General features: G+C 36.0%; 1 protein-coding gene, 1 long non-coding RNA gene and 1 pseudogene across 2 annotated transcripts; all 3 read left to right on the forward strand.

The window, feature by feature from the left end:
* The first annotated feature begins 7,247 nt into the window (after window positions 1–7,247).
* Window positions 7,248–8,091, forward strand: LOC149536736 (dehydrodolichyl diphosphate synthase 6-like; annotated as a pseudogene).
* Window positions 8,092–9,995: 1,904 nt separating this feature from the next.
* On the forward strand, window positions 9,996–57,049 carry HIT3 (HIS triad family protein 3). Its single transcript, XM_089802970.1, has 5 exons — window positions 9,996–10,130; window positions 41,655–41,712; window positions 56,084–56,173; window positions 56,272–56,389; window positions 56,490–57,049. The coding sequence occupies exons 1-5, from the start codon at window positions 10,069–10,071 to the stop codon at window positions 56,555–56,557; spliced, it is 396 nt and encodes a 131-aa protein (XP_089659096.1). The 5' UTR covers window positions 9,996–10,068; the 3' UTR covers window positions 56,558–57,049.
* Window positions 46,014–47,284, forward strand: LOC149536738 (uncharacterized). The gene is made up of 2 exons (XR_016356953.1): window positions 46,014–46,912; window positions 47,015–47,284. It is a non-coding gene; the product is annotated as an uncharacterized LOC149536738 (long non-coding RNA).
* Window positions 57,050–72,089: the final 15,040 nt, after the last annotated feature.

Genomic DNA, 72,089 nt, shown 5'->3' on the forward strand with positions numbered 1-72,089 from the left:
CCCAGAACCTAGTATGCAAGTTTGGACAAGCATTTGACAAAACTTGGATATAGCAAAGGTATGGTATACAATAATCTATATTGGAAAGAAATAGATGATGGATTGATGATTTTGGTAATATTTATTGATGGTATCATATTTGGAGGAGATGATGATGAAAGTGACAAGCTTGTAGAAGAAATGAAGAAGGAATTTGAAACGAGTATGATAGGAGAGATGAAATACTTTTTAGGATTACAGATTGTGCAAGATAAAGAAGGAATATTTATTTCTCAGACTAAGCATTTGAAAGATCTATTGAAAAGGTTTCGTTTGGAAACATGTAAACCAGTTGAAACACCTATGATAATTGGACACAAGTTATCTACAAAGGACGAGACACCTACTGTTGAGCAGAAGAAGTACATATCTATTATTGGAGGATTGTAATATCTAACTCACAGGGCCAGATATAGCAAATGTAGTTGGAATTGTTGAAAGATTTCAAGCTGATCCCAGAGAAGCACATTATGCAATAATTAAAAGGATATTTAGATATATGAAGGGAACACTAGAGTTCAGATTGTGGTATGAAAATTCTAATGATTTCACTTTATATGCGTATATTAATGCTGATTGGGCAGGCAGTATGGATGACAGAAAGAGCACTAGTGGTGGAGCCTTCTTTCTTGGGGGAAGATTGGTTTCTTGGTTAAGCAAGAAGCAAGATTATATCTTACAGAGTACAACAGAGGTAAAATATGTTGTGGCAAAAAAAATTTATAATCAGGTTGTTTGGATGAAGTAGATGCTGAAGGATAGAATTCAACGAACCTATTATCATACATTGTGATAACACAAGCACAGTGAATATGTCTAAGAATCCAGTATTGCATTCTAAGACTAAGTGCATTTCTATAAAATATCACATGTTGAGAGAGAAAGTTGCAGAAAAGGAAACCAGATTGGAGTATGTAAGCACCAAAGAGCCAATTGTAGATATTTTCACCAAGCCTCTTCCCAAAGAGACTTTTGAGTATTTGTGAGGTATGTTAGAGGTTATGCCCCTACCTATATTAGAGTAGATGATGCAAGAGTGCATCAATCTAGTAATACAGAGCACTATTGTTTGTCTGGACTAAATGTTGACGCTTCCTGTATGGGGGAGTATCTGTGATGGATAGAGTCATCTAGGACTCTTGATAGATGTTGTTTTGAATACTGTCTTTGGACACTTGAGTAGGTCAGAGAAAATTGTTAAAGAGATAGATGGTTGTTGAAACCTTTGACATTGATGTCAATGGGGGAGAGATTATAGCATGAATTTTTTTTAATATAAAGTACATTGAGGTATATCAATGGGGGAGAATGATTGATGAAGAGGATTTGAAAATAAAGGATAACAATCTTTAACAGTTGGCATTCTTGGAACTAGACGTTTTCCATCTATGTTGTCATCAATGCCAAGGGGGAGATTGTTGGAAGCATGAATGCTAATGATACTTCCATGGGGGAGTATTATAGAAAAATGATTAGATCATTATCATGACAATATGCTACATTCATGATTGTGTTTGTTATTAATGTCAACATAGCAGTTTTCTATGGTATCTGATAGAAGAACAATAGTAAATATCAAGTTGATACAGACAGATCATTGAACATTTTCACTAGCAAGGTTAAAGGGAGATAGTACTAAGTTTCTAGTATATGCAACTAACCTCAGAAGAAAAAGATATGAAGTTTGGAAGAAGTTATGCAAGTTTTGGTGAAGACTGTTATGAGATAGAGTTTTCAGAAGCATGTTTTGGTAAACTTGTTATATCTCTTAGCAGAGTTGTTATTCTAAGAAGTGAGGTTAAAGGCGTATAGAAGACATGTTGGAGATGACATGGCTAAGCTCGCTCATCATAATATTACATGTACAAAAAGTTATTCAAGTTACATGGTGATTAATTAATGCTATCCCTAAGTATAATGTGTTCTTAATGAGGTTCTATAATAATTAATTGAGAAGGTGTAATAGATGATTGAGGGAATTGTTTTATGGATTTAGTATAAAGGAAGAACATTTTCCTTTGTTATGAATGAATGCAGGAATGATTGCAAGAAGCAAAAAAAGTGGAATAGAAGAGAAACAAAGTTGATATGCGAAGATAAGTAGAGCAGAGCGAAGTTGGAGAGAACTTTGTTGTCGAGGTTTTATTTTGAGATACGAGGTTTGATATTTGGATTTGAGGTTTATGACCTAGTCTACAAGGTCTGACAATGATTGTTCCAGTTGACAGGACAAATGAAAGAGGATAGAGCACAGTATGAACAATTATTCTGTAAGGAATAGTTGAGAGATCAGTTGGACAATGAAGTTTAGTGGTCTTGCCCCAGAAGCTATTTGGACCGTGGGTCCTTCTGCCTTCTACAACTCCTAAAGGGGTTGGAATCTCCTAACTGGGATTCAAAGTCTCCTAATAGGGACTCTTATGTATTGAATGTGTTTATAGACTCCTAACAGGGTCCATCCTCTAACAAGGAATATATATATATATATATATATATATCTTTATGGGCATCATTCCCACTGGGGTTTTCCCTCTAATCAAGGGTTTCCCTAGTTAACAAATTTGGTGTAATTGTGTATGTGCATCTTGTTATGGTTGTTGTTTACTTTGATTGAATGGTTAAGATTAATTAATTTGTGATGTGAATATCAGGATTTAACTGTGTGATTTTGAGTCAAACTCGATGACCCATGTTTCATGAGTAGTGATTCAACATGAATCCATCTCTCATGAGAATAAATGGAACACTTAGCACTCATTGGATCTAGGTGATGCTCACAGGGGTGAAGCGCTGAGACTTCCCGGGAGGTCACCCATCCCAGTACTACTCCAGCCTGAGCGCGCTTAACTACGGAGTTTCCTCCACAGTTAAACCCAAAGCTTGCAACCGCATTTGCAAAACCTTCACCAAGTGTTGTGCCTTATGAACCATTCATTAGAAAGCCCCTTAAGCTCATCAATTGATAAGTAGGAGATGATTTCCACAGCTAGTCAAATTGTGATGTGAATATCAGGATTTAACTGTGTGATTTTGAGTCAAACTCGATGACCCATGTTTCATGAGTAGTGATTCAACATGAATCCATCTCTCATGAGAATAAATGGAGCACTTAGCACTCATTGGATCTAGGTGATGCTCACGGGGGTGAAGCACCAGGACTTCCCGGGAGGTCACCCATCCCAGTACTACTCCAGCCTGAGTTTAACTGTGGAGGAAACTCCGTAGTTAAGCGCGCTCAGGCTGGAGTAGTACTGGGATGGGTGACCTCCCGGGAAGTCCCGGTGCTTCACCCCTGTGAGCATCACCTAGATCCAATGAGTGCTAAGTGTTCCATTTATTCTCATGAGAGATGGATTCATGTTGAATCACTACTCATGAAACATGGGTCATCGAGTTTGACTCAAAATCACACAGTTAAATCCTGATATTCACATCACAATTTGACTAGCTGTGGAAATCATCTCCTACTTATCAATAAGATTAATTAAGATTGATACATGTTTAAATTGGGTTTTAATTAGATAATTGATTCACCCGCCCCACCTTAGTTATCTCGGTGGACTATTATTTCTAACAATTGTTTCTTCGGAGCTGTGGGGTTGATCTTTCATCAACTTCAACATGGTACCAGAGCTCCGGATCTTAATACCCCTGTTATGTTTACAAGAGGTTTGGCTTAGCTTTCAAATCTGTGCTTTTTTTTGTAATTTTTTTTTTGGATCTGGGGGTCAATGATTTTCAGGTCACTTTGAGCCCAAATGGGCATTGTCATTGATCTCAGAGTGCCCAAAAACCCCTATTTCCATATAAGGCACATCTAATTTGGACACAATTACAATTAATACAATTTTTCTCCCAAAAGCTTGCGTAACAAATCAAGGCGATATGTGCATTTTGGCACAAAAATGAGATTTTTCAAACACAAAAATTAAGACTTTTTTTGAAAAATTGAGGCGATCTATGCATGTTGGTGCATAAAATTGATGCACATTTTGCACAAAAATCGAGATATTTGGCTTGAAATTTGAGGTGATTTGTGCATGTTAGTTTAGAAATCAAGGTGTGTTTGCACACAAATTGATGTTGTTGGTATGGAAATTGAGGCATATTGACATAGGAATCGAGGCACTTTAACATGGAAACTAGTGCACTTTGGCATGAAAAGTGATGCATGTTGGCATGGAAATTGAGGTGTATCACCTCTGCTTGTCTTTATGACTCTATTTGGACCTACCTTTATGTGTTTGCTCGTATCTTGGGCATACAAACTCCATTTTTTTCAAACAAGATATCACCAAAAAACTGGTTCTAAGGTTGTCAGAATGTTACATGTATTTTTTAGTTTTGATGTTTTTTTGATGGCTTTTGTTGCTGTCAAAGTCAAGGGTTCTATTTTGCACTCTGGGAGACATATCTTGAGCATTCAATCTCTAATTTGGAAACTCTTTATATCGTTGGAAAGGTATTTTTGTACTCTTTCCATTGATACTAGTTGTTTTTCTAAATTCTGCTCTAGACACATTCTATTTAGTTTTTTGATTTTTTGCATTTCGGTGGATATCTTGGTTGTTTAGGTTTGGGGATCAATTTTGTTGTTTTAGATGATTTTTCATGGGTTGTACTATCTCTTGTATCATCCTTATGTCTCTTTTGATCTTTTTTGACATCGTTTTGTAGTATTTTTGCAAATGCATTGAGATAAATTGCCACTCTATTACATTTTAGGATCTTGCACATCTTTGTGTTTTGTTGTACTCACATTACATTAAAAAAATACCTTGGGGGGTTTTATCTTGGTCATATTTCCCATCTTCCTTTGTCAAGTGAGTGTTTCTTCCATGACATTAGCCTCATGATGTGTCTATGACATGTGCCATTGTAAGTGTTTGTACTTCTTTTGCACTCTCAATGTTCCTGGTTCTTCTTTCTGTAGGAGATATTGCATTCAATTTCAATGTTCATGTCTTACCTCTCAATATTATAGGGGGTTATGTTGGTTCTATTTATTTCTTGGTTCGATGGAGTGAGCTATGTATTCAGTATTTGATCCTATGTACTAGGCAGTTGTAGTGGTTGGATACCTATGCATTTCGGCGAGATGGATCATTTACCATATAGACATTCTTTCATTCCCATTTTTGGAGGCCATGAAGATAAATTACATCTTTAATTGATAAGATCTCCAGACTTAGTTTTCTCTACTTGATCATGTTCTATACAGTGGAGGTTCTTCAAATCAACAGTTTGGCAATGTTTGCAACTTCATGCTTCTGTGGTGTTCTTCATGATCATCCTTTTATTACTATCTTTTGGAACTTTTTTTAGCTCTTTTTAGAGTAGGGTTATTCCCATGAGGTTTTCTCTATTTCTCCTCTTTACAAAGATTTGGTTGTGCTTTGGTACCTAATTAGGCCTTTGTTGTCGGGATCCATTTGTTTTTGCCTTCTGCAGTAGTTCTTAGATTTTTAACTACTCCCTAAGTTTATCTTGGGGGGGGGGGGGGGGGGTGGTGGTGTTAGAGTAATAAATTATTTACTTATTAATTAAATCATGTTGATTTAATTTTGATCTCCTTTATAAGGAGATATCTCTTCGTAATAATCAATTTATTCAATACAATTGCAATTTCTATTTTGCACATCAAGAATGTTTCCTCTTCTGTGGATATGTTCCACAAATTCAAGCCTCCATAGATTTGCTTCTCTCATTTTGTGACACGTGTTTACATGCAGGTGATTCTTGGAAGTTGTGAGGTTGATCTTTCATCAACTTCAACAAGATTCAATAAAATTTTTTATTTTAGGAAAATGTAAAATTTTCATGTATCCTTTAGGAGTTGAGTTTAGCCCCTTTCATTTCTATCTATTATTAAGATATATATATTTTTGAAACTATGAACCTTGTCATAGCACCATAGACTTCTACTACATAGAAATTGGACCTTGACGTTAAGTAAGGAGTTGCAGAGTAGGTATTGGGGCAATACATTAGTCATTGCAAATAGAGAATACAAATTAATGAAACATCATTTTGTAGAAAATGATTTTATTGTTTTAGAGGAGCGATGCTTTTTACTTTATAAGAAGCTTATCTATATGATCTCGGTTGCACATGTTGACTTCATTAGTAGCTCAAATTTCAATTTATATATATTATGTTGAGTACATAAATAAACTAATATCGTGAAATGTCAACATGTACCTTTCTTCAAGTTAGCCTATTTCAAAGGATCGTCAAAATAACCATCAAAAGAATAAGCCTATTAGTTCTTAATGGAATAATACGTAGGTATTACCCCCAAGTCAACATTGTAAACTTAATGAAATACTCTTAACAATAAATAAGCTCAAATGAATTTTTTCTTTGTAAAAGTATGAAAAGTAAATTTATCATAAGAATAAGAGAGTGTTGTGCTAAAATTGATATGGGAAAACAGAGATGAATTTAGATTAATTTACAAGCCAAGGATAAGAGCATGATTCTAGTTAAATTCAAATCACAAACCTGGATTATATTTGCAAAACAAAAAACTAAAGCAAATAAAATTAACATGACCAACCTGGTCTAGGCTATAGTTGATTAATAACTACATGGCAGTAAGTTCGATTACAAGAATTGTGCTTTGCGGGATATGTATAAGCACATTAAAAGTGATTTTGATAATAAAAATTGCGCATTGGCCATTCTTTACATGCAACATTCCACTCTACTCCACATGATGAGTGGGAGAGTAGATTTCAACTCATTTTGATAGGCTTTTCTTAAAGATCATAGTGGTCAAAGGTTGATTTTTCTCTACTCTAATATAAGTTGACCATTTAGCACTCTTGTGTGTGAAAGAGGTAACCTTCTTTGCTTGAAATCAATGAATTGTTAGATTCATCTTTGAGTAGAGCGCATCAGACATGTTGATACAATAATCAAGTAGCAATAAATGCATAAAGAATTAGTCAAACATAATGTTGTTTACATGTGTGTGTGAAAGTACTTGTTTGAAGCTTTGGCTATATCTACAACAAGTGCTTGTTCAAGAGCTATACAAACACTAAGGATTCAAGTCTCCAACATGAAGAATTCAGAGAATAATGGAGCTCTTCCTTGGTTATAAGCTAGGCATTGAAGGAGGAGAAAGAATGTAAATACTCTAGTTTTCTGCCCATAATTTGTTTCCCATAGATCTCTATTTATCTCTCTGTATGTGAGAAAAAATGACAGGATACTCAGCGTTCAAATCTGGTTTTCAAGATAACACAACCTATATTTGAAATTTAGTAAACCACTTATTCAAACACTTTATAATATGGTTTATTTTCGCAGGTTCTATTCCATAACATGTTGCAATCATAATACATAGAAATAGGAGACATTTAATAAAAAGGAAAATGAAGAAAGTGAAGGGGCACGAATTTGGGTATAATAGTCTGATGCATACTCTAAGAGTCTATTATAAATTGGGGATAAAATATGCAGCTGTTTATGCTTTTAGTATTAAGAACTTCAAGAGGTCAAATGAGGAAGTTGATATCCTCATGGAATTGATGCGGGAGAACTTGGAGCTTCCGGTTGACAAACAAAGTATGGTTGATACATGTGGAATTTGTGTGCAAATTTTAGGGGATTTGAGCTTTTTTTACCCGCAAGTAAGAGAAGCTACAGATAGAGCCATGGCTTTCTCTAGAAATAATTTGATAGAGCCATTCTCAATATCTGTCTTACTGATACACATGATATTGTGAAGGCTATTGAAGTCATCGTGAAGGCAGGGTATTTGCATAAAAAGAAGATTAGTACAAAGGACATAGAAAGGCATCTATATACATCTAACTTGCCAAAGCTCAAGTGTTTCATTAGGACTTTAGGGAGACTAGACTTAGCAACCTTCTTCTTTGGCAGGCTTCCTTTTCTTTGCTCAATGCTACTCCACTCTTATGGCTCGAGGTCTCCTTCAAGCACCTTCTCAGAGCTGTTCTGGAGTATCAGAGAGCTTACTCCATTCAATATAAGTGAAAAAATCAATTGCCTATGCTTGTTCCTCATCAAAACCATGACTGATTGTATTAGTTTTAGTGTTGAATTCATGTAGTCATTATTGCAATTTCTCTTATCTAAAATTGCAATTTATAATTTTCATTGAATAATTTTCTTACTAAAAATTTTGATCTACTTTTTACAGATTATGTTGGGTTATTTGCACTTGTTCTACAACATAAATCATTGATCGATACACCCACTAAGAAAAAAATTCCATACAATTGAATCAAAAGGAGGAACAACATCCAAATGATGAATCCCATGCTAATGAACAATGTAACTTTTAAACTAATAAGATTTCTACAATCCATTTAATCTATGTAAATAAATGTTTTTGGTTTTTGTGTGAATTTTTATATAATCCATCATTAGGATGAAAGAGCAAGAGATATAAAATGTAAGATGTAAACTTGGCCTCCCAACATATATAAGATGATAACAACAATAATAACAAAAGTTTTAATTTTAACAATAATAATATATTATTGTTATCATTATTATTATAGTTGCGACAATCACAAAAATAACAATAATAATAAAAAACAAAAATAATAACAATAATAGCACAATAAAATTCAAACCCATAATATGAACTCAACAAAAAGCAAAAGCAACTAAAAGGACTAAAAACACCAACAAAAGAAATCGACGAAATACATCACAACTAAGAAGAATATTAATGAATCCTTACAAAGGACAAATTTCTTTTTTGGTATATTTGTGAAATTGTTAAATTAATATATTTGTGCTGCTACTAATCTCCATTCACACTGATCTCTACTGGTGAAATGTGACTAATCAATTTTTTAACATATGTAGATACATTTTAAATGAACGAAGTCTATAAAATGATAAATGCATATCTTATTTGAAATATTTATTTTCCATACTCCAAACACCTCCATGCAACCCATTTGTTTCATTGTACTCATTGAGTCACAAAATCCTGCATTAAACTTTGCAACTTGAGGCCAAAAGCTAATTTTTAAGGAATCCTTTTTTTCATTGGACAAAGCTCTTTCTGTCGATCCCTCATCTAGGCAGTTATTGAATTTTGGACCTTAACAAGAATTTCTAGAAACTGTCTAGCACCCAACATCTAGCATTATGTAGAGGCTTTATTTTTTGGTATAATTTTTGTGTATTGTCATCTTGCTTAGTCCTCACATTGTTTCCTCTACCATTGTATCATGCACTAAAGAAAATGTGCCTATGCATCTTTTATGTTCTAGTGTTGAAAATATCCTTAACATCACTCAAAGTTCTTCAGAATCAGTTAGCCACATTTACTTTCAATTCAATTGAGTTTAACTTCCTTCATCAATTCTATAAATAAATTGACAAGCCAAATTACTTCCAATGGCAATTGAATAGGGAAAATTCAAACCTTCACTCTATCCTTTGACTAAGTTGTTTACTAGTTACAAATTATATCATTTTGTATTAACAAAAGTAAGGTTAATCCCTAACAAGTGACAAGGTCTAGACTTCACCAATGATAGCTTGGTTGAAGGACCAACACCACCTCTAGTAGACGGGGATGAAAGTTTAGTTGAGTTCAATAAGTTGTAGATTAAAAGTGAATACTCAAAATGAAAATTATGACATTAGAAATCAACGACTCTTGAACCTATAGAGTCCAAGTCCTAGTTATAATTTTTGTTATATTATAAAAATGTTTGTAGTATAAAACAATGACAATATCTTAACTCCTTTCCATATTATAATCATCTTTAAAAGCTTTGAGCAATGAAAGAATTACCTTCTTTGAAATGCCATGAATATTTACTTTGACACACAAGTGACGAAAGCAAATATATACTTGAAGCCAGAGTGGATATGTTCTGAGAATGTATTCCCCACACGGGACTCCTGAATTGACGTTGGATTCTATAATTTATGGGCAGGGTATTAATGAATAAACTATTGGAAGTAGGAAAGGGTTTGAGGCTGAGGGTTTTGAGCTCTCATCTGGGAGGGGAAGTTTCCCATACAACCATGGCGTCCGAGTCTGAGAAGGAAGCCGCTCTCTCTGCCAGACCTGACGATAAGCCAACTATGTATGTAATTCCGCTGCTTTTAATTTGATAGTTTTCTTAAATCAATTTTGTTCAATGTTAGCGTGCACGTGAAATTTAATTGAGTTTGGCTTTGTTACAGAGATTATAGCTGTAGACGGTTGTTTAATCTGTAAATAGGATAAAAATGCATATGAAGAAAATGTTGTGATGAATTTATTTATCTTATTTTGGCTTGAAGATAGACTTTTATTGCACGGTTATGGACTTTTTGATTCTTACAGGTACGTTAAGGTTATATTATGTGGAAAGATTATCTCATGTTTTCATAGATTTGAGCAATTGATTGGGGAATCGGTTTCTGAAAATTAGGCTTTGGGTGACATATAATGCGTGACGCTTTTAGTAACGGACAGGGAAGAGCACCTTTGCAAGTTGCTTGAAATTTATGATATGCAAGATATAACTTTTTTAGTAATGGACAGCGAAGGATTGATTTTTCTTGTGGTTGGTTTTCCTTATTGTTTCGTGGAGACTTACTAATTGACCCCAGGTACAATATCGATAGCATTGCCTTATATTTTGTTGCGCAGACACAAGCTGACGGATCTTAGAAATCGGGATATCCTTATTGAAGATTTTAAAAGTGCATATGATATTCTGCTTTTGTTCTTGGTATTATGTACTTGTGGATAGGGGAAAAAGGGCAATAAGAGACAAATATTTCGCTTGAGCACGGGCACGCCTTTCTGTAACAATTTAATCGCTAATCTGGAAAGAATTTAATCATTTAGGTTCAAAATGATACTCGTAAGAAGAGGAAATAAAAAATGGTGTGAAAATGTTCGATTAGTGAAAAGAAGAAACATAGAAAAGGTTAAATGTGTCTGCGTTTTGAAAAGAACATTTATCTATATAAGTAGGTTGTGCTCCTCAACTAAAGTGTTTCATGATTTGACTATTTAACTTTTTGCAAAGAATATCGTAATATCTCCTTTTTCACCAGCAGACACTGACCTGTTGATATTTGACATGGTTTAGGGTTGACTGGATCCTGTCAGCTATTAGATTTAGCTGGTCTTTTTAGTTAGTCAGCTGGATATAGTTGTGTCAGTTAAATAAAGGATGCTACAGTTGTAACACTAGTTATCTTTAGTTAAAAAAGGAATCAGCTTAAGTAAGGATTCAGGTAGTCAGTTATCCCTCTCAACCCTCGGGGAGTGTTTGTTTGTTAGCTATCATTGAACTTGGGATTAATACCTATCATTTACGGATTGCGGGATCTGAAGTTTATATAAGTAGTATTGCAAAGAAGAAATGCATCATCACAAACACATAAGCCTCATTTTGTTTACAGAATGGGATTCTGCTACAGGAGTTTGTTGTTGAGATGAAATCCTTAGGCATTTTGAGATGGACTCTTATGAGGATGGAAACACTCAGATATCTAGTAAATTAGTGGTGCAGGGTTATTCCTCAGTATTCAGCAGTGCTAGGCAACAATGAGGTCATTCTGAGATCTTTAGTGGTATAAGGTAGCAAGGATTATGCAGAGAGATTAGTGTCAGTGAGTAGTGGAAAGACATCATTGATTATTTTAAACACAAAATCTTCATTCCTTTTTCAGAAATTCGACACTACTATAGTAACTATTATAGCAACCTGTTGCTTGAGACAAAATCCTCAAGCATTTTGAATTGGCTCTCATAAGGTTGAAAACTTGATAATATATTTGGTAATGTAAGTGAGCATCAAGTTTATTCCATAGTGTTTAGCAGTGCAAAGGAACAATGAGGTCATTTTGAGGTCTTCAGTAGTTCCATGCAGCAACGGGAGCTATGTAGACATAAGTTTTAGTGAGCACTATACGTTTGTTGTATTGTTTCTTGAGTATATGTATTTCAAAAAGACAATATAAAATATATACACCTACTTTTAGATTCTTTTTTGTATTTGCTTTCTCTACCAGAAGCTAAGGAAGACACACCAAAGACAAGAGAAGTGAGGGTAGATATAGTTTCAACCCCAAGGGAAGATTTATAAGTTGAACCATTTGGAGCAGTAGTAGATCCCATAACTCAAGAAACAAAAGTACATTTAGATTCATTGGTAACATATCTATGCCCAGCAACAAAAAAAAGTGGTAGATCTCTTATATCTAGAGTTTGTTGATGAAGCAAAAATAGTAGATTTTGCTGGATAAGCAAGAGTAGTTGAATAAGTAACATTAATGCAAGTGGTTATCCATCATCATAAGCAACATCAACCCTCTTAGAGAGACAATTTGTTGAACCAAACTATTGAAAAGTAATTATCAAAAAGTGACCTTGGCCCTAGGATGTGAACCACTTGATTTTAAGTCATTCCAAACTCATTGAGAGCTGGTCTTTGTTGCAAACTTATGAACCACTTGATTTTAAGCCATTCCAGTTTTATTGAGAGTTGGGCTTTTCTAAACTTATGAACCACTTGATTTTAAGCCATTCCAATTTTATTGAGAGCTGGTCTTTATTGTAAACTTATGAACCACTTGATTTTAAGCCATTCCAATTTTATTGAGAGCTGGGCTTTGTAAACTTATGAACCACTTGATTTTAAGCCATTCTAATTTTATTGAGAGCTATTTTTTGTTGTAAACTTACAATAATAGGATCCTCAAGTGGAAAAGGGCCTTGGTCCAGTTTGAAGTCATATCTTGCTCCTCTTTTCATAGGTTAAATGCTTGAGTCATATGATTTAGTGCATCCTTAGATTCAATGCAAACTAGAAACAAAAGATAGCTTGGATTTGACTTCTGGAGCCTAATCAACCATCTTTAAATGTCACCCAACCATACATTTGCTTGAAATTGTCAACCTATCTATATACAGAGGGGCCCATAAATGACCATACCTTCTTTGGCCACCATTTCCATCTCATTCTATGTAGAGAACCCCTCTCTATGCTCTATATGGGGAGGGTTGTCTCTTGACCACTTATCTGTAGATTGTGAGCTAACTATCCTTTAGGGTTGCACTTCATTGATGAGGAGGACTTGATTAGACTTTGGCGGATACCCATATTTAGGACATCTAACTTAATGGATGGACTTTGTTGGCGTGTTTAATTGTTTTACCTAGAATGCTATTTGTTTAGGAGATAGACAAACATTACTTAAGTTTACTTAGGTACTACATTGTCAATTAGGATTGTGCTTATAGTGTGATGCTTTGTTAAGCTATCCTATTGGAACATGGAAACACTCTCCGGTTGTGGGTGTGCCCAAGGTGAGAGCGAATCTCCAATTTAGGGGCGGATTCACTTGATGAATCACCTAAAAGTAAATCTTGACAGGGATAGGGATAAATGGATGTGCTTGTTAAATTGAAACTTAAAGTAATGGGTTGATACACCAATGAATTTGACAAGACTTGTAGCCACAACTTATCAATTTTATTCATCAAAAAACATTGCAAATTCACAAATCAATCAGACAACTTTGCAAAAGTAACACTATGAAAATTTTTGGTATCCTGATACCTGAAGAGGAAAACACTTGTGTTTTCACATATTCAGAATCAATACATGAAAACACAATCACAAATCTGCACTATGGGATATTAAATCTGCATGCAAAATTCATAAGGAAATTGATTGATAATCAAAATTTCACAAATAATGAACACAAAAGAACAATTGAGAAGGAATCAATCTATGTATATGGATAATCAGGAAATTTGCTACAATCTACATGCCCAAATAGTCAAGCATGATTTGCGAGGTGCAAAATCATGACCAAAAGTCAGATATCTTAACAATGAGGTGAGAATACAATGAATAGGCCTCTAAATTCCTAGGGCCGGATATATGATGAAAAGTAGAGAGAAAAGGGGTCAAACTGCCAGTAACGTGCAATTGACCACCGCAAAACTCCCCTAGACTCAAGTGGAACTGATCTAGTGATGTTTGGTAGCTTTAGTTGGATAAACCTATGAATATATATAATTATATATGAGATATAATTTATATATGTGTGCTCATTATACATGAGATATAAGTTAATTATTATATGAGAGAAATTAATATAACAATGATATATATATATATATATATATATATATATATATATATATATATATATATATATATATATATATATATATATATATATATATATATATATATATATATATATATATATATTTTATTATATTAACTATCTAATTAATGAATAGACATGTCTCTTCATAGCTTACCCTCATTATAAATAAGAGATCGCTGCCATTTGGAACACACATACCTAACATGGTAGTGCTTACTACAATTGGCTGTGATCTTGAAAAATAACTTGGTATTAGAGCAGGCTTCTAATGCAATCATAGATGCTGTAGAGAGTGCAAGGATAATTCATGCAATTAATTTGGCAATGAGGATTGGGTCACAATAGGTGATAACCCTTGCAATCACCACAACTACTGCGATGGTGTTGAATCAAACATATGTATGATATAGATGGAGTGGTCTTCAAATCGTCATAGTTGTACAACTGTATTCTTGGTTCAATAGTCATCAAAATTTGTCTCCCACTATGGATAGTGATCGATGCATGCAGTTATTTGATTAGTCTCCTTAAATCACAAATATTGTTGCTTGATAGATACTAAATATAACATGCAGTCATACTTGGAAGGAAATTGCATATCATCAGATATGTTGATATCATTGTTAAACTTGGATTTTGGAAGAGTGAATTAGAAATCCGTGTGCGAATTGGAAGCTCATCTCCTTACGTGCGAATAGGAAGCATCATTGTGACTCATGTAGGAATCCAAGACTCTATGGTTTATGAATGGTGACATTAGCAATGCAATCTGTTAAAATGTGACAAACATTTTTGCGTACCCTCCCCATGTGATTATCTTCAAAGTGGGAAGTGGGTGCCAAAGGGAATGAGCAAACCAGTAAGGACAATTGCAAACAATCATTACCAACGCAGTCAACCATTATTGAATGTTATCGACCATTACTAGCCATTGTGTAAACGAACCTATGCTCAAGCTATGGGCCAATACGGAATTGATAATTGAAGAGATAGAAAAATGAATCTAATCACCCCCATGTGGCACAAATAGCATAGGAAGTTGGATATTATCATTGAAATAGACCACGTCAACCGGCGTAACATTAAGATAGTAAAACCACCATCGATATATTGAAGCGTATTGAGCATCAAATACGAGGGACTTGTTAGATTAGATGGTAAATAAGTAGACTTTGCTAGTTGCCACACCCACATCGAAAGCTAAGTGAAGCATCATGCAAAGCTTGGTGAAGTAAAGCAAAATGACTTTCAATGCCAGGAAAGGGTCATCATAACCGATGTTGATTTTTGGTGACGATTTTGATTTTTGGAAGTACCTTGACTTGCGTAAATAACTTGAAGATAAAGTGGCAGATATTATTTAACATAGTTGTGGCTGACAATATATAATAGCTATGTTGAAGACTTTGCACTTCGTATTGCAGACCTAAATAAAATGCATGATTTTATTGATTACTTCAACTACCCCTCAACCGTATTACTGCGAAAAAATAATATATTCAAAGGGCGATTGACTAATATTATATGGCATGTTTTTTGTTTGAACATATTTAAAGGTGACATACGTGGCCTTTGGGTGGAGCATGATATATCTTAAATTGCAATGAATCCTACATGGATACCATTGCAAGGGTAGGGAAGAGTATTTACGTGGATTTAATAAGAATCAAATAAAGGTATATGTAATGTAATTTAAATATTGTAAATATTCTTTCATTATTCTTCTTATTGAATGGCACAATATAAATGTGATCATTATATATATAGAGGGATAAATTTGTACACACACACACACACATATATATATATATATATATATATATATATATATATATATATATATATATATATATATATATATATATATATATATATATATATATATATATATATATATATAATATTAAAATAATTCTAATAGATCATTTATATGTAGATGATTATTTAAAATCAAATTTGTGATGTTCTTATAGTTAAAATATAATAATATTATTATCAAGAATAATTATTAAAAGTGATTTTATTACTATAAGAGCTATTTGTTGTCGGTAGAAACTGTGTAGTCGATGGATAGATTAGTATTGTTATGTGGCCGAAGGGGTCCGTCGGCGACATAACAATACTAATCTATTGATAAGTAGGAGATATTTTCCACAACAAGTCAAATTATGATATTGCTATCAGGATTTAACTGTGTGATTTTGAGTCAAACTCATCGACCCATGTTTCATGAGTAGTGATTCAACATGAATCCATCTCTCATTAGAATAAATGGAACACTTAGCACTCATTGGATCTAGGTGATGCTCACAGGGGTGAAGCATCGAGACTTCCTGGGAGGTCACCCATCCCAGTACTACTCCAGCCTGAGCCCGCTTAACTACGGAGTTTCCTCTATTGTTAAACCCAAAGCTTGCAACCCCATTTGCAAAACCTTCACCAAGTGTTGTGCCTTATGAACCATTCATTAGAAAGCCCCTTAAGCTCATCAACTGATAAGTAGGAGATATTTTCCACAGCAAGTCAAATTATGATATTGCTATCAGGATTTAACTGTGTGATTTTGAGTCAAACTCATTGACCCATGTTTCATGAGTAGTGATTCAACATGAATCCATCTCTCATTAGAATAAATGGAACACTTAGCACTCATTGGATCTAGGTGATGCTCACAGGGGTGAAGCACCGGGACTTCCCGGGAGGTCACCCATCCCTGTACTACTCTAGCCTGAGCCCGCTTAACTACGGAGTTTCCTCTATCGTTAAACCCAAAGCTTGCAACCCCATTTGCAAAACCTTCACCAAGTGTTGTGCCTTATGAACCATTCATTAGAAAGCCTCTTAAGCTCATCAATTGATAAGTAGGAGATATTTTCCACAGCAAGTCAAATTATGATATTGCTATCAGGATTTAACTGTGTGATTTTGAGTCAAACTCATTGACCCATGTTTCATGTGTAGTGATTCAACATGAATCCATCTCTCATTAGAATAAATGGAACACTTAGCACTCATTGGATCTAGGTGATGCTCACAGGGGTGAAGCACCGGGACTTCCTGGGAGGTCACCCATCCCAGTACTACTCCAGCCTGAGCACGCTTAACTACGGAGTTTCCTCTATCGTTAAACCAAAGCTTGCAACCCCATTTGCAAAACCTTCACCAAGTGTTGTGTCTTATGAACCATTCATTAGAAAGCCCCTTAAGCTCATCAATTGATAAGTAGGAGATATTTTCCACAGCAAGTCAAATTATGATATTGCTATCAGGATTTAACTGTGTGATTTTGAGTCAAACTCATTGACCCATGTTTCATGAGTAGTGATTCAACATGAATCCATCTCTCATTAGAATAAATGGAACACTTAGCACTCATTGGATCTAGGTGATGCTCACAGGGGTGAAGCACCGGGACTTCCTGGGAGGTCACCCATCCCAGTACTACTCCAGCCTGAGCGCGCTTAACTACGAAGTTTCGTCTATCGTTAAACCAAAGCTTGCAACCCCATTTGCAAAACCTTCACCAAGTGTTGTGCCTTATGAACCATTCATTAGGAAGCCCCTTAAGCTCATCAATTGATAAGTAGGAGATATTTTCCACAGCAAGTCAAATTATGATATTGCTATCAGGGTTTAACTGTGTGATTTTGAGTCAAACTCATTGACCCATGTTTCATGAGTAGTGATTCAACATGAATCCATCTCTCATTAGAATAAATGGAACACTTAGCATTCATTGGATCTAGGTGATGCTCACAGGGGTGAAGCACCGGGACTTCCTGGGAGGTCACCCATCCCAGTACTACTCCAGCCTGAGCGCGCTTAACTACGAAGTTTCCTCTATCGTTAAACCCAAAGCTTGCAACCCCATTTGCAAAACCTTCACTAAGTGTTGTGCCTTATGAACCATTCATTAGAAAGCCCCTTAAGCTCATCAATTAAGCCTTGTGCAACTCCGTAGTTAAGCGTGCTCAGGCTGGAGTAGTACTGGGATGGGTGACCTCCCAGGAAGTCCCGGTGCTTCACCCCTGTGAGCATCACCTAGATCCAATGAGTGCTAAGTGTTCCATTTATTCTAATGAGAGATGGATTCATGTTGAATCACTACTCATGAAACATGGGTCAATGAGTTTGACTCAAAATCACACAGTTAAATCCCGATAGCAATATCATAATTTGACTTGCTGTGGAAAGTATCTCCTACTTATCAATTGATGAGCTTAAGGGGCTTCCTAATAAATGGTTCATAAGGCACAACACTTGGTGAAGGTTTTGCAAATAGGGTTGCAAGCTTTGGTTTAACGATAGAGGAAACTCCGTAGTTAAGCGCGCTCAGGCTGGAGTAGTACTGGGATGGGTGACCTCCCGGGAAGTCCCGGTGCTTCACCCCTGTGAGCATCACCTAGATCTAGTGAGTGCTAAGTGTTCCATTTATTCTAATGAGAGATGGATTCATGTTGAATCACTACTCATGAAACATGTGTCAATGAGTTTGACTCAAAATCACACAGTTAAATCTTGATAGCAATATCATAATTTGACTTGCTATGGAAAATATCTCCTACTTATCAATTGATGAGCTTAAGGGGCTTTCTAATGAATGGTTCATAAGGCACAACACTTGGTGAAGGTTTTGCAAATGGGGTTGCAAGCTTTGGGTTTAATGATAGAGGAAACTCCGTAGTTAAGCGCGCTCAAGCTAGAGTAGTACTGGGATGGGTGACCTCCCAGGAAGTCTCGGTGCTTCACCCTTGTGAGCATCACCTAGATCCAATGAGTGCTAAGTGTTCCATTTATTCTAATGAGAGATGGATTCATGTTGAATCACTACTCATGAAACATGGGTCAATGAGTTTGACTCAAAATCACACAGTTAAATCCTGATAGCAATATCATAATACTAATCTATCTGTCGGCAACATAGTTTCTACCAACGACACTATTTTCCTTGATCTTTTCCGAGGATGTTCTTGCAAGAAAATGATGATTGATATTAGATTTAGAGGGAGCTTGCCACTTCTTCAAAGAAGCTCAAAAGATTGATGTTCGGAGGGAGTTTGACACATCCGTTTGAAGGAACGAATAAATGATATGTTCAAGTTGATCCTTGAAGGTCTTGATTAGATCTAAATTAGAGGGAGTTTTGACTTCATGTAAAGTTTTGGTATCATGCGTGTGACTGCATGATTTAATGGGCTTGCCCCCTATGTACGTCATGAGGAATTGATTAACGAACATTGACATTTTTATTTCAAACAATTGATTATCTCATTATATAAGGATGGACAATGACAATAAATGTCAACCTTCCATTTAAATGTTTGATAGCTGAGATCTTAGTGCGTAAAGTATTATGAAGTATTGTTTAGAATATCATTATAGAAGGACATTATGAAAATGATGCTATTATAGTTATATGAGAACAAGTGATTTATTATTATCAAAGCAATAGAGAATTACAAAGACAAGTCAATAGCCTCTAGTAACTGTAAGAGGATCCTTCTTGTATGTACAGAAAAACAAGAGAAAATTGTATGTGCATTTCAAATGCTGAACAACAAAGAAAGGGGAGACTATATGCTTTGTCTGTCTTATGCATGGTTCAAAATGTATAAGTGAAGGTTTGTGGGTCTTTATTTGCATGAAGGGCCTTGAGGAAAACCAGAAGATAGTTTTTGGACACCACTCTATCAAATGATGAGATATTCAAAGTGGTAGAGATGAATTAAAGTTCATGTATGATTTCCTATTCTCTGAGTGAAGCTTCAGAATGTTTAGTATGTATGGAGCATTTAGGCGCTTTCTCAGTGCCTCTTTTCTTATTGTAGTTGCCATTATGGTATTCTTTGAAATCAAAGGTGATAGATTCAAGGGAACACAAGGAATTATAATGTATATCCTTTTTGTAGTGTTCTTTATGGAAGTCCATTAGCTGTGCAAAACTATTGCACCTGAGTGGGCTATGGTAAGGTTGATTTGCATCAAGATTCAATATCATTGTCTCAAGAATTTTACCGTCTCTTCATTACAAGGACTTGAAAAAGATATTATAATTGCTGCAATTTCAAGATGATTGAGATAGCTATTTCTTTGCTAAGGGAGATCAAAAGGTTGTTGGGAGATCAATACTCGAAGAAAGAAATTCAGCAGTACAGTGTCATAAGCACTTGCTTCAAGATCAAGGACTCTCTTATATGGAAATTGCCCGATTTCAATGTGAGTACCACCTTATCCAGGGATTGTGGTTACCTTTTAGTCTCACACACCAATCTTTTGCTTGTCCATCTAGACCGTAAAGATGGTGTTTATGAAACTTCACCATGAGATTATGAATCTCAAATGTAGAAAAGTCGATGAGTTGAAAAATGTTTTCATTGGGGAAATCATTTTAGGCAAAGGCTTAGACCTAACTCGCGCACTGCTGAAAATTGAAAGGGAAGAACTGTCGGAATTATTAGTCGAGTATTGGACTACATTGGTGTTTACGACAAAGATACATTCTATGTAGAGTGCTTAGCTGTACGAGGGCAATTCTTGACACAATTGTGGGTGTTGCTAGGACACATTGGATGTGGTGAGCATTGAGACATTTAGGTGACAAGATAAGTGAAGGACAAGACAATAAAAGAGAAGGAAAATTAAGAGAAAAAACTTAAAACAATGACATGATACCCAAACAATGACATCGTCAAAAAACCCTATCCAGTGGATTTGGCAAGAAATCAGTGAAATCAAAGACATTTTAAAAAAAATTTCTTGCATATAAGAAATACCTTTATTTCAAAATACACAAACAACATATGTGTATAAAAGAGTGCACAAAAATTGCATTCCTATGAGTTAAAAGATCAAGAGTAGTGTTGTTCATTATCTCCTCAAAGTTTTTAAGTAGAAATGCAGAGATTCACAGACATAACGGTTATATTTGCACAGGGTTCCAAAATTATTGTGTTTCCAAACCATAGCTGCATTTAAAAAAAACTAACATGGTAAATTTCCAAAAATGAGAAATAATGCAATGTGAAAAAAGAAACCCAAATTTCTTTTTTATAATGTGCATAAAGGTATGCATAGACAAATATTTAAGAAGGAAATTTCAATTTTAATATGGAGGAGAACATCAAAAACATTTTCTAGATAAAGCCCATACATGCTCAATACCCTTGCTTACCAGTATGCCCAACATGACATTGAAGTCATAGAACTTGCAAACAAAGGATCAAGAATGTTTGATTTCAAAGTCCCTTGTGGCCATGAATATACACTAGAGATGAAGACAAAGAAATTGAGTTAATGGTCATAGAAGATCTTAATACATAAAGCAAATTTGTTAATATTCTCCATAGAACCCATGTGCATACCAGTGAAAATGGGCATCTATTAGCACACACCAGTCCAAACCCTTGCTGCCACAGCAATGGAAAAGTCTAGAGAGTGTAAAAATGATAGTGAGTTAGGGTAAAAATCCCCAATTTGTTTGGTAGATTTCAAAACTTCATAAAATCTCATTTAATTTTTTGAAATTAGGGGTTCTGACAATGTCATTCCCTGGGTATCATGTCGTTGTTTGAAGCTTTTTCTCTTAATCTTCCTTATCTTTTATTGTCGTATTCTCCTCTTTCCTTGTCACTGCAATGTCTGACTGCTCACCACATCCTATGTGTCCTAGCAAAACCCACAATTGCATCAAGAATTGCCCTCCTGCAGCAAGGCACTCTGCATGGAATGCAACTTTGTTGTAAACAACAATGTATAAAACCAAAGCAGTCCAATACTTGGCTAATAATTCCCATAGCTGTTCCCTTTCAATTTTCAGCAGTGCACGAGTTAGGTCTAAGCTTTTGCCTAAAATGTTTCCCCATTGAATATATTTTTCATCTCATCAGCCTTTCCACATTTGGGATGAATAATTTTATGGTGAAGTTTCATAAACACCATCTTTGCAGTGTCTAGGTGGACATGCAAAAGATTGGGGTGTGAGAGAAAAAGGTAAGCATAATTCTTGGATAAAGTGGTACTCAAAGTGAAATCAAACAAAATTCATATAACAGAGTCCCTTGTCTTGAAGCAAGTGCTTATGACACTGTATTGCTGATTTTCTTTCTTCCAGTATTGATCTCCCAGCAGTCTCCTGACCTCCCTTAGCAAAGAAATAACTATCTCAATTATCTTCAAAATGCAGTGATGATAATATCTTTTTCAAGTCCTTGTAATGAAGATGCCGTAAAATTCTTGAGGGAGACGATGATATTGAATCTTAATGCAAATCAACCTTACTATAGCCTAGTCAGATACAATAATTCTGCAGAGCTGATTGACTTCCATAAGGAACACTAGAAAAGGAGGGCATACATTATAATACCAGAATGGTGTCTACGACAAGAAAATAGGCACTGAGAAAGTGCCTAAATGCTCCATACATAGTAAACGCTGCGAAGCTGACTTGGAGAATAGGAAATCGTACATGAACTTTAACTCCATCTCTATCACTTTGTATACCTCATCTTTCGATAGAGTACTGTCCAAAAATAATCTTTTGGTTTTTTTGAGGCCATTAATGGAAATAAAAACACACAAACCTTCGCTTATACATTTTGAACAATGCATAAGATAGACAGAGCGTATAGTCTCCTCTTTCTTTGTTGTTCAACATTTGAAACACTTACAATTTTCTCTTATTTTTCTGTAGATGTGGGAAGGATCCTCTTGCGGTTATTGGAGGCTATTGACTTGTCTTTATAATTCTCTATTGCTCTGATTATCATAAACCATTTGTTCTCATGTAACTATGTTTGCATCATTTTTCTAACGCCCTTCTATAATGCTGAACTAAACAATAGTTCATAGTACTTTATGTATTAAGATCTCAGTTATCAAACATTTCAATGGAAGGTTGTCTTTTACTGCCGTTGTCCATCCTTATATAATGAGATAATCATAGTTGTTTGAAATAAAGATGCCAATGTTTGAAATAAAAATGATCTTAAACATTTTCCAGATAAACAAATACATGGCCAGCAGGACACTCCACACAGTAAAAGGAGCGTCATTTCTTACAGATATATGCCCACAACATGAAAAGCAGGAAAAAGTACCAAAACCCTTGCTTACCAGTATGCTCAGCACAACATTGAAATCACAGAACCTGCAAGTAGATAATCGGAAATGTTTGATTTCAAAGTCCTTCGTGACCATGAATATACAACAGAGATGAAGACAAAGAAACTAAGTTAATGGTCATTGAATATTGAAATACACAATGAAATTTGATAATATTCTCCACAGAACCTGATGGAGTCCTAAATTTTTGCAAATTTAAGGCCTCCATTTCTGCACCTTCTTTGATTTTCTTACCAAATGATTATTATTATATTTCCATTTTGTATATGAAGTTTCAATTGAGATGAGCTTCCTTCCACTATAGCAGTAAAAAGTTGCATATCATTTCCTTAGATTGATCCTGTTGCATGTAAAGAAATGTGTCACTCTATTGCACAAGAATCAGGAGATGATCTGAAAAGAGCAGTGACAGAAAATATTGATTATTCAATACAGGAACAATGGCTGTTTCAGGGGCAGTTCATTGTCAAAAGTTTCACTAAACATGTGAAATTTGGAACTGATTAAAATATTTTCTAGCATATTTTCAGTGATAACATTGTTTGGGCATGTCAATGATGGTATCAAACCAGGCATGATTTCCATCTACTGGATGGCTATGCACAAAAATAAAGCAACTAGAATATAGAGCAAATATGGGATATCTGTCACGTGGATTAAAAGAACTGCAGGATTAAGAGTTCACATCATTATCTCCATCCACGATGAATGGTTTTAGTGAGCACAAACATAATCATCTCAAGATTTGGAAGCACATGGAATTCTGGAAATACCCGTAGCATCCACTTGAGAATTATAAGCAGCAAGTATAAAAAGAAAAAGTAGCAAGACTGTCAATTATATGAAGCCACCCAGGCTGTAAAATATATTTGCAGGATTTATCATCTGGTTGCTAATTTAAATATGATATGCACAAATGACGATGCTATAGTATATCTGAATTTTTAAGAGTTGTCTTTGTATCCAGAACGGTGGAATTTTCACTGTCAAAGTTGCACATATTGTTGAGAATGTTAGCCTCATAGTAAATTGAAGCAAACTTTACAATTAAATAAAATATATGATAATTGATGATAAATCAAATTGTGAAGTACTGATTGAATATATATATATATATATATATATATATATATCAACAACTTATATTTTCATTTTACAAAATGCCAAAATACTGATCAACATTATATATCGGTGGCATTCAAATTCTGATCAAGTAGTGTATCGGTTCATAGCAAACACCGATCACATTAACTCTGTATTAGTTATGTTGATTGTTATCTGCCTTCTGGTTATGTTATTGGCAGTCTTATTATTGATAGATCAAAGTTTAGAGGCATGACCACGTAGGGTCATGACTCTACGTGGCATGAACCATGTAGGGTCATGCCCCTACATGGGAATGCCCTTTGGCATCTATACTTATATACCTTTCGAAGGCTAGGGAATTCATCAATAACAAGGCAATGAATAAACCCAGTCTTCAGAATTAAATCAGTAATACATCTTCCTCACAGTCCACGATTTGTAGACTTATATATCTGCGATCATTATAACAGCAGTCCCTGCAAAAGAAGAACACACAATTGTATCAGAGTTATAATATAATCCGTCAATTAGTTTGCAGGTATATTCAGTTCAATCTTTACCACAACGATCTATTAAATCTTTACATGGCATCAGAGCCAAATTGGTAGAGAGATTGCTAAACAAATTTTTAAAACATCATGGCTAACAATGTTGAGTTGAGGATAGGCTTGAAGGAGCAACAAATTTTTTTGATGGAAAATTCGAATTACAACAATCCTCGAAGAATTGGAATTAGAATCATTCATTGAAATAGACATTTCAATACCTGAAGACGAGGCAGAAAAAGCCACTTGGAAAAGGCGAAATAATAAAGCCAGGAAAATCATTGACGATTCAGTAAATGATCGTATTCTTCCTTCCATATCAAATCTTAAGAAAGCATTTGAAGTATTTAAAACAATTAAGGACACATTTGAGATCAACTCAAGTAGATTGCATACATTAAAAAATCAACTTATGAATATAAAAATGAACAAAGGAGAGTCTCTCATCCTACTTTGGAAGAATTTCTGAAACAAAAAATCAACTATCTTCTATTGGAAACAAAGTAGAAGATCAAGAATTATCCATAATAACACTTAGAGGACTACCTATATCTTGGGAAGCATTCATCCAAGTCGTCAGCAGACCGTCAATACCAGCTTTTGATCAACTTAAAATGATTGCACCTCAGAAGAATCGAGACTAATTTCTAGAGGGATCATTTCAAATCAAGAGGGAGAAAATCAAGCTCTTTTCTTAGTCTCTAATAACAGTGGGGAAATGAGAAAATTCAAAGGGAAGAAAAATGATAAACGAAAAAGAAACAATAACTACAATAGAGAAGACTTCTCCAAATTTCAGTGTAACAAGTGTGAGAAATTTGGACATACCTTCAAACTTTGTCCAGAAAGGGAAAAAATTCTAGCCTCCTTAGCCAAAACAAAAAGGAAGAAAAGCTATTATTCTACTCAACTCTATCAAGTGAGATGAAATCCGACAAAAATGTGTGGATAATAGACAGTGATGCATCCTATCACATAACCGGATTCAAAGATAAGTTTGAAACTTTTGGAAATTATCTCACTGAAGGAGTCACCATTGGAGATAACTCCACCTATCTGATAAAAGGATTTGGGACATGTTCTATACAACTAAGAATTGGGGTTACTCTAAAATTGAAAGATGTTCTTTTCGTACCTGGCATAAAAAGGAATCTGGTATCCATCTTTGGATTTGCTGATGAAGGGTATCAAGTCAACTTTAATGAAGACAAAGTTTTGTACTGGCCTAAAAATACTAACCTCAAGAATGCTATCACCATAGGGACCAGAGATGGAACCCTATATAAACTGTGTAACATTCAAAAGCAAGCCCTAAGTCACGAAGTAATAAATCCTAATGAAATATGGCATAGAAGGCTCGGACATATTGGATTCAGTACACGGTCAAATATAGAAAAAATCACCACGGAACACCTAACTTCAATTCAAATCATATAGGCATTTGTAAAGGATGTGCTCTAGGAAAGAATGTAAAAAAGACCTTTTCCTCCTAGCCAACCATAGTCTAAATCAGTTATGGAACTAGTCCATACTGATAAATGTGGACCTATGCCAACACTTTCTCTAAGAGGACTCTCATACTACATAATATTTATTGATGATTTTTCTAGGAAAACCTGGATCTATTTTCTAAAGGTCAAAGAATCAAATGAGGTTCTATTAAAATTTAAAGAGTTCAAAGCAATTGTGGAAAATCAAATGTCAAAAAGAATAAAAACTGTTCAGACAATGGGGGTGAATATACCTTTGAAAATTTCAAAGACTTTTGCACCTTTATTGGGATTAAGAGGGAGTATATTGTACCTTATAATCCTCAACAGAATGGGGTGGCAGAAAGAAAAATAGAACCATTGTTGAAGCATCAAAAGCCATGCTGCATGATCAAAGTTTACACTTCTCATTCTAGGCGGAGGCCACTAATATTGCTGTATATATTCAAAACAGATGTCCACACTCAATCCTAGAAAACAAAACTCCTGAAGAAGTCTTTATAGGAATTAAATCTGACCTAAGTCATCTCCAAATATTTGGTTGCCCTGTTTATTTTTACATACCTAAAGAAAAGAGAACCAAGTTAGAACCATTTGGGAAGAAAGGAATATTTGTTGGGTACAGTGAAAACTCCAAAGGGTATATAGTCTATGTACCTAGGCAAAGATCAATTGAAATCAACGGAGACGTCAAATTTGAAGGAAACACTGCTTTAAAACTATCCACAAGTACAGAAGATGAGCCCATCACAAAATTAGATGAAATCTGCAAATTGAAAATAAGAGGGAGAACATATTAGAAGAGAATGAACTATTACCGGACATAGAAAATAGAGACATCTCTAATATCAAGAAAAGGCCATCATGGGCAAGAAAAATGATTGAAGAAAATAATGTTGAACCAGATGAAATCTCTAGGGAGAGCAAGAAAACCAGAAATAAATCTTGTTACATTGCAATAGTAACTAAGCTTACAAAATCTAAACCATCAATTGTTGAAGAAGCCCTATCTTGTCAAGCAGGGAAAGATGCTATGGTCGAAGAATATCAATCCATATTACAAAATGATGTTTGGGATATTGTACCTAGGCCCAAAGACAAATTAGTTGTTTCATCAAAATGGTTATACAAAATCAAGTATGCTTCAGATGGTCATATTGAAAAACATAAAGCAAGATTTGTTGCTTGAGGTTTCTCTCAAAAGGCAGGTATTGATAATGAGGAAATACTTGCTCCAATTGCTCGATACACTTTAGTAAGGACAATTATTGCAATTGCAACATCCAAAGGATGGAAGATACATCAAATGGATGTGAAGACCACATTTTTGAATGGTGTCGTTAATGAAGAAGTATATATTGAACAACATGAAGGTTTTGTTATAAAAGAGAAGAACCTATATGTTTGTAAACTAAAGAAAGCTCTTTATGACCTCAAACAAGCACCACGAGTTTGATATGAAAGGATAGATAGATACCTCTCTGGACTAGGATACTTCAAAAATGAAGTTGATCCAAACATATATTTCAAAATATCTAATGATGACATGTTAATACTTGTTTTATATGTTGATTACTTATTAATAATAGTTGAAGATCATTTAATTGAAAGATGCAAACAAGATCTTATAGCTGAATTTGAAATAAAGGATCTAGGTCTACTACACTACTTTTTGGGTCTAGAAGTATGTCAAAAGAAAGACCATATTGTTCTAAATCAAGGGAAGTACACCCTTGACATATTAACTAGATTCGGTATGATGGACTGCAAACCTCTAGCAACTTCGATGGAAACAAATCTACACAAGCTAAAAGAAGAAGTTGTGAATTTAGAATCTATTGATCCCACTCTCTACAGACAGATTATTGGATCAGTTATGTATTTAGTAAACACTAGGCCTGATATCTTCTATGCCACCAATGTTTTAAGTCATTTCAATGTTCGAAGTACAAAAATGTTGAGATTAAACTTGAAGGATATACTAGTGTAACTTGGAGACTCACACCCCCCTCCAAACCTTGAAGTACCCGTCCCCAAGACGTCCCCGCACTGGGTACTTGAGTACCCAAGCACCCCCACCTCTGCCACTCCGTAACCATGCGTTGTTGGGACGTGTACTCAAATTTCTATTTGAATTTTGATTTTTGAATGTTACTATTGGCTATTTAATATGTTACTCTGTTGAATGTCAATGGTTCTAATTCATGTTGCAATTTTGCTATTTTTCAAGTATTTTAATTTGGTATGTTCTAGTGAACTATTGAAACATCATTTCGTAACTAGCATTTCAAGTTCTACATGTTTACTATACAACACCCCTCTCTAGCTTGTCTTTTGCTTGCCGTCGTCCCCTGGCCATCCCTTGGTCGTCCCCTTGTCGTCCTGAAAATGAGGGCCATTTTCCCCCCATCTTAGAAACTCGCCCTAACATCCCGCTGTCCCAAAGTACCCCCGTACTGGTGTAACATTGGGATATACTGATTCTGATTGGGCTGGTTGTTCCACATATCGCAAAAGTACTACAAGGTGTTGCTTCAGTCGTAGATCAACAATGATATCTTGGCTCAATAGAAAACAACCAATAGCTGCCTTGAGATCCACCGAAGTTGAATATATGGCAGCATCCATGGGAGCTTGCGAAGCAGTATGGTTGAGAAAGCTATTATTTGGACTTTTTGGAAAGCAACTAAATCCCATAGTGATTCATTGTGATAACCAAAGCTACATCAAACTTTTTGCTAATCCCATTTTCCAAAATCATTCAAAGCACATTGAGACATTTCCACCAAAATGCTGACATTTCCACTAATGAGCAAAATGCTAAAATTTCCACCAAGCCTCTTGCAAGGTTGAAAATAGAGTACTTCTGAGGTAAACTCGGAATGACAAATTTGTAAATACATTTTCAATTTAATATATTTTTGAATAATTGAAAATTAGATTATTTGCAAACTTATGTTATGAAAGGTGACGATCTTTCATATGTAGGGTGGCGACCTTATCAATAGTTGATCTATCTCCTAACACCAAAATGTGTTGGAGTAAGCGTTACCATGCTTCTTCGAGCCAAATTTTGTTGGACACCTTGATAACCAACTCATCATGGTTCTTCGGGCTGGATTTTGTCGGAGACCATGAAAATCAATTTGTTATGGTTCTTCAGGCCGGATCTTGCCGGACACCATGACATAAATCTATTATAGACCACACTTAAGGTGGTATTTAATCTTGTATTATATGTGCTTCAATTCCCTCCTTGTTAAAGAGGGAGAGTTGAGAATGTTAGCTTCATAGTAAATTGAAGCAAACTTTACAAGTAAATATAATATATGATAATTGATGATAAATCAAATAGTGAAGTACTGATTGTATATATATATATCAACAACTTATATTTTCATTTTACTAAATGCCAAAATACTGATCAACATTTTATATCAGTTGCATTCAAATTTTGATCAAGTAGTGTATCGGTTCATAGCAACACCGATCACATTAACTATGTATTAGTTACGTTGATTGTTATCTGCCTTTTGGTTTTGTTATCGGCAGTCTTATTATTGATCGATCAAAGTTTAGAGGCATGATCCACATAGAGTCATGCCCCTACATGGGAATGCCCTTTCACATCTATACTTATATACCTTTTGAAGGCTAGGGAATTCATCAATAACAAGGCAATGAATAAACCCCGTCTTCAGAATTAAATTAGTAATATATCTTCCTCATAGTCCATGATTTATAGACTTATACATTATTACAGCAGTTCCTGCAAAAGAAGAACACAAAATCATATTAGAGTTATAATATAATCAATCGATTAGTTTGCAAGTATGGTATGAACCATTGCACCAAAACCCCGAGGTGCTAGTGAAGGCCATCCATCGGGATCATAACATCCCACTAGGCTTCACAGTCCAGACTCTAGGCTGGATTTGAGCCCATACGGTGGGCCCTGCCTTGGCTGTATGAGCCCCGGATGAACACTGCAAAGCTGGCGTTGCCTCTCACTTTGAGACTTGAACGTGAGTGGAGGCTTTGATACCACATGGTACGAACCATCGCACCAAAACCCTGAGGTGCTAGTGAAGGCTGCCCTCCAGGATCATAACAAAGTATATTTAGTTCAATCTCCACGAAAAAGCTCTATTAAATCTTTACAGGCTTGGGCATATTGAACAATATTTTGTTGTACTTGATGGTGGAGATAAGACTTTCAGGGGAAACTGTCATTTTAGCATTGACATTCATGCTGAAACTGTGAAAATGGCATAACTCCAAACGTCTTGGTGATAAGGGGGAAACACAAATGTTTTTAAATTGGACACTAAACATTTGTGAGAGCATCATTACTAGTCTCCAAAGCTGCTCTTTCCAATTTCGCTAGTTTTCTAGAAAATCATCCTTCACGCTAGATAATCCATAGTCTAAAGAAATATATGATGGAGAGTACCTTGTCACCAAAATTGTGTCACGTCTTGCAAAGATTATTGTGACAGTGGTATCGAGCCAAGGAGTTTCCTCTCAAAATTGTGTCATGTCTTGCAAAGATTATTGTGACAGTGGTATCGATTCAAGGAGTTTCTTCTCAAATTAAACTTGCATTGCTAAACACAGTTTCCAAATTTTGGCGGAGATATAAATATGCCCGATGTTTCAGAAGAATGGCGCCTTTCCTTTCATTCTTGTTCTTAGAGCTTGCTTTTATGTTCGACCATACATTGCATCAAATAAATGATGAAGGATTCAATATCAAGCGTAAGGACATATTCAAGATGGAAAGTAGCTATATGGTTTTGAGAGACAGATTCAACGGTAATCCCCTGCGTTCAATAACTTTGAAATCTTTTCCTTATTTGTTAGAAGTTGTAGAGATCAAGAACGTAAGACAAATATCTAATGACGCTTTGTATTTCTTTTGTGGATCTGGAGATTGCGTGCAAGAGGAGGAAGACTTGTGCGTATATGGAGTTTAGGTTCCCCATTGTGCTCACGCATTCAAATGGAGTAGACATTCAATACAAAAGAAAATGTATTTAAGAAAAGATGTGCAAGTCTGGGTAATTGGAAGGAACTTTGTTTGGGCATGATTTTTACAGCAAAGGAAGTGAGAAATTCGAACATAATTTGTGCCCAAGGGAGAAGAATAGGAGTATTTACCATGAGTTTGATCAAGCATAGATATGGTGGACTACGGTGGGCACAGGGTGGCAAATCCAAGCGTTCGAATCAGAGCATCTCGTATATTCGAGAGTTTGCTTCTAAAGAGGACATGATTGAAAAGTCTATCAAAGTCGTACTGAATTATTGGTTCCATTCATGAAGATTGGATGACACCTCATTATATCTTAGTTGCTATTTGTCTCAAAGATCATTATTGGTTGGCAGAATGATTATGTATTTACAAATTCTATAACAAAGCATAACTGATTAGTTAGGAAGAGGTGTGGTGCTTGAAAAAACAGCTGATGCGTAATGATCTGGTCTTAACGTGATCAAAATGATTGAGTTTTAACCTGAGGTATTTTGTCAAGTAATTGGCATGTAACCCTGATATTAAGTTCTAACACTGCTGAGAATGGTTCACTCTAGAATATATAACAATATGAGTACAGAGTTTGCATACGATGTAAACAAGTTCAGTAAATATCAATACAGCATTTATATTAATCTTCACATACAGCAGGCACAAAACTGCCGGGACTATCTCGGATTATGAATAAAGGAGTACTGAATGAGTTCATACATTTAATTTATGTTTCCAAAACACTAACACATAGCCTTATGAAACGCAGACATAAAATGAATGAACCTGTTTACGGTAGCCGCTTAGTAACTGGTGTGCTCTTTACTGTCCTCCATCCTGGAACTGCCAATATCAGTCACACTCTTTCCTGTGCTAGCTGCTGACGGCCAGGTGTGATGGCATTGATCTTTGGTCTCACTATTCCAGCTTCCACACAGTTGCAGGTAACTGTAGTTTGGATGAATAGAGGCCTGTGAAGTTACACCATGATTATTATTTTGTTCCTTGGCATCCCGACAATCACCCTTAACTCCATGTATGGTACCTGCTGTTACCTCCTACCTGTCACTAACTGGAGTAAAGATATCTGCATATGATATTCGTTGTGGGGGGAGTCTAAGCTGCCGTCTGCATATGGTATTCACTGTGGAGGGAGTCTAAGCTGCCGACCCATTGCTCTTAGATTTTACGTACTCTGCTACTATTATGTAAACTAAAAATAATGCTGATAAGATATGGCAGTAACCATGTAACAGATACTCACACAGTGTATTCTTCTATTGCCACAGAATGAATGCTCTTTCTACCGGCCGTCCAACCTGCATTCACCAACTGATATTCTGCACTTTTCCAGCCATCTCAACTTCAGCCTCCTATTCACCTTCCAAATCATCAATCGAACTTGAATTCTGATAATGCAATGTGGTTACACCCGACTGGAATGGGAAATGTACTCATGCAGGGAACTATACCTCTGCCGAGAAATGACTGCTCTTTCCTTTAACCGTGCAAACTTAAAATACCAATACTGATTTGTACATCTCCCAATTCTTAAAAATCTTAATTCATCAATCTGGAATCATATCTCTGAAGTGCAAATGTGAGATGCTAGGTTTGCGTCTAGTCTCACTTTTTTCCTCAACGGGTTTCGTCCTTAGGAAATACCCAGTCACATTTAAGCAACCTTTAGGATTTGTAAAATAACATATATTCGTTCTGTCAATCCAATGTAGCTCCATGCTTTTATAACCTCAATATGAGGGAAGACACAAACAACTAGGCAATGTGGGATTGAAATCCAATTTCGTCTTTTAGTCACTTAAGTAACTTTATAACTTTATAATATTAAATAAATCACTTAAGTCACTTGAACTTTAATATCTCTTGAAATACTTGTTTGATTGCCATGCCGTCTGAAATAGGAATCTCTCCTCATAATTCCCTATGTGACCAAATACACTTTCTAAAAATAGAAAGGATCCATCTCAGCCAAATCCATAAATCGCTGAATGTTGGTGATGAATCAATCCTCAGAAGACCCTCTGACCATCCTCATTAGCCTACGAGGATCCAATATTAGGCTAATCCCTGAAATTCTAATGCTGGCAACCAATGGGAACATTACATGATGCCCCTTGCTGCTCTATAAATATGAGATGCAAAATTAAAGCACAAAGACACAATTGATACAAGATTTACACAATTCCTACAAATTTCTGCATACTGAAACTATAGACGCACTCCTGATATAGAATACTCTTTCATTTGGCAAAGATTGAATGTTGAACAAAGCTTGTGGATATTGGATCATTGAATAAATCTTTATATGCGATTTTGGGATCGAATTGCAATGGATCAATCATCAGTAATGAGTGTCTTCATTGCATTTTCGTTTCAGGCATATCCAGTAAGCATATTTATTTATTTGCTCAAATCTTTAGAGTTAAAAATATTATAGAGTTATTATAGAGTTTTATCCTTTTTAAACAATTTTAAATTTCTGTAAGCAATTTAAATATAAGATAAGTGGACAGGTTCATTTATAGCATTTCAAACTTGATAATCACAGATATACAGAAATATTTAATTGTTTCTGTATCTGTGTATAGTTTGTCTCCATACCCTAGGAGTTAAAGCACAATCTAGACTAGTTTTAAATTGCATATATATATTTGATCCATCTCATCTTGATTACTAAATTGTTTATAGTTGAAGTGCATTGAATTTTATAAAATTGTTTGTAATAAACTTATAATATTGACTCTATTGCTCTTTTAAGTTTGGCACTGGTCTTTACATTACTCTTGATTCATAATCTATACGTTGGCAATTATTTCATATATTTCCTTTGAAATTTAGTATGTTCATTTATTTTAATAATTCACACATTCTTATTTTAAAAAACATTTCATTCCCAAGTATTCATATTTATTATTACTTTCAGGACATAAAAGTTTAAAGTACTTACATTCTGAAGTTATCATTGAACTTGTAAAGTCAATATAATTTCAGCACTTTTTGCAATTTTCGGACAAGTTGAAAGTTTTCTAAATTTCTTCCCATTTTAGAGGACTTTCATTACATTTATAATCAAGTTATCTGCTACAAATGTCCTTGGATTTTAGCTGTTTGTCTAGGATTAGGTGCATCCGCCTTGGCTTTGCAGAGTTAGAAGTGCAAGGGATTTAGATCATATCAATCCATCTTGTCACCTTGGCCTTTTACCGGTTGGAATCCCAACATCGAGTTGGCAAGGCTTGCAGGATTCCAATTTGTGGTTTTGGGGACCAACAAAACCCATGTGCATACTGGTGGAAATATACATCCATCAACACACCAGTCCAAAACCTTGCCGCCACAATCAATGGAAATGTATAGAGAGTATTAAGATGATTAGTGATTTAGGGTAAAAATCCCCAATTTGTGTGGTGGATTTCAAAACTTTATAAAAACAGGTTTTGAATCCATGACTCTTATTCTGGAGGGATTAATATAAAATAACATTAAATTTATAAATATTAAGAGATTACAAGTTTATTCCTTAATATATACATTAAGTATGGTTTATGTTTCTCTTACATACATATTTATTTTATTAATTCATGATTTAATAATATATTCGCTATTATTCGATAAATATACTTCTTATTCAATTTTTAATAAATATATTATTCATAAATGAAGTAAATAAATAAGATGATTATTTCAATGGTTATATATTGTTAATAATAATAATCAATTGCTAAACTTACAAGGCACAGAATTACTAAGTATTATTTTAAGTGCTAATAAATCAATTATAGTTCACTATAGAGTCCATGCATATATTGGGTTCAAACAGGTAGAATCAGTTTCAGTCCTCACATGCTACTTGGAGTTGTTTTTCAGTCAAAAGGGACTTGTGTTTTCTCTTGCATGTCATATGCACATAATGGATCTATTATTTATGCACATGCACATTGGGGCCAGCAGACCTTGGAGGATGTTTTGAGTTTTCTTTATGCATGTATATGGCCCAAAGGAGTTTTTATTTTCTATCAGATTCTGTGGATTGTCAGGGGGGATTCGTTCAGCTTTTGAGCAGTTTTCAGCCACTTGAAGGCCAGTTATCAGTTGCAGATCAGTTGAGAGGCTTTTGATCAGTAATCTTGCACTAAGTGATAGTTATGCACCTGTTTTTGCAGAGTTTTGTCCTGCATACGAGTTCATCAGTTTTTGCATGATTTTTGAGACAATTATGAGTAGTTCAGCATGAGTTCGAGGTGATACATCAGTTCCACTTGGGTCTAGGGGAGTTTTGGGGTGGTCGATTGCAGATTCGTTATCCCATAGCACAGATTTGTGATTGTGTTTTCATGTTTTGATTTTGAATATGTGAAAACACAAGTGTTTTCCTCTATAGGTATTAGGATACCAAAGCTTTTCATAGTGTTACTTTTGTAGGGTTGTTCGATTGAGTTGTGAATTTGTGATGTTCTTTTATGAATAGAATTGAGAAGTTGTGGTTACAAGTTTGTCAAATTGATTGGTGTATCATCCCATTAGTTTAAGTTCAAGTTTTATAAGCATATCCTTCTATCCGTTTTCTTGTTAAGATTTAGTTTTAGGTGATTCATTAGGTGAAGCCGTCCCTTAATCAAAGATTCGCTCTCACCCTAGGTTTACCCATAGCTCGAGAGTGTTTCTATGTTCCAACAGGATAGCTTGACACCACATTATGCTATAGGCATAATTTTGATGACAACTACAGGTGCTATTAGGAGTTTTTTTACTTAGGTGGTGTTATCATGTTATCACATTTCACTACAGGTGCTATTAGGAGTTTTTTTACTCAGGTGGTGTTATCATGTTATCACATTTCACTTTGTCCGCCTCTAGTGCACTTATCACTTTATTATCTCCCACCTTTAGTGGACATGTTACACATTTTGCCTTTGAACTTTAGTTATATGTGACATTTTCACTTTTCAACTTTAGGTGAGTGATAAGTTGTCTTTTGATTATCATGCCATAAGGTTACACCACTTGTCATAATCTTATGCATTCTATGTTGGCACCTTGGTCAATTTGATGTAGGGGCCTCCTATGTGCTATTCATGCAATTAGCTATTGTATTGCATTCTAGGGGAGAATTGAATTTATTCTTATCATCTTGATTCTCTCTTGTTATTGCCTTTCCATTAGGCCTCTAGATTTTGGCTGCATAACTTCATAGGCAAATCTTACATAGTATCAAAGCTATCAGAGTGCTATCGGTTAGTCTTTTTGAGAAATTTTTGGTGGATTTTTGGGGGATTGGGGATCCTCTTTGTTTCATTATATTGTAGGGAAAAATTGTAGCTTGTTTATGCAAATATGAGGTTGGCATCACATTTAGGAGGTCCAAAAGCCCAAGATCAACTTTTATTTCATCCAAATTGGACATTAGAAGCCAAATCTACATGCATTCGACATTTGGAGGTATGCAAGCAATTCAGATGCCATAATTACATAGGGTATCTTCAAACAATGATATATTAGTATGTGTGCCATTTGCAAGCTTTTTTTTGAGGTATAATTTCTTGCTCTGTGCCATGGTGCAAGAGTTTTTTTGATTTTGAGACACATTTATTATAAAATTGAATAGTCCATTTATTTGTAGTAATCACCACTACCGTGTGGTTCTATTTTATAGTGTGCTTCTATTAGTTTGCAGTCATTGTTATCAGAATTTTTACTTTCAACACATGGCCTTATTGAGCAGTGGTCATCTCAAATAAAATTTTACTTTCAACACATTTGTGCGTCATCGCAATTTCAGTCTTCGCAATTTCAGTCTTTTGCATATTGTTTTGAGTCTAATATAACTTAATTGTGGCCATTTTGCCTTTGTCTTATAAGTGGCCATTGTAATCGTACTAGTATAAAGTGCCAAATCATTGCTTTTGTGGGGGGTTCTTTGATTGAGTTGAATTTAGGGGGCGACTTGTGTGCCTCTCTCTCTCTCCCTCTCTCCTCCTCTCCAACCCTTTGGTACACTTTTCATTTTAAGTCACGTGCTCTAAATTTCCACTTTTAACTCCACATAATTATGTAATATGTAAAATTAATATATGGAGTAAATAAATGGAAAAAGTTTTAAATTATTATGTTAACGGAACAATTTCAGGACCCTCATCCTAAAATTGATCCTAATTTGAAAATTCAATGACTTATTAAAAGTTCTATGGCTCTTGGAATGTTGACAAAATATATTTCACCCAATCCAATCTTTTCATATTGAAAAGTGTATTACAATCGAGTAAGTTGGGGATAAATAGAAGCCGGGCAAAATATAGTGTCGACTGAGCATTAGTATTGGCTGAGTATTAGAAAGTGTGCTGGATAGAAAAGTTAGTATTGACCGAGTAATTCAGTGATGATCGAGTGTCAAAACATAGTGTTGGCCAAGGGACAGCATTTGACAGATTATGAGGAAATTTTGATTTCTAGTTGACACAATTGAATTCTTGGAATATGGAAAGCGTGTTGATGATTAGGATTGATTACTTGGAGCATTTAATTATAGGGAAACCGTGTTTGAGCGTTTCTATGCATGAATTCAAGGAGAAGTTTCTAGAAGAGAAAAGAGGAGAAGAAATGATGGAAGCATTTACCACTTCTTTGACTCTTTCATAGTATTGAGCAATGGTCTCACCTTCTATCATTCTCATCTCATCAAATTTGCCTCTCAAAACATTTGTGTCTCCTCCATAGATAGTCTACAGCATATCCCACATTTGCCTAGCAGTAGCACACCCCTTTATGTCATCAAGCTTGGTATAGCTGAGGGCTGATGCAATCTCCAACATGGCCTGATTGTGTTCTTGCTTCTCTTGCATTTGCTTAGCTGTCAGAGGTCTTGGTATCTCCACATATGCATTTTCCACATATTATATTGCTCCCCCAATTTTCACTAGATGCAACTTCATCAAACTCTGCCATGTAGGAAAGTTCTCCTTGTTCAACTTTGACACCTCCTTTTTGTACATCTTGATCTTTAGCTTCAAGTACCTTAAAATTTTTCTCTGCAAGCTCTGATACCAATTGTTAGAATAATTTTATAATAATTGGTGGGGGGGGGCGGGGGTGGATTAGTTATCCTTAGGTCTAGATTTACCAATTGAACTTTAAATACTTCAAATCTAAACATTTAGTACCTCAGTTCTCTATAGCAAATAATCAACAACATAAACTTGCAGTTTATTGCCCTAATAGTAACAAACTTGCAGAATGTAAAACATTAACAGTAAAACATCTCATATAACATCCGCACAAGTATGACACTAGGATTTAACGTGGAAACCCAATTTGGGAAAAACCAATAGTAACATGTCACCTCGGTGAAGCCCATGCATTTGGTCTTCTATTGATCACTTCTTCTAGGCTTCAATCCAACTGTCTTCTCCACTTAGGTTATGTGGTGCAACAACACCTAGGTAAGGCTAATTGGTAACCCAAGGTTCCTAGTCTAGTTTTGGCTTGTAGTGGCCTTAGCCAAGCCATTGACAAGGTCGTCCGATCGCAAAGACATGGGAACCTTAAAAGCATAGTTGTGGCTTGTGAGCTTATTATAACTACTAATAGGGCAACATCGTGGGCTGCAGTTATGGAGAGAGAACCAACCAAGTGACTTAGGGGATGGGATAAAGGAAAGTTTTGAAATGTAGGGATGTATAAGCCACAACTAACACATCCCAAATGTTAATGGATCATTTCCCAATGACATTCATGTATGTAGGATTGCCCATCAAAATTGATGGCACGATGCAAGGCTCAAATGAAGAGAAAATACATTGCAAAGATGTCATATGATTATAACCCCATGAGTCTAGAAGGTATCTCCTTGAATCTTGTCCTTCAAGAATGTGTATTTCAGCTTCTTCATAACAAATATATTTTGATAAGGAAAAGAGTCACACTTTTGGGACAAGTAAACAAAACAATGTCTATAGAGGTAATTCAATATATAGAGAGAGTCGAAGAAATCTAAACAATGAAACTAGATGATGAGTGAGGAGCTCATGTGGAATTTGTTTCAAGTTTCATTGAGCCCATGATTAGCATGATATGCTGACATAGATCACCTATGTTTGAGTGAAATTTTATGATGGCATGGACTCCATGGTCAAAAAAGCAAGGACCATAATAGAAAACAAGGAGCATGACCCAATAGAAGCATTTCTTGAAAGAGTGTAAAGGATCATTGTTGATTGTTGAGATAAGATGATCACATCCTTGCATCCTTTAACATTTTCTTATTCCCAAAGTATTAGCAAAGATATACCTTCCTTGTGAGGGTGGCACCATATAGAGTTGAAGATATTGTTGTTGGTTACAAGATTCCAATGGGAAGAATATTTCTCGATGTAGATAATACCAAGTTTTACCTTGAGTGAGTAAATTATAAATAGATAATATATAGCAATGAATGAAAAATAAGAAGCTTAAAAAATAAAAAGATGCATGCTAGAGAACTTTTTGTAAGAGATTGCAAGAAAATAGAGCCGTGTCCATGTGTGTACCCCATAAATGCGCATTATTTTGGTACTTGTTTTAAAGAGAGCAAAAATCATGATTCTTTGAAGATACAAAGTGTAATGTATTTGGATTCAAAGCTTTACGGGCTCTACGTCTGGAAGATTTACGAATTCCTCCTGCTTATTCAAAAACTTTTCAAGGTCCACCACATGGTATTCAAGTAGAAAGAGATAAATTAAACAAATATGGTCGTACTTTTTAATCCACTTAGTTAAATGGAATTGATTGGTGCAAAAAGAGTTGAGGATCTGATCTTTGTGATCCAACTTGTGTGTCTTGTCATAAAAGGGACCTGATTACAATGAGAAGGTGATTAAGAAAAGGCATCAAACTTTTGAGCTTACCATCTTTGTGTGTCGACATTTCACAAATCTTTGATTTATGAATCTATGACTAATCTTATTTGTGCAAATTAGGACTTATTTAATATTCTGTTTATTGGAAATTATATGTATCATTGTTTTTAATTAATAAATTATAATTTGAAAATTAAATCGTACTTCACCTTGTTATTGGACTATGAACTTGGACATTGATAAATATGACTCCAAAACTGTATCATCCATGCAAATTGTTACATCACATTGATGAAAAATAACCCATCTTAGATTTTATAGTTGCACAGCTTGCTGGACATTCTATAAATGAGGCTGCTTCTGCACATGATATGGCTAGTGGGAGTGGCACTGGAGCTGCTCGCGGTTCAAATGAAAATGAAATTGAATTTTTCATTGTGTATTGCCAATAGACAAATAACTGGATTTTTAATTTATGAGTCTTTCATTTTGCAGATTATGAGATATTTGAATAACTTGTTTGTTGTCAATTATGAGTATCACTGTTTTTAATATTTCAAAGACTATCTTTTAAAATTGTACGGGCAGTACTGATTACTGTGCCAGGATCAGCAACTTAGGCATGGACAAATATAGGTCCAAAAGTGTGGTGCGCATGTAAATTTTTAAACTGTTATTGATTGATGATAAATTGCCCTAGATAGAACAAAATTAACTAATCACTGGATGTCAAAACATCACAGTTAATCAATATTCAAATCATGATCCACAGCACAATGAAAATAGCATAAAGCAAAAAGGACAAAGAAACTGGTTGTCTGTAGTCCGAATACTCTGTGATCAATGTAGTGATAAATTAAAGAAATTGATCCTTGATTCATAAGAAACTGCAGTGTGAAAAGAAACAGGAAACACAGGAGTGTGGTGACAGATTCTGAATTTGTTCTCCACATTATGGAAATCTCTTGATAGAAAATGCATTGCCCAAATCCATGTCACAGCATTCTTATATTACACCACGGCCATGAGAATGATGACCTTGAAATAGTTTGTAATGACAAATAGTATAAGAATTTTGTTGACCCCTAATTTTTATAGTGATAGACTGGTAAACAATGAGAATGTCTTTAGATTTTTTAATAATATTTTTGAGAGAAATATGGTCTGCAAATTGGAAACGTATTTTTTTAAATAAAAAGACTTGATCCTTCCAAATTTACTCCTTGATATGCCAGTGTCAAGAATGATAGAAGAAAGCTTGATAAGTGCACTGTATTCCCTTTCCTAATATCTAAAAAATGAATTGTTGAGATATTTGTGACCATGGATGGGCTGACACTAATTGGTTTCTTTTATATTTCAGATTTGACAAAATATTGCAGAAGGAGATCCCTAGTACTGTGGTTTATGAGGATGACGAGGTATTGATCCAAGCTTAAAATTATCCTAATATGAGCATTTTTTGCATTTAGAGTATGCTTCTTTAGTCGTAAAGTATTAAATACAGGAACTCTTGAAGAGCACACAATTATATTGAGATTGGGGGAGGGGGGTGAATCAGTACAATAATAACTTGGCCAATTTAAAACTTTTACCCAAACAATAACTTCAAATAGTGAAATAAACAATTATGTACATGAACACAATGTTTATGTGGAAGCCCAATGTGGGAGAAAGCCACGGCAAATAATTGCTTTATATATACACTGTTCTTTTACAAGGATTTGTAGGCTCCAGCCTACTAGATGCTCCAACCCCTATTTTTATGAGCACCGCTTATTGGAAGCTCCAACTCCCACACTTCACAGGTTCCTACCTACTAGAAGCACCAACCCACTACACACAAACTTCTAGTCCAATTTAACAATGTTGCTTACTCAACTGATGATGGTTATTTTTTGTTCAGAGCTTATCTTCAATCTAATATTTATATCTGGTTCATATCTTCACTTATATTTGAAAACATTTTTCTCTATAAATGAGCAATCTTTTCTTTTATTATCCTGACATACTTATGAATATAAATATGAATAAGTCAGAAATAATAATTCTAAAAATAAATACACACACTATTATTTTACCAACTTCATTTTTCTACTCTAACACCTTTCTTATCTTTGATATATCTTCCTTAATACAGTCTTCTGCACACTTCTTTTCTCAAAAAAACATGTCTTTCTTTTATATCATTCTCTTTGAAATAGATGATGCGTCTTTTGATCAAGAGAAGTGTCTCTTATAACCTACACACCTTTTCATGAAATAATCTTTACTTGCACTTTAATGTTCTTAATTATTTCATACCATTGACGAACTTCCATTCTTCTGTTTAGCGTTTTGCTATTAAGATAAAGACTCTCGCTGGGAAATCACGATGACTTGGCAAGCTGTGCCCATTGAAAAATGCATTTTTAGAAAATGGCACATGACATATAGGATTCAAACTGTGTTCTAGTTGGTGACTGCGCATCTCAGTTTTTATATCATTGATTTGCCTTCGATATATGAAGACTCCCAATGGCATCTCTAGAAACCTGACAGTATTGCCGTCACTGTTACATCTCTTTCATAACACTCCAACGTCAGACTCGAATAAGTTGCATTCCATACAATCACTTTGAGTATATGATTTTTGATGGCCCATGTATTGAATTTGCATATTGCTATGTTGCTGTTAATTAATCCATGTCTTCCAAAGTTCCCAGCGACTCTTGAATGAGGACATGTGTATTTGACTCTGGTGCCATCAAGACTTCAGATGGCTTTATAAGAACAGTCCCTCGATGTCATATATAATTTCCAGAATATTACCATCATATATATTGCTGAAGATGCTATTACTGTGTATGTAGATTCACCTTCTTTGAATAAATCTACATAGTGTGTATCATGCTCTGTTGTCTTATGGCTGTACAATCGAATCATCTTCTCAAAGGCATCTCTTCAATAATCTCGAGAGATGGTCTTGCTATGTTGGAACAATTGCAATGTTGGAACAATTATCTATTTCTATTAATTATATTGCTATGTAGAGTTGACTGGTTACTTCCATACTCCCATCAATTCGCAGCTTCAAGATGAATACAGGTTTAGAGTTAGGAATGCTTGTTTTCCACCTTAATTTTGAATAACTATTATGCACTGAAATCTTTTGTTGATTGCTGTTCCACTGACTTTAACATAACATTTTATGAATTTGACCTCGTATGTATTTGCTGTCCAAATACTGTATAATATATAGCATGAAGAATATAAAATACAATTGCCGAAATCTATAGGGACATTAGAATAAGTTAGTCAATCGATCATTGTATTAATTTTTTATTTTCTCATTGTACCTTCGACACAGGTTTATAGCTCTTTTCAACTTAAGCAGATGTAATTCTTTTCCATCTGTAAGCCACAGCATATAAAGTTTGCTCATCTTTCATATCACTGTATGTATTCATTGTTCACTTAATTTGCATTTTGTATGGTCTTCATACCATCATTTCTGCATATTAAGTTTTCGATTTGGTTTAATCATAAACCAGGACTTTAGACTTGATCACCATTATAAACTTAGTAATATGATAACAACGTTCTCAACATTTGTTTACACATCAAAGACCATCATTTAGCACTGACTTCACATGCCTTTGGCATCAATGACAACTTCTACCTTTGACATCAACTACAACTTCTTTGTTGTACCTTTGACATCAATGACAATATTTCTATCAATCTCCCCTTTTGTCATTGATGGCCATAACAAATCTTTGGAATCTTCTCTCTTTCTCTCCCCTTCAACATTAATGACAAGGGATGGCCATCATGCTTCCATTTGCAAACCAATCATAAAATGCTCCCCTAGGGAAAGTTATCTCGTACTCTGTGTGAGAAGAATTCTTCAATGCTCATGTATGCTCAAGCTCTGCCCTTCTTTGAAGGTTCCTATTGCAAACTTTGACATCAATAAAATCTTCCTTTTTGAACTCGTTAATGTAATCTTCAAGAATTTAACCAATCTTGAAACATCTCATTCTTTTCTCCAAGGGTTTAATGAATACTCTCATATGCATCTCCGCCCGAGTTTATTCGTCTACTTTCAACTAGGAGATGTGTAAACTGCAAGTTGCACTTGCACTTGCACTAGCACTAGTTTTTTGTTCTCCTTTAGTTATCTTCTTTCTCCAAATCTTTATAGTTTTTCTTTTGTAATTATCTTTCGCATCCCATTTTTTATCATCTCGATGAGTTTCTCCAACATCAATCTGCAATGTTTTGCCATGTGCCCATAGTTATTGCACTTATAACATAGAGTAGAGTATGGATTATAATTTATGCTTCTCCATTCATGAGGATTTCTCATTTGTGTTCTGTATTCTCTCACCCTGTGACCAAAGTAGTTGCATGAGTAGCATAGAAGCTAGGTTTATATCCTTACTTTCTGTGAGCCTTTTTGAGTTCAAACCCATCAAATTTTCTGAATGAATCTGCCATACTACTTCTTTGCTTGACAAAACCTTTCGATGCATCCTCTTGATTATTTGACCTCTTCATTGCCTACTCCTGTTTTGCGTGTGGATGGTCTTTGACTATCAATAATTTCTGTTAGAATATCAGAGCTCTTTTCAAACTTGAGACTGTTTTTCAGTTTGGTGTTACTCTCCTCTAGATCCTTTCTCAATTTTTTCAATTTCTTGTCTTAATTGGTACTCTTCTTTATCGTTCTCAAATCGTTTGGATTCTTCTAGTTGAGTCTTAATTCTTTCTTTCTCTTTCAGTTTCTTATTCGATTTATATGCATAATGAAACTCTTCCATGACGTCGACATCTTCTTCCTCGCTAGATGGCTCATCATTTTCTTCTTCTTCGTTACATGTCGCATCAACACCTTCCTCCTTGCTGCATAACTCATGGACATCTTTTTCTTTTTGATAACTGGTCATGGCTAAGAAGAGTATCTCATCTTTAGCATCATCACTTTGGTATTCATCATCGCTCTCTCTTGATAAGTTGCTTTCTTTATTCGAGTGAAAACTCTTTTTATGCTGTGAAACTTCTTTTTCTTATGATGGTTCTTAGCACACTTCTTATCCTTTTCTCTGTGTATTTTTCTTCTTCATCATCACTAGAGTCATTGCTGTTTAGAGGGTATTTTGATGCATAATGTCGCCAACTTCTGCAATTGAAACATTTGATTGTTCCTTTGTTCTTTCTGTTTCTCTTTTTCAGCTTTCTTTTGAAGTAAGCTTCTGATTCACTATTTGAGCTTTCACTTGAAATTTCTTTTTGCTTCTCTACCCTTTTTAGATGCCTTGAATGCTATTTCCTTCTTTGATTCATTTCCTCCAACATGCATCTCATAAGCAGTAAGGATATCATGTATTTCATCTTTTGTCAACGTGTCTAAATCTGTTCTTTCTTCGATTGCAGATACCATAGAATATTGCAGATGCCATAGAATTAAATTTCATAGGTAACAATCTTAAAATCTTTTCAACGACAAGTTGTTCCTTCACTTCTTCACCAAGGGCTTTCATTGAGTTGACAACATCATCTATACGATCAAGAAAAGTGGCAACATTTTCATCATCCTTCATTTTGAGGCTTTCAAATACGCTTCAATGGGTTTGTAGTTTTGCTTTCTTTGCATTATCTACTCCTTCATAAACATTTTTTAACTTGTCCCAAATGTCCTTGGAAGATTTGTAGTGCATAACTTTGCAAATGCTGATTCGGTAAGATTGCATAGAATTGCATCTTTTGCTTTAGCATTATTTTCACATTTTTTGGTGTGTAACCATCTAGCATTGATTGATAATCATCGAATCCAATAGCTTTCCATTTTTATACTCCAGTAAGTGTAGTTCGTACCATCAAACATTGGTATTTTGCTTTGAAAGGTCTCGCCCATTTGTGCTCTTTTAGATCTACCTTGAAGCGGTTAGGCTTTAAAGTAGGAACCGACCCTGATACCAATTGAAGAGCACATGATTATACTGAGAGAGAGAGGGTGAATCGGTATAATAACAACTTTGACCAATTTAAAACTTTTATCCAAACAATAACTTAAAATAGTTAAATAAACAATTATGTACATGAACACAATAACACAATGTTTGTGTGGAAACCCAATGTGGGAAAAAATCACGACAAATAATTGCTTTATATATAAATTGATCTTTTACGAGGATTTGTAGGCACCAACCTACTAGAGGCTTCAATCCCTATGTTTATGAGCACTGACTCATTGGAAGCTCCAACTCCCACACTTCGCAGGCTCCGACCTACTGGAAGCACCAACCTGCACTACTTGTCTTTGTGAGCCCCAACCCACTACACACAAACTTCTTTTCCACCTTCACTATGTTGCTTACTCAACTGATGATGGTTATTTCTGTTCCAGAACTTATCTTCAATCTAATATTAATATTGGCTTCAAATCTTCACTTATATTTGAAAATACTTTTTCTTTATATTTTCCTTTATAAATGAGCAATCTTTTCTAGTGGATGACTGGGCTTCTCAGTTTTTATATCATTGATTTGCCTTTGATATTGCATCTCTAGAAACCCGACAGGATTGCTGTCGCTGTTACATCTCTTTCCATAAGACTTCAACGTCCGACTCGAATAGGTTGTATTCCATACAATTGCTTTGAGTCTTTGATATTTGATGACCCATGTATTGAATTTGCATATTGTTATGTTGCTGTTAATTTATTCATGTCTTCCAAAGTTCCCAGGGACTCTTGAATGAGGACATGGCAAACAAGGCTGATCTGTGTATTTGACTTTAGTGCTGTCAAGACTTCAGATGGCTTTATAAGAACAGGCCCACAATGTCATATATAATTTGCAGAATATTGCAGTCATATATATTGCTGAAGATGCTATTACCGTGTATGCAGATTCAATGTCTTTGAACAAATCTATATTGTGTGTATCATGCTCTGTTGTTTTATGGCTGTACAATCGAATCATCTTCTTAATGGCATCTCTTCAATAATCTCAGCAGATGGTCTTGCTATGTTTTAACAATTACCTAGTTCCATCAATTATATTGCTGTGTAGATACTGGTTACTTCCATACTCCTTGGCTACCTTCATTAATTCACAGCTTCAAGATGAATATAGGTTCAGAGTTGGAAATGCTTGTTTTCCGCCTTAAGCTTGGATAAGTAATATGCGCTGAAATCTTTTGTTGATTGCTGCTCCACTGACTGTAATATAACATTGTATGAATGTGACCTCGTATGTATTTGCTATCCAAATACTATATAATATATAGCATGAAGAATATAAAATATAATTGCCAAACTCATTAGGGACATCAGAACAAGTTAGTCAATCAATCCTTGTATTAATGTTTTATTTTCTCATTGTACCTTCGACACAGGTTTGTAGCTCTTCTCAACTTGAGTAGTTCTTTTATGTCTGTTAGTCACAGCATATGAAGTTTGCTCATCTTTCATATCACCGTAGGTATTCATTGTTCACTTAATTTGCAATCTATATGGTCTTCATACCATCATTTCTGCATATTAAGTCTTCCATTTGATTTAATCTTAAACCAAGACTTTAGACTTGATCACCATTATAAACTTAGTTATATGATCGCAAAGTTCTCATCATTTGTTTACACATCAAAGACCACTATATAGCACTGACTTCACATGCCTTTGGCATCACTGACAACTTCTACCTTTAACACAAACTACAACTTCTTTGTCGTACCTTTGACATCAATGACGATATTTCTATCAAGACTGAGTTATCCTTTTGTTATGGAAACCTGATCAGTGATAATTCTATTACAATTTACACAAGTTACATAGCATAGCAGTTAAAGCAATAAAGTTTTAGGCAGGGGTCCCATGGGGAGGGCTTGATCTCTATTTTTGTGGAGTGGGAGGTCCCATGATAATTTTTTTTGGAGGAACCAAAGGTTTATTTGGAATTATTTCCTCCAAAATAGGAGCTCTGACTTTTTTATCCCTTTTGATTTGAGCAGGTGGAAATTGGGTGGGGCTCCACCAGCTTAGGGAATTTTTTTGCCACGTGTCAACAATTGCTCATCATTTTTCTACTAAAATTTAATGATATTGTTAAATTCTTAGGTTGATCTTCACTCTAAAACTCATGGGACCACCAGTTTCCTTAAATTTAGGAGCTAATTTTTTTAAGGTGAAGCAACTTGAATAATTCATGGGACCGCTCATTATTAAATTTTCCTAAAAATATCTCAGAGGCTACCTGCTCTATTTTGAAGGCAGCCCTCCTCTATGGGACCCAACCTTAGTAATTATGTATTTGGAGTATGTTACTACTGTTCTTAAATGTGAATAATAAGTTGTCGGTTTCGTACCCACAGGCCCCAAACCAAGTTGGTGTATGCACCTGTACTGGTTGCGTTTGTGGTTACTTGATGGATTTGCATAGGGCGCATGCCCAACACTACAGATGCACTAGGGTGCACACACCTATAGTGTGCATGCGTGCAACACTATTGCCCAGTTTACAGTCCTATTCCTTTTTTGCTTTAGGTTTGAGTCAAGTCAGATATGTCAATATCTTGAGTCTGAGTCTAGAGTGCCCATAGGATGATCTCTCTTCTCATCATCCCTTTGAGTTAACCTAATGCGGAAATCATGCGAGTATTGCATTGGTCAAAGGATAGGTATTTTAGGGTTTGGTGGGAAGTCATAAGTGTCTCCTTGATGAGAAGGTGGTCTGTAAGTTCTAATGATTCATCATCTACAATTCCAGAAGGATTTCGAAGACAAGGATTTGCAGTACTCACATTTCAGTGGAAGATATCACAAGTGATCGATCTTAGAATGCAAAGAAATCAATTTGTATTAGTAGCCTACGTGGATGAGTGGAAAAGTCAATCAAACAGAAAGAATGCACACCATTAGTCAGTTGAGAAGTCTATTGTTCTTAGAAGTGGATCCTTGGCCATTAGATGAAGAGCAGATCAACAACATTCGCATCATCGCACGTTGTCAACATTAACCCTTAGAGAAAGCCGCAAAGATGTGAAAGAAAGTTGTGGTTAGATCAAAACGATTTTTGCAAGTTCGCAGGGAATTTAAGTTAATAATGAGTGGAGGCTGCGAAGCAGCGAAAACAAAAGAATTGCGTGGTCGCCGACAGTAAAGGAGAACCCAAAGTTAATGCTGCGAAGTAGCGACTGCAAAGGTGAATGATAGAGTTAAAATCTTTTCGTGGGATTGTACTCCGAGAAGATGTTGAGGGATAAATTGTAGCGACGGTGCGAAAGCAAGGAATCGCTTGATTGCAAGCTTGACCAACAATTTAAGAATGACAGTTGCAAAGCCGCAAAATGCCAAGGATGACTGCTAGGCACATGATCGCAAGTCAGTGCTAACCAATGGAAATTTAAGTTGCGATGGTGCACAGAGAAAACAACATGACACGTGGAGCAAATGGACCCACATTGCAAACCAGAACAAAGAGTTAAGATCTTCCATTCCTGGTTGTCAGATCTAAAAGATCAACTCTCGCTGCACCTTTGCAAGTGATTAAGGATAACCTGCAGTTAACGTAGCGAAGCAGCGAAAATCATGGATCACATGGTCGCAGGAGTTAAAGATAACTCATGAGTAGCGGCAGTGAAAGTCATTAATTGCATGGTCACAGGGTTTATCATAACTTGGGGTTGAAGTTGTGAAGAAGCGAAAAGCTAAAGATCGCAAGGTCGCATGGAGCTAGAACTTAGCTCTAGTTAGAGTCACGAAGATGCGAAAGCATGTTTATCACATCATTGCAGGGTTAAAGATGAGTTAGGATTTCTAAGTTGCAAGCTTGCAAATGAAGTCAAGGTCAACCTGGAAGCAGTTATCACATCATTGCATTGAGGGAAGACATCGTATGAGTGATAGTTGCGAAGCTGCGACGCAGTTAGTCATTTGAGCCATTACTATTTCGTGGTTAAAAGAAATGTTAAATCTTGAAACTGTAGTGAAGATGTAACATGAAAGAGAAGATATCATTCAACTATCAGATTTTAAAGGATCAATGACGCTTGCTTTCTTGCTTTTCAAAGATGCGTAAAGGATAACCAATGTGGGAAAGTGAGCGCTGGACACGTGTACACAGAGGGACCCATAGAGGAAATCATAAAGAAAAATAAGGAGGTTTATTATGTTTTAATTGTGATCGTTGATTCGAGATCGACGATGAGAATTCAAAAGTGTAGTGACCGTTGGAATATGAATTATATGGACTTGGCGCCAAACAACAAAACATGAAGAAAACAAAGATTTCCACAGGATTTTTGAGGCAGCATGAAGATAAACAGTTGCCATGTGTTTTCAGAAGTGCCATGGATTCATGATCATCAATGGGAAAATGCCATGTGTTCATAATATGATGCAGATTAGATGTTTTCATGTTTTATTCTCATTTTCTTTCTAATGAATGACTGTTGCTCTGCCATAACTGAGAGATGACAGAAAACTATAAATGTAATCTCTTTGATAATACAAAGGTCGGCAAATTTGATGGTGAATTGGCTCTGTAATTCCATTTATTTAATTTGCTTTCAATGTTTTGTTGCTTATAGATTAGTTTTGCATTAAGAGTTGAAGGACGATATATGTGATCCTATGATAACCATGTGGATTCCATTTTACTATGGTATTTACAATATAGGTAATTCCATTTGCTTTTTCATATGCGATTCTGCTTCGCCTCTTGCTTGTTTCATGGCATGTTAAATAGTTTCATTAGGAATTGAACGATAAATGTGGATGAATCTATTAGTAACTTGTTGGATTCCATTTCATTCAAGATTGATAGTTAAAGCAATTCCATTTGCCCTCATGTGCACTTCTCTTTTCTTTCCTCTTCTGCATTTAGATAATTAATTTGCATTTAGAATAGGAGTAAGAGTTAGAAATCCTCAAGATAACCTACTATAGTCATTCCATTGGGTGTGATAGGTTTTCCAAATCCATTTTGCCTGAATTGTTTGTGTCTACAAACAATTTGGTTAGCCTTTACTGCTCTCAGGTTAAGAGCTTATTCTGTCAAAACTTCTGATCTAAGAAAGACATTCATTGCACATCATTGCAAATCTTAAGGGAGTTGTACCTTGTAATTTAGAGGGCAGTGATAGAACACATACGCTGACCCATTTGTTGGTAACATCCTTTTGTCTCTCCAAAACATTGGGTATTAAAAGAGTTAGATTATAAAATCAAATAGGAGAACAAATTGTTAACCAACAAACATGAACCAAGGCACACCCAAGGCCCCCCATATAAGGGAAAGCTGGCCCATACATAATTTTACAATTTTTTTTTTCCTTTGTAACCCTGAATCAATCTAATTGTGGCCTTAAAATACATTCATTTCATTTTTACCTCTCATTTTGCTCTCACAATATTTTCTCTTTGTCTTGGCATTTTGAAGGAAAGTGTTGTATTCGAAGGAGATAGATTGTGGAGTGCCAAATAGCTTCCATGAAGGAGATTTGAAGTCTTTAAAACTTTAAGGTATGCATGTAAATCCTATTCTTTAATCTTCTGATGATTTTTTCTCAAGTTTTGGGTGGATTTTTGCAAGTTTGTGAGAAATTTTTTTGAGTGTTCTTTTTCCATTTTTTTATGGATTGCAACACTAGGTAGCAGTCAAAGTTCAGCAGCTAGGGAGTCAAAATTCAAAATTGATAAAGCATCTCCTTTATGGAGACATATCGAAAGGATTTAACAAATTCTTGGAGGTGGGGGATTTGACGTACAATATAACGACTCTTTTTACTGAGTGAAATTTCTTTTTATGGGCCATAGTGGTAAAGGGATTAATATGTGTAAGGGCCTAGATAATAAGGGGTTGCCTAGTGTAGTTGCAAAATGAAAACAAAGAGGGTATAGTTATGGAAAGCATAAACAATGGTATCACCCACTCAAACACTAGGCAACCTTCAAACATCCCTTCTTACTTATGCCCTCTATGCAAGATGAAGATGAACAACAAATCCCCATCGACAAGAGACAACTATTAGAGAGGACATTTAAAATGAGGCAAAATATGTTGTTGAAGAAAAAATTGCACATTGCCTCTATGCCAATGGTCTTCCATTCAGTTTAGTGAGATCATCATGTTGTGAGATTCCTTGGGACATGATGTGGGCAATAAACAATGCTCCTCCTAGTTTTACAAGTCTTGGGTATGAAAAGGAGCGTACCATCTTATTGTAGAAAGAGAGGAAAACATAGAGGGGCCCAACTAAAACCAATTAGAGATTCTTGGAGTGAAACTTATGTATCGATTGTTTCCAATGGATGAAAAGATTGCAAAAACCTTCCATTGATCAATGTTTTTGCAGTGTCCCCCAAGGCAACAATTTTTGGGCCCAACTAAAACCAATTAGAGATTCTTGGAGTGAAACTTATGTATCGATTGTTTCCAATGGATGAAAAGATTGCAAAAACCTTCCATTGATCAATGTTTTTGCAGTGTCCCCCAAGGCAACAATTTTTTTAAGGCAGTTGACTATGAAGGGGTAATGAAAGATGTAGAGTTTATTTCCAAGATTCTCATTGACTCCATAGGGATGGTGAGTAATGAAAATGGTGATCAAGTAATTACGGACAATGTTAAAGTTTGCAAGGTTGTGGGTACTTTGGTAGAGGCAAGATATGAGCTCATCTTTTGGACTTCGTGGATCGTACACTCTCAACTCTGTGAGGTTGGCACCCAATAGAGTGGGCAAAATAAATATACTAGGAGACTGAGGAGATCCAGATGTTAGTGACAAATCACTATATGTCATAAGCAATTTTTCAGTTTTTTCTTTTTAAAACTGAAATTGTTAAAGTTAATTATTTGGTTTCATAATTTCATTTATGTCATGCTTCACCTGATTGAATGAAATATTTTGTTTGCATTATTTACATATTTTAAGCGTGTTATTATCTTAGTATTAACATGTTCTTAGGTTGCCAAGTCCCGGTTTGCATCACACATAATAGTTCTGAGACAACTTGTGAAAGAGGCATCAATTCAAATGGTTATTAGCAACCGATGGGGCACATGAAGCAATCAAATTCAGAGAGGGTCCGATAGGTCGAGGACTTGATCTTGGATGATGATTGTTGGGTTTGTGTGGAATATGTATCTATCATGTCTATGCTTCAGTTTGCTGATCTAGTTGCATTTTATTTTGGGGATGTCTATGATAGCATACACACACTGTTGGAGAAAATAAACATGGTAATAGAAATGGGATAATAATCCCGAAAACACCTTTTGCAAAGGGTGGAAGCAATTATTGTTCATTGTTGGAACAAGATGACCAGACCATTCAATCTCTTTGCATATGCCCTACAGCCAAGGAAATCAGACCCCTTGTGTTGTCAAAGACCTATCCAAAATGGATGTAACTACATGGTGGTACATCCATGGTCAAGATCATATGGTACATCCATGGTCAAGATCATATGGACCTCCAACCTTTTACAATCATGACCATCTCACAAGTAATTTTTTTTCCTTTCGTTTTGCAGCATGTATTGTAGAATTTATCACTCAACATTCTTGAATTTATCGTGCATTTTTAAATTTTTATTTTGTTTGTTTTCTGTTTAGGTTGTAGGCACTTCTGCTGCTTAGTGGAAGTGGAGTACATACTCTGCTATCCACTCAACAAAGTGTGACTGGTTGGCCGAAAGAGCTGAAGACTTGGTGTTTAATATTATTCATTCCAATTTGTGTCTAGTGCCACGTAAGGATCCCCAATACAAACAGGCGGCAGCAAAGCTTTGGGTTGTAGCACTCAAGTCTGCTGAATTGGATGCAACTATTCAGCATCTTGCTAAAGCCCTATGGTTGATGTGGATGATGATGATGACGATGACATACCGCATAGTGCATCTAGTGCAAGTGGAATTGTTTAGGGTTCGAATCATGATGATCGTCTTGATCTTGCAGCTGCTGAAAATCCAACAAACGATATTTTTTTAATAATCTTTTTGATGATTGATGAACTAAACAAATAATCATATTTTATGAACTACATTTTATAATTTAATAATTTTAATGATTTTTATTGGAATTCTGAACATAGACATATATGACATTGCTTATTCAAGTATTTCTCAACTTTCAATGGGCAGTTAATATTTATCTTTGGCATTTAGCATTGATTAATGATCAATTATCATACTATGAAATGATTTAGTTTTACAACTCTGTATATATATATATATATATATATATTTTTTTTTTTTTGTATATATAATGCATATATGTGTATATACACACATACCCATATGTACTCAAACCCTTGAACAATTTTTTCACGTACCCACATATTGGGTTTGCATACCTGTACCATCCTAAAACTTGAACTGGTAGCTTAGCATTTAGATGTTCATCTCCTCTAGGAAAGCAAAACAATGATTATTTTGCTTGATTTTTTTATGTTACACAGGGACACATCCCCTATTTTTGGTCCTTAAGGAAATGTGTCCCCTTCCGCCCCCTCGTCCTGGTCTCCAAAATGCCATGGAACATTTTAAAAATCCAAAGTTGCCAGTTTGGATTCTGGTACGGATGCGGATACGAGATTTGGGTTCTAAATTCGTCTCAAATTAATTTGGGTTGGGTTTGGGTTCGTCTGTATAAGTTTTCTCTCTTTTTTTAAATATATATTTTGTTAAAAACATATAACAATTTTTTTAAAAAAAATGAACAAATATGAAATCATTTCTGTGGATTGTTCTTACGATGAAAACAGATATTACTTAGAGAAATAAGGACTTAAATATAATAAGGACGTCTAAAGAGACTGTTTTCTCAGATGACTTACATATGTAGCTGAGAGTATTTATGCTATTTCCTTAGTCGTCGTAAGTAATTTGTGGAGATATGTAGCTGAGAGTATTAACACTCTCGCTGCCTGCAGCATAAACTGCACACCAGCTCTTGAGCAGTCTGTCCGGAGGCTCTTGCATAGACACAAAATAGGCCCTTCGTTTCTATTGACAGGTCTGTTGAAGAAGAATGCTTCCGTTTCTAATGACAGGTCTGTCGAAGAAGAATGCCTTGCCGTGTTTGGACAATAAAAAAAATCCTGTCGTGCCATGTATTACTAATGCTGTCACATGTTTCATTTTGCGAAAAAACAAATTCACCAAAATCGCCCAATGTTGTTGCAATTTCTCTTCAGGCTTGTGCTGGCATTAGGAAAGTATGCCAAATTTGCCAGAAATTCGTACAGGTTCCTGTTAGAGGAATTTAATGCAAATGTCTCAGTCAAACGGCGAATTTAGAATGAATTCGAATGGTTCTTGAATTTGCAGCGAATCACATCTTGACTTTGGGGTTCCAGAGCCAAATGTGGTAGGTAACTTAGTAAAATCAACACGACAATGTGTTTTTGAGACAGGAAAGTTACAGTTGACATTAACTAATGGGTTCTAAGCTGGCACTAATTTGAATCTACATTCCATGCATGCATCTAAGTGTTGGAGTTGCAAGGCTTATTTTGTGTCTCAGACTCTGATTTTACCATAAATGTTGCCATTAAAAGCTATATAAAACCTTGAAAAGTATATAATATATTAATATTTTCTGAAAAATTCACACATTTATATATATTTTTTGTATACTGCCGTACCTTATTTTTGGCCCTCAAGGAAATTTTCCAGAAACACATCCTCCAATCCCAGTCCCTGAAGCCATGGTACATAGGTTGAACAGTAATTCTATGAAGTCCCGTTTTCTGTAAAGTGAGATTAATTCTTGTTTGATTTAATAAATGATGTTTTCTCAGGTCCTTGCATTCAGGGATATTGCACCTCAGGCACCTACTCACATCGTTATTATTCCTAAAGTAAAAGATGGTTTAACTGGCCTGTCTCAGGTACCGAAACTGTTAACTTGTCTGGCAATTTTCTCACTTTTTCCAACTCAGGGATTTTTATGGGAGATTTATTCTTGATTGGTTTATCTATTTAATAGGCAGAAGAGAGGCATGAACATATTTTAGGCCACTTATTATACACTGCAAAGGTTATTGCAAAGCAAGAAGGGTTATCTGATGGCTTCAGGATTGTCATAAATGATGGTCCTAATGGATGTAAGTTTATTTGTATGTTGATATTCTGTGTGTGACTTGTTTGATTCTCCTGTATATATTTAAATACGAGAATTTAATAACCTGAACTTTTCCTCTCCAGGTCAATCTGTGTATCACCTGCATATTCATCTTATTGGTGGGAGGCAAATGAACTGGCCTCCTGGGTAATCTTGAGCTGTGGTTTCTATGGATCCATGGCAAGCATCGTTATAAAATTCTACTCGTAGCTCAAATGCTGTCAGGCCTGAGCAATGAACTACTCATACTAGGATTTACATACTCTTTTAGTAATTATAATATAGAAAGGTGCTACTGTGTGTGAAATTCCTCTCAAAGTCTCTATTTATTGGAAGGCTTCTTATAACACTGATAAAGCTGCACGGTAAATATTGAAATGGGTTTTTCTTATCAAGATAATGGCGTGCTGCATAAGTTGTTTAGGGCAGAGCATTTGAAGAAATTTTTATTTGAGTACCATGTGAAAAATTTGAAGTAGTAAGCAATCAGAAACAAAGGTTGAGTCTTAGGACATAATGCAGTGGTAAATGCTATCAAGTATGCTGGGTCAGTACACTGTATAATGAAGTAGCATGGATCAGAGTGAAGATGTATAAAAGGTCAATGAGAAAGAAGATTAACATGAAGAGATTTCCCCAATCATTCATAGCATTAGAGAGATGCATATTTCTGGATTTGATTGTGTCATTTTTTTGCATCAACATCTCGAATCAGTCAGTGATCCATCATCAGGATGAGAAGAGCTAGAGGAGAAAGAAACTCACTAAGATATGCTTAGAAACAAACCTGGACATAAGGTGGTTGTGTTTCAGTTTGGCTCTTTTCTGTTATTTTTGTGGCAAACTATGTATCCTTGCTGTTTTTACATACTACTATTCATCATTCGTCATTCGTCATTCGTCATTATTACCTTGTGATCCATCTGTCGTCAATGTTGCATTATACCTAAAGCCAAACTTGATAAGCCATAGGTCATGTTTAGACCTCGCAAACTGTTGGAATAGACAAACTTATTAGTAGTGGAAAATATGGTCTTAAAACTAGTTTAAACAATCGAAGTTGTTTAAGCATTTTTTCAAATTGCTGAGTTTTGCCAATGGTTTGTGTGTTGACGATCCAGATCAAATTAAAGTTTACCAAGTGTTTGTTACTACGATTGGAAATGTTGTTTAATGATCCTTGAGATGATATATGTTCTTCATAACATCACCACTTGAAACACTTCAGAACTAGATAACATTTGATCCAAGTAAAACCTATGTAGTATAAACAAAAACTAAAGCTATGATATAGTTCTACTTCAAAAATTTGTAATAACAGGGTTCTATACATATAATTTCTTCTTAAAATGATGATTGGTACAAAGTGCACTCATGGTATTCTGTGAAATAAGATATTACAAATGTACTAGTGGTATTCTGTGAAAAAAGATATGACGAGTGCATGAAATTTTTAAAAGCTATTCTTTCAAGTCATGTTGTCAATAAAAAATGAACCAACGATCTGTAACTCCATCGATACCTCCATCTATGGATCTGGACAGCCAAAGAAATTTACATTTGGAGTTCGAGTTTTTCGTTTGGAATTGTCAAGTTGTTTTGAAATCGATAGGGATTCTGCCATGTAATAAATTAATTTGAGTAGTGTAACTCGAGTCTCGTAAAACTTGCAGATTATTTATTAAAAGAGTTGTAATAGTCTGCTGATAGGTATTTCCCATCATTATCACGCTTGAAAATTGGTCTGGCTGTTTAATGAACCCTCTAGAACAACAATGATGATAATGTCGTATTTCTTATCTGGGAAGACAGCTCATATAGGCCGAAATTATTCATAAAAATGAAAGAATGTTCAATGTAAAGATAAGCAAATAATCATTATATAGGGAGATTATTAACGATAAAGAAGGTTCAATGTAAGGATAAGCAATTATTGTACAGAAGCATTATTAACGATATTAAATTTTCAATTTAAATTTATTTTATGAATTCAAACAGTAAAAACATTCAATGTTGATAATTTTGTGGGCATTTTAAGTGAACTTAAAACCTGTCATGTTGTCCAATAAAGCTATGCGCTTTTGTTATGACTTGTGGAAATTAAATGTAATTAATTTAATTCTATTAATACTTAATTTTATTTTGCTCTGCTTTGCGCACTTTTGGTCGTCTTTTTTGCTCTGTCACCGCTTCACTTTCCACCTATTTGGGTAGCCAGTCCCATCTATGGAAAATGAAGATCTCCATCTCCTCCCTATGCCAAATTCCCTCTCAACCCCCGTCAGACAACCTGTGGTTAGAATGATGATCTCCATTTCTTGTACCAAATTCCATCTCAACCCTCGTCAAACAACTAGTGATTTGAAGTTACTAGCAAACAATGGAAGATAGTCCTTTAGAACACCAAAAGATACTCCTTCGGAACACCAAGCGAAAGTTCACTTTGCTAAGAAGGAATCATAACACCCCAAGAAGCATAGAAATTCTTACAAAGCTCTATCCATTCCCTTGAATCCTAACCTTCCTTGCAAGGTAGATGACATCAGGGCAATACCCATTTCTTCCACCATACCCCAGTTTGCTTCAGGTGCCAACAAAATTCCCTTGGGAGGATCTAGGGTTCAAGCAAAATGTGGAAGATCTCCAATTCCAAAATCCATGGATTTGCCCCTAAATTCAAACCCTATACTCTCATTCGCAAATCTTGGGCAGACACCCTTGCCAAGACTCCAAATGATAATGCTTCGACAAGCTCCTTTGAGATTCTGGCATTTTGGAACAGAGAAAATCCTCTTAAGATGATTGATTGGTGGAACACTTGCCTTGTGGACCAGGTAAGTATCTCCTCCATTGACCCTCTTTTGTATTAAATGTTATTTAGAAGCCCTAAAGAGTATTTTTTAGAAAAGGGTGAGTTAATCTTTGAAAGTTTCCCCTTCATTTTCCTTGAAGGGCTCCCTAACTTCAACCCCTACTCCTTTAAGATGAAAAAAATTCCAATCTGGTTCAACTTGCGAGTGCTCTCTATCTCCCTTGTCAATTGGGAAACCATACATAGTATTGGAAATTGTCATTTGTCTCTTTTAGATATGAACATGATCGAGCCTCCAATGCGGGATCCTCCTACCCAGCCTTCTCTATCTATTAGTAACTTAGATATTGCTACCAAGGTAGAAGTGACCACTATCATAAGCCCCTTGATCCCCTCATCACCTATTGATTTAGAGAATAGTGATAATGTTTTTTTCCACAAATGTACAACCTTATGATTTGTTTTGTGGTTTGTCTCTTTTAGACATGAACATGATCTAGCTCCAATTCACCCAACCTTCTCTATCTATTAGTAACTTAGATACTTCTATCAAGTAAGAGACGACCACTACCATAAGCTCCTTGAAAATGAGAATGCTTCAACTTAATGATCTAATGGGAAAACTTGTATACACACATGGGGAGGTCCAAAATAAACTACTAAGGTGGTAGGAAACCCAATTGCGATTCCTTAAGGTTCAGCCTCCGGAAACAATAATAACTCCAAATGATATTAGTGCATTAGATCAAATACCCATGGAATTTTAAACAATCTATGAAGTAATTGGCGTAAATTGTAACTCAAATCCTAACAATGATTCCGTTTGCCCTGTGGTTCCAAATGAAGCTACCTGCCAACAACTTTTGGGCCATTCTTTTTATTCAGAACCTTGCTAGGATTTCGATGATCTTTTCTCCCCCCTCTCAGCCTATTCTTGGCATTGTTGATTTCATCCGAGGAAAATTGCCCAACTTTGGTAAAACCTCCAAGAAGAGAGGTGGGAAATCAAAGTTTGAGTTAAGGAAATTGGATGGTGAGGCTGGTAACCAAGCCAAACTCACCTACAAGCAATGCTTACTAAAGTGTTGCCTTAAGACCCTTGAGTTAGATATTATCCTTCTCCAAGAGGCCAAATAAAATTCAGAAGATCTCTTATGTCTTGATAGAAAGCTGGGGATCTGGAAAGTGTGGGGTCACCTGGTCATCCCTACATCGAGTGAGTGGGGCCTGATCTTATTGTAAAAAAATTGGATAGATTCCTATTCTATGGAGACCTCCCTTCCTTTAATCATTCTCTCTGTTGGAATTAACCCTATCTTAGGAAAGGATCATTTCCCAATTTATCTTGACATAGTAGAAGTCGTTGGACAAAGTAGAAGTCATTGGACCTGTAGATAAGATAAGATAAATTTATTAATGTCTAGCAAAAGACCACAACTTGGATCTATGGGACTGGAAGCTTACAACCAATAAGATAGCGGACAAACAGAGCACCAAATGGTGTCCACAAAAGAACAAGCACAAAAAATGAAGAAGAAAGCAGGTGACATCACATAAAAGATTAGGGTATTCGTCTTCAAAGGGAAAAAAAATCTAACAGTGACTGATATGGCCGGCGGCTACCAGGGACCCTATGGTGTAGTTGAGTGCTACAAGAGAAGTGTCACCAGCGAAGAAGTCCACTGCGAGGTTTCATTGATCTAGAATGACCCGTGTTAGGGAAACTGCATGGTCGCTTCACACCTTGAGCTGGAGCTAAGGGTGAGAAGAAGGTCGTGATAAGCTGTGCTTGGGTTTGACTCGTGGGGAATGATAGTTGTAAAGTATGGTTGCGAAGTTGTAAGGACACAAAGATAGAGCGCAATGCAATGCTGATCTATGTACCTGAAGAACTCCGAGAGGGATTTCCAATTTCTAAATAGACAATAAAATCTCCTTCTAATCTCGTAGTATATGGGGCATCTGAAAAGGAAATGGGTTTCAGATTCTGCCTTTGCTAAGGTACAAAGTCTACAAACCCGATCCTCTCTAGCAATATGGTGATCGACTTGGATCTAGAGTAAGTGCGAGCTCACCTTGAAGGACCCAAGGGAGATATGTAGGGCATGTGTCCAATGTTTGTGTAAGTAGTTAGGGCGTACAATAATCCCATCCCGAATATCTAAGAAGTGTTTAGCGTAGAATGCCATCCTCGGACGTAGACCCCTTGGAGGGTCAGCCTAGGTTCGTATAATATACTGCTTGTAGATGTCAAGTCTGACATGCCCGTTCAACTCCTGCCGAGAGGGGAGGAGATGAACAAGAGCGTCCAATGACAATCGACAGGGAGGGAGACAGTTGATGTTGATCCTTACCGATCTCAACAAGATAGTAGCCTGAGCATACCAACAACGGGCTCTAGTGGCTGGATTAGAGTCTGCAATAGCAACTGAAGAGTAGTAGGCTAAGTAAGGGTATTTGAGTTGTCCTTCAGACAAGTCGACAAATCCACAAAGACGATGGAGAAACTAGATTAGGTCAAAAATGGCAGCAAGCCTGAATGGGTGGGCTCCAAACTCAACCAAAATAACACTGAGAAGAGCAACACTAGAACCTTTGTTTCCTAAAAATTCATCTCATACCACTGTCTCTCGGCCATTGAACCTGAATGATGATAAGATGAATCACATATGCATGATGATAAATAGAAACTCCTTTAAATTTGAGAACATGTGGTTTCAAGAGAAGGAATTTCTATCACTTCTAGAAAAATGGTGGAATGAAGTATCGTTTCAGGGTTCTAAAATGTTTTGTTTTGTCTCCAAACTAAAGCACTTCAAACTCAAAATCAAAGATGTTGAGCAATATTCCCAATATCTAGGAGTCAAAATGAAATGCTTAACAATAAATCTCCAAAAGAGGAAATTAAGATTGCTCTCTTTTAGATGCAATCTGATAAGGCCCTAGACCCCAATGGTTTCCAAGCAGGTTTCTTCCAAAAATGTTGGCATTTTCTTGGGGATGAGCTAAGGGAGGCTACAGAAGGCACCATGAACTTTAGCAATCTTCTTAGGAAAATTAATCACACTTTCCTTACTCTCATCCCAAAAAAGAGTGAGGCAACCCATCTAGGCAATTTCAAACCTATAACATTATGCAACATGGTATATAAGATCATCACCAAAGCTCTAGTCAACCAATTGAAGCTTGTTCTTCCTACCATCATCTCTGATGAACAAACAAGCTTCATCTATGGCAAGACAAACAAGCTTCGTCTGTGGTAGGTCTATTATGGATGGAATTATCATTATCTAGGAACTCATCCACTTAGTTTAAAAAGATAAGAACCCTTGTATGCTAATTAAACTTGACATCCATAAAGCTTATGATAAAGTGGATTGGAGATTACTTTGCAAATGCATGGAAGCACTCAATTTTTTAAAGCAATGAATCTGACTTATTTTCAACTGCATGTCCTCTCCCAAAATTTCCATCCTATTCAAGGGAGCACCAGAAGGGTTCTTTGATATTTCTAGACAACTAAGACAAGGAGACCCTATATTACCCTTATTTGTTATAATGGTTGAAGCCTTTGGTAAACTTATCAAAGCCTCCCAAAATCAGAGTCTCATTCAAGACATCAAAGTTATAGATGACATTCCCAATGTCACACACCAACAATTTGCCAATGATATGATCTTTGCCAGCCCAATGTTCAATCAAAGAAGCTTCTTCCCTAAAATCCATCCTAGATTTATATATGAGGGCATTAGGCCGGTTGGTTAATGTTGATAAATTATAAATCTTTTTTATCAATTCAAAACATGAGATGGAAATTAAGATTTTTGCAATATTTTGGGTTTAAAAAGGGACCATTTCCCTGCAAATATTTAAGTATGCCTCTTGATAAAGGAAACATGTCTAGTAAACTATGGGATCATACCATCTCAAATGTGGACAATAAGATGGATAGTAGGAAGACTAGAGGGCTTTTTAGTGTTGGCTTCTTAATTATGATTAAATCAGTGTTGATTGCACACCAACATATCAAATGTCTTGCCTCCCTCTAACTACTAATGCAAAAAATGAACTTCAAAAATAAATCATAACCTTCTTTTGGCAAGGTGTTCCATAGCAAAAAAAGCTTTCCCTTATCAAATGGGAAAGCATTTGCAAACCTTTCAAGCATGGGGGACTTAGGGTCAAAAACCTAATGTGGCAAAGTAAAGTCTTTGGAGCCAAACTAGTTTAAAGACTTTAAGAAATCCAATAGGAAGTGGGCTAAGATCACTTTCCATAAATATTTATCCCTAGACGACCCCCTTAGTATTTTTAGAACTAATTCCACTCCTCGAAGGTCTAGAGTTTGGAATTTCATGCTAGATAACATACCTCTTATTAGTAAATACCTATCCCAGGATTTAGGTAATGGATAATCCACCCTGTTGTGGGAAGATTCATGGGGTGGCTATCCCCTCCCTCCCCCCCCATCAACCCTTGTCTCCCCCAATATCTGTAATACCCACAAAGCTATTTGGGGAGGTTCTCTTATCAATTACATCTTCCAAAATAATGATCCTTATGCAGTTTGGGAATGGAAATATTTGGACAACATCCCCATCTCTCCTGAAGAAAAAGAAGAGTTAAATCTCATCTTAAAAGAGAGACAAATTTTTCCAAGAAACAAAGAAGACTCCCTTATTTGGACTAGAGATAAGTTTGGACTTTATAGTGTTTTAAAGAAGGTTACAAAACTATATTTTCTCAAATGCGATGGAGTGCCTCAGAGCTCGCTCTAGATTTGTGTTGGAACAAGTCGAACCTACTAAAGACTGTGATGTTTTGTGGGTTGCAACCTAGAAAAAGGATCCTCATAGTAGAATGGTTTTGGAAGATTGGCTTTGAAGGCTCCTCTTGATGTGTCCTATGCAATAAACAAGAAGAAATAATTGACTACCTCTTACTTTAATTCCCCTATGCTCAACATTGTTGGCTATGTTTGTGCAACAAACTTCATTTCCACTCTTCTTTTCAATAATCTTATAAACCACCTCCAAGCATGGCCTTCCAAATCCAAGAACACCTATGAGGCTCTTTGGCAATCACCCCCAACTATCTTATTATGGGAATTGTGGATAAAACATAATCATAGAATCTTCGAAGACCCAGAAATGAGTTCCACATCATTGTGTCATAACATATCAATAGTAAAATTCATTCTAAAACTTTCCCTAGATGATCCTTCTCATATTGGGGCTCTCAAATAAAAAAGGAATTGTTTGGTCTAATCACCCCTATATGCACTGCTTCAGGAGGAATTGAAGCCAAAAAGAGTAGACAAGAATGTGTTTGGTCTCCCCCTCACTCCTCCACCTTGACATAAACTCAATTTTGATGGAGCTTCAAGGGGCAATCTGGGACAAGCAGGCATTGGTTGCATCATTCATGATTGTAATGACAAGGTTTGTGGCTGATTGACCAAGCCCATTGGTTTCACTACTGACAATGTGGTAGAAATGGATGCCCTAGTAGAAGGGCTAAGGGCCTCAATCTTGATAATTTGATCATAAAAAGGTGACTCCTAGATCATCCTTAATGCCCTTAGGAAAAACACCACTCCAAATTGGTCACTTAATTCAAGATTGGATAGAGCGCTAGCTCTTTAAAACCATTTCCCCCTTTTCAGAATTGTTCATACTTATAGAGAAGGTGGCTCTAAAGATGACTCCTTGGCACAGCTAGGATGGCAAACATATATTTTTTCCCACATAACTATCTCCTTTTTATCATTCCCTAGATCCCCTCACATTTCAATCATTATTAGACATAATACTTTCCCCAATCTTGTCACCCTCCCAACATCCTTTATGCGTAGCTTCTTCCTTAAATTTCTCATCATTGTTTCCAAAATTTCATCATCTCTGCAAATATGGACACCAACACCGACATCAATACTAGGAAGAGAATTCTCAATTCTAGGGGTCCATTTTTGAGAGAACGCTTAGATTAATGATGAACACCTCTCATAGTTTAATCATTCGAGCTGTTAGGGAGATTGTAGGTAGTGAATTTTATCTACTTAATGATAGACCAAAATTAAATGTAGAGATTTTTGTTGTGTTCGTGGCAAGTATCCTTTATGTGAGAGGAGATAAAAGGTCAATCTTGGACCTTTGTCACAACCTCTTCAAAGAGCATCTAGCAGTTGAACTTGAGCTTATTCTGGACAATATTGATGATAACTTATGCATTCCAAAGAAAAGTAAATTTGGTGTCATTGATAGAGTGGTTGAGGTCCAAACTATCCCTATGATCAAGAAGACAGAGGAATACAATTTGAGGCTCCCTTCTATAAGGTTAAATTGGTGGTTCTTTCTAAGTGTCATACATGTTCGTCACCCTCTAGAATGACATGGTTCAACATCGTATATGGTGGCTAGAAGAGTCAATGATAGTGACTATGAAGTAGACTCTTCCTTTGAGGAAGACTAATGGGGTCATAAGGCTTATCTAGGTTTTTTCTTTAGAACTACATAGTTTTTTGAGATACTTTTTGATGAAGACTTTCAATTACTTTTAAAACTTTATATATATTGTTGTTACTCCCATCTTATTGGTTTTGGTTATGTTGATATATGTTGGGCGATAACTTTGGTTATATCTTGGCTTAGTTTTGTTGGTTTTGACTTTTCAAATCAATATATGTTGTTAGATTTATGGATAATGTATAAACCTAGTTTTTGTTTACCAAACTTGATGCATTTCTCCTAGGTCGTAATGGGATACTACCCTTTGGATGATTTTTAAGTCATGGCGATGACCTCTTGATTCCATTTGACATGATAAGGGAAATGGCAATCAGTTCACCTCCACTTGCATTATCCCCTACCTTGCCTAAATAACAACATATTTCAGCTTCCCAAAGTTCAAGGGTTGGCAAGTATAATATTAGAGACTCTTCCCTTCCTCATGTTTCCTATACCCTTTGGTTACAATATTTTTCCTTCATTCCCCCCCCTTCCCCAAATGGGTTTAAGTGGTAAAGGGCCTTCACAGAATGGGTTAGGTTTGATGCTTCACTATTCCTAGAATGTTAATGAATCTTTACATTATCAGTTGCTTATATTCTCTTTCAGAACTTGTGTATGTGGTAAAGGGCCTCATAATAGGGGCCGGGTTTGATGCTCCATTACTCTCAATATGTTAGTGAATATTTAAATTATGGATTGCTTGATTTCTCTTTCAACACTCATTAATTTTATGGGTTAGAATTTGTTGACCCCTTCTTGAAGGTTGAATATGAAATGCTCTATTCTTCTTTAGTACTTTTGGTCAACACATTAGTTCTAAGCTGGATTGATGGTTATTCCCTGACACCCAAAATATTTCCCCTCTTCCCTCTCCTTCAGAACCAATCTCCCCCATCTAGGTTTTTAGTGCTAGCAAAATAAAATCCTTAGTTATGTGAGGACTGTAACTTGTTTCATGTGTTGATAATTCTTCACCTGGAGTGCTCTATGCCCATCTTTGTTAAAAAATTAGTATTACTTTGTTTTATTGGGCTACATAATGATGTAATGTTTTGTTGGGAGTTGGGTAGATCTGTGATTATTTAGTAATGTTTCTAACATTTTTATCATTCTCCTACTACAAGTGATCATTAGATTGTCTTTGGCATTTTGTATGGCCTGGGCACTGTCTTCATTTCTTGCAATATTTTCTTAAGTTTCCTAGTCATTATCTATATTGCTCCTCCTATGCCTTTCCACAATAGTCTGGTCGACCTTCAAATTTAGGTGTAGATAATTAATCATGTTGTTATTTGGCATGGTCCTAAATTTTGTCTCCCACAATTGGTTTTCTTGGTTCCTTATTGTTTTGACAATGTAGGTTAGGGAAAAACTAGGAGATGCTATCTATAGTCTCCTGAGCTCTACTGCAATGGTTTGGTTGAAATCTGATTAGCCTATAAATCTCTACGTATTTTTCTATAATGTAAGGGTGGGTATGCCTACCTAATACCTCTCTTTGAGACAAATGTAATAGGTGGTATGCCACCACTTCAGCCATCTATTTGGAAATTGTAAATTGAGGGTATGCCCTCATATATTTGTATTGGAGGTTTCCCTACCATCCTCCCCTTGTATATAGGACTTTGGTCCCCGACTAGACTAGGGGTTTTCTTCCTCGTTCTTGTCCTTTGGTGCCCACAATTTGAACAAGGTAAACACATGTAAATCTCTTATAAATTAATAGAACTTGGCTATTACCTTTTATTGATAAAAAGTACTTCAATGTTTCGAAGTGATACAATATCTTTATTTTTTCTTAAGAGGGGGTACAAAACTATTTAAAATAGAGTAGCATAGAACAATAAGGGCCAACTTCCTATTAGAGAAAGAGCACCAGTGGAGTTTGCTAATGTTGTGCTACAAAGTGTTGTTGCTTAGTCAACTTCACTCTGTGTTAAAATCACAGAACAATTGGCTTTGTTGGAATCCAAGAACCACACTCTATGAGATACTATGCAATCTCTAGTTGCCAAAAATACAGGCCTCAAGGCTAATTTGGAATCTATTACCTTGCAGCTCAGGGAGTTAGACACTATCAAGGAGAAACAATCAGAGATTGCGATAGGCATTCTTCACTCTTAATAGAGACTGAATTAAAGGTGAAGTCTTGGGCTTCTTTATGCAGTTTTGTGACTGAGGCTCCTCTTTTAGGCATTGAAAAGTTAGTTCAAGGGAAGATGGACGATGAGCGAGTAGGCGGACCCGTGAAGTAAACTTTGGAGTTCATGGTCTCTCCTCCATTGATGATCCCTTGATTGCTAGATACTCTTTCCTCAAGGATCAGTTGGACATCTAAGACATCACTCTTGACAGGTGTTGGTTAAGCCCTGATTGTACTCTCTTCATCCGGTTCCTCTCACTCTCTGACAGGTTGTAGGTTCTTAGGGCAAAGAAGAAGTTATTCTCTCTTTCCCCTAAGATCTACCTAGATGAGGACCTCACCCGATCATAGGTGGCAGAGCTCAAGCAAACTCATGCCCTCGTTGTGGCAGAAAGACAAGAGGGTAAATATGCGGTCATCAAAAATCTTAAAGAAGTAATTCGTGACATTTTTCCTATAGGTTCAGTTTCGAGGGTGGCCTCTAAGGCCAAATGACTAGCTCAACGGTAGTTGAACACAGGCTCTTTGTGTCTCAACTTTTGGAACGATAATGGTATCCTCTAGTCTATGCCTGGCTTATGTAATGATGCTATTAGTTCTACCGACCTTCCTTTTATTACAGAGACACATGAGAGCCCCATGCGTCCTCTTCCCAGTATTTCTGGCTATCAGTGGATCTCCTCTTTTAGAGACAAAGTTAGTGCTCTGGTGGGGTTATAGGTTTTGGTGGGGTCGCTTATCTTATTCAAGACCACCTTTTCAATAACATTTCCTTGGTTCACTTTGACAACTATACCGAATTCATGTGGATTTGCATTGATCGAGGAACCTTGCTCTATAGAGATACCTATAACACTGTTTGCTACTTTTCGCCAACATCTTTGTTCTATGCAATTCATAGCATTGAGGGTGGGGACCCCTATGAGGACCTTCTTGAGCACATTACCATATTTTTTTTTTCCATGAGGGACATCGTTAGTTTGGGAGACTTTAATGCGCAGACTAGATACCTATAGCCTCCTCTCCATGATCGCAGGTCTGATCCCATGTGTACAAATGGTTTTGTGGGTCTGCTTAGGCTCTTCGAGGATTGCCAGGGGCCCTTCACTAGGTATGGTTGTAATTTGCTACAACTTTGTGAGTCTTCTGACTTAGTGATTTCGAATGAACTTTGTTGCTTTCCTAGATCCAAACTCTTCACTTGTTGGCGACATGTTGGTGGTGCTAGCGTTGTTGACTATGTTCTCTCTACTACCTCCTTCATTCCTCTCATTTTCCACTTTACCATGTCTCGCCTTCCTTTGGCTGACCATGCATTCCTTAGCATCACCTTCGAGGGCCCCTGACACCTTCTCCTCCTTTCTTATCCACTTCTTCTTGTCCCCCTCTTCTCTCCATGCTCGCACTTCTTTTCACTTCTCTGATGGTGACGTGGAACTCTTCATCCATCACCTCAGATGATTTCTCCCACAGGACCCCTTCCCCAACTCTAGGGATGTCACCTCCATGTTCCACTCACTTGTGTCCATCTCGTGGGAATTTTCCCTTCTCTCCATTCCCCACTTTACCTCCTCACTCACCCCTCATGCCACTCGCAAGTCTTGCCCCATGAACCAGTGGTTTGATGAGGACTGCAAATCCTTTCATTGCATGCTTCACTCTACTCCACCCACTACTTCTTCCTCCTCTTCCTCTTAGTTGAGGCTCGACTACCATCACTTTCTTCACCATAAGAAACAAAAGTTCACTTTATTGTAGTGTAAGTCTCTTTGTGCCATGTTCTTTCAATCCCCAAAACTCTTTTGGTGCACCATGTTTCCTTGCCACCCACCTCCCTCTACTTTGGACCTTCACTCCCTTGCCTCCCACACCTCCACACTATGATATTCTTGTTGGAAGAGTGGTTTGATGATGATATGTTACATTCATGACTGAGTTTGTCATTGATGTCAACATAGCATGTTTGATGTCTTCTGTGGTATTTGACAGAAGAACAACAAAAAAATCAAGTTGGTACGGATGAATAGTTAAGTATGATAACCACCTAAGATTATGGGAGATACTTTTGAGTATCTGGCATATGCAGTTAACGTTAGAAGTAGAAAGGATAAGTCTAGAAGAAGTTATGAAAGTTTTGGTGATATCTATTCTAAGATAGAATTTACAAAGGCATGTTTTGGTAAACTTGTTGTATCTCTTAGTAGAGTTGATATCTTGAGGATCAAGGTTGAGGACATGGAGAAGACATGTTGAGGATAACGTGGATAAGCTCGCTCGTCATAATATTGCGTGCATGGAAAGTTATTAAAGTTGCAAGGCAAAAGATTTGTGTTATCACTAAGTGTAACATGTTCTTAATCTGGTCCTATTATAATTAATTGAGAAGGACTAACATTCGACTCAAGGAATTGTTTAATGGACTTGGTATAAAGAAAGGATATTTTCCTTTATCATGGTATTATATATGTGAATTGTGAATGTTCGGAAAGCAGTAGAGAGTGCATAATGCGAAGTTGAGTAGAGCAGTGTGGAAGTGAAGGAAACTTCATTGCTGAGGTTTTGCTGAGTGATCCAAGGTTTGGTATTTTGATCAAAGGTTTGTGACTTGGTCTACAAGGTCAAACAGTGATTGGTCTAGTTGACAGGACAGAGGAAAGAACAAGGAAAGAAGAAAATAATAGTAAACTATTTGTTTGAGCAGTGAGCTCTTCTTGTAGTTGAAGTTGCATGTTTGGGCAGTAGGCTCTTCTTGCATACATTGTACCACAACTCCTAATAGGGTTGGAATCTTCTAATAGGGATTCAAAGTCTCCTAATAGGGACTCATTGTACTAAATGTTGTAATAGACTCCTAACAGGTTCCATCCTCTAACAAAGAATATTTATATTAGTACATCATCTTGTGGGCATCATTCCCATCGAGGTTTTTCCTCTGATCAAGGGTTTCCCTAGTCAACATATCTGGTGCAATTGTTTATGCACATCTTTGTATGGTTGTTATTTACTTTGGTTGAATGGTTAAGTTTGTTTGAAGAAGATAAGTGTTTTAATTGTTGGATAACTGATTCACCCCCCCTCTCAGATATCTTGGTGGACTATTGTTTCTAACAATTATTGGCTAGCCCCCTCTCCACCTCATCCTCCTCCCCACCCATTGTCACCTCTTCTCCTTTTCCCACATTAGTGAGATAGTTAGAGTTATGAATAGTAGTAGAACTCCAAATGAGGAAGGAGTTCAAGCTGAATTCTTCAAGTTGGGTATCTCTGTCCTCGGTCCCTTTCTCACAATACTCTTTAATCGAGTGGTTTGTGTCAGCTTCCTTGACTCTTGGTCACAACATATTATCTATCTGATCCATAAATCTAGGATAGCCTCTGACCCCAAAAATTATAGGACCATTATGGTTGGGCATGCCTTTGCTAACCTCTATGCGATTGTGCTGAATGATATCCTATCCAGTGAACTTGATCAGTGACATTGTCGGGCTAGAGGTCAAGCTGGGTTTCATTCAGATTTTCAGACCACTAATCACATTTTGACTTTACGGGCCATCATTGAGGAGGCTCGCCATCGCTTAGCGAAAGTTTATTGTTGTTTTGTTGACTTCTACAAAGCTTTTGACTCTGTTCCTTAGGTGGCTCTCTTTCAGCGTCTTAGGGACATTGGGATCTCAGAGATTCTTCTTACAACTATTATGAGGTTATACGAGCGCGTTGAGGGAAGATTCAAGACTCCACAGGGCTTCTTTGATCCTATCTAGAGCACTATTGAGGTGAAATAGGGTTGTCCTTTCTCCCCAACTCTCTTTGGCATCTACATCGACGAGCTTGAGGCTTTTCTCCATGATTGCTCACTCCCTGGCAATGGTTGTTATCTAGATCAGGTATTGATCTCTATTCTCCTATTTTCTAATGATGTGATTCTCTTAGCATCTTCTCCCAATGGTCTTCAGTAGCTCCTTGATGGCTTGGCCTCTTTTTGCGACTCACTTGAGCTAGTTATGAATCTGGGCAAGACTCGGGTTATGGTCTTCAGTTGTTTCAAGACATCCCATCTCTATTTTTACTTCCAAGGTATCGAGATCGAGATTGCTTCTTCATATAATTACTTGGGGGTTAAGTTTTCTAGACCTCAATTTAGCCTAAGACCAATCATATAGCCCATAGTCAACATGGGGCTTGACTCCCTTGCTATTCTTGAGCGACAGTGCTTTCGACA

This window comes from Cupressus sempervirens, chromosome 10 (assembly GCF_028749045.1).
Source record: "Cupressus sempervirens isolate cs-2001-9-10 chromosome 10, ASM2874904v1, whole genome shotgun sequence".
NCBI lineage: Eukaryota > Viridiplantae > Streptophyta > Pinopsida > Cupressales > Cupressaceae > Cupressus > Cupressus sempervirens.

Excerpts from the sequence above, each read along its gene's own strand:
- HIT3 (XM_089802970.1), top strand. The coding sequence starts at position 10,069 with ATGGCGTCCGAGTCTGAGAAGGAAGCCGCTCTCTCTGCCAGACCTGAC. Across the intron at positions 41,713-56,083 it reads TGGTTTATGAGGATGACGAG|GTCCTTGCATTCAGGGATAT; the intron begins GTATTGATCCAA and ends ATGTTTTCTCAG. Across the intron at positions 56,174-56,271 it reads GTTTAACTGGCCTGTCTCAG|GCAGAAGAGAGGCATGAACA; the intron begins GTACCGAAACTG and ends TCTATTTAATAG.